The 72089-nt window shown below is 41.5% G+C and overlaps 2 protein-coding genes across 12 annotated transcripts; one reads left to right on the top strand and one right to left on the bottom strand.

The window, feature by feature from the left end:
• Window positions 1-3665: 3665 nt before the first annotated feature.
• RAD51AP1 (RAD51 associated protein 1) lies at window positions 3666-27067 on the bottom strand. Of its 2 annotated transcripts, none has more exons than XM_073314774.2 (9): window positions 26850-27067; window positions 18623-18672; window positions 16371-16512; window positions 11995-12104; window positions 10738-10824; window positions 9953-10105; window positions 9430-9588; window positions 6324-6473; window positions 3666-5144 (listed from the first exon to the last, which is right to left on the bottom strand). In XM_073314774.2, the coding sequence occupies exons 1-9, from the start codon at window positions 26942-26944 to the stop codon at window positions 5017-5019; spliced, it is 1074 nt and encodes a 357-aa protein (XP_073170875.1). In that variant the 5' UTR covers window positions 26945-27067; the 3' UTR covers window positions 3666-5016. The 2 variants fall into 2 exon arrangements, with proteins under 2 accessions (XP_073170875.1, XP_073170865.1); XM_073314764.2 differs by lacking the exon at window positions 26850-27067 and adding an exon at window positions 19586-19707.
• On the top strand, window positions 26445-59225 carry FERRY3 (FERRY endosomal RAB5 effector complex subunit 3). 10 transcript variants are annotated; one of them, XR_012155290.2, is made up of 16 exons: window positions 26846-27285; window positions 28409-28567; window positions 28774-28968; window positions 29401-29546; window positions 30413-30594; window positions 34586-34685; window positions 34772-34893; window positions 39711-39817; window positions 40528-40725; window positions 43084-43212; window positions 45816-45890; window positions 48144-48346; window positions 55132-55189; window positions 55755-55837; window positions 56830-56897; window positions 58534-58631. XR_012155290.2 is itself a non-coding variant. In XM_073314686.2 (15 exons), exons 2-15 carry the CDS (start codon window positions 28456-28458, stop codon window positions 58624-58626), a joined length of 1788 nt encoding a protein of 595 aa, XP_073170787.1. In that variant the 5' UTR covers window positions 26445-26703; window positions 28409-28455; the 3' UTR covers window positions 58627-59225. The 10 variants fall into 10 exon arrangements, 9 of the variants coding, with proteins under 9 accessions (XP_073170787.1, XP_073170816.1, XP_073170777.1 ...); XM_073314686.2 differs by lacking the exons at window positions 26846-27285; window positions 55755-55837 and adding an exon at window positions 26445-26703 and having other exon boundaries at window positions 58534-59225; XM_073314676.2 differs by lacking the exon at window positions 55755-55837 and having other exon boundaries at window positions 26848-27285; window positions 58534-59225.
• The last annotated feature ends 12864 nt before the right edge of the window (window positions 59226-72089 follow it).

Genomic DNA, 72089 nt, shown 5'->3' on the forward strand with positions numbered 1-72089 from the left:
CACAACGCTCCTTGTGTCCCCAGAGCATGTCCACAGATGGTGCTCTAGTATTGAGGGAGAGAGCAGTGCACTGTGGGTAGCTATCCCACTGTACAGCTAGCCACCTTCACGTGCGTGGAAGCTGCTAGGAGTTGTGGGAATGGGAAATGGATTGCAGTACGTCATGGATGAAGGCTCACCATCCCACGATGCAGTTTTTTCTGTTCCATCATTCCAACTACACTTCATGCCATTTTTCAACGGCCCCTGTAAACTGTGTGCCTGCCATCTTTGCCTGAAAACATGGATCCTGCACTGCTCTCTAGTCTTGTGATAAGTGTTACGAACACAACACCGCTGATCATGCAGTATTTCATGATCTGCAAATCTGAACAGGAATCCGTGGTGCCTGCCCTGCTGTGTGCCATGGAAAGACACAAATCCAGATTACTTTTGGCATTCATGGAGCAGCTGCACATGGTGGACCATCACTATTGGGCTCGGGAAACAAGCACTGAGTGATGGGATTGCATCATGATGCAGGTCTGGAATGAGCAGTGGCGGCAGAACTTTTGGATGCCCAAAGCCACCTTCCTGGAACTGTGGGCAGCGCTCACCCCTGCCCTGCAGCACAAGTACACCAAAATGAGAGCTACCCTCTTGTGGGAGAAGCATGCGGGGATCAGTGTGTGGAAGCCAGCAACTCCAGACTGCTCCCGGTCAGTCATGAATCAGTTTGGAGTTGGGAAGGCCACTGTGGGGGTTGCATTCACGCAAGCATGCAGGGCCATTAATCACATCCTGCCAAGAAGGACTGACTCTGGGAAATGTGTGTGAAAGAGTGAATGGGTTTGTGGCAATGGGATTCTCTAACTGCAGCATGGTGACAGATGGCACGCATATCCCAATTCTGGCCCCAGACCATCTTGTGACAGAGTTCATCAGTAGAAAGGGCTACTTCTCTATGGTATTGCAGGCACTGGTGGATCACTGGGGTCGTTTCACTGATATCAACGTGGGGTGGTCAAGGACAGTACACGATGCATGCATCTTCAGGAACACTGGCATGTTAAACAAGCTGCAAGCGGGAACTTTCTTTACAGACCAGAAGATTCAAATGGGGATGGTGAAATGCCTGTAGTGATCCTGGGAGATCCAGCCTACCTCTTATTCCCATGGCTTAAGAAGTCTTATACCAGAAACCTTGATAGCAGCAAGGAGCGCTTCAACAAAAGGCTCAGCTTGTGCAGAATGACCACTGAATGTGCCTTTGGCAGATTAAAGGTGCACTGGCGCTGCTTTTTTGGCAGGTTAGACCTCAATGAGGAAAATATTCCCATGGTCATAGCAGCCTGCTGTGCTCTGCATAACATTTGTGAAGCTAAGGAGGAAAATTTCCCCCAAGGGGTGGAGAGTTGAGACGGCTCACCTGGCGGCTGACTTTGAGTAGCCAGATACTAGGATATTAGAGGGACTCAATGGGGGGCTATTTGAATTAGGGATGCTTTGAAGTAGCATTTTGACAATGAGCCCCACTAATGTTTTTTTGTAATGCATTCAGCAAGGCTTTATTTACTTGCCGCCTGGAATGACCCTTCTAATGACTGCTTCTTGAGCAGGATTTGTAGCCTGCAAATATGCCAATTGCCTCTGTGTATGAATTCCAGCACCAACCACTGTGTGTAGGAGAAAGAGATTCACTTTCTTTCTATGAGTACATTTTTATTAAACAGCAATAACCAATACACAGAATTCAGTGTCCTGCAAGGGAAATGACACTGAGGAGCACTCTCTTAATGGACACTCTCATAGCTGTGTGTAGGTCCAGCTGTCATTAGGCAACCTGTTTGAAGGGATGGAGAGAAAGGGGTACTGTGACGGGCTCGAAATATGCAAGGAATGTGGGGTGGGAGACAGGGGGAGAGTTTGGGGAGGGCATGGCATGCAGTTCTATACAGTCTCTCTAATCTCTTGGAGCATTTCACTATCAACCATCGTCATCCTGCTCAGGTGGCCAGTAGTATATTCCTACTGATATATTCTTATTACTCAAGCATGGAATTTCTATCCCTAGAGATTCAGTTATACCGTTTGATTCATTTAAGACTTTTACTATATTTGACTTTATATGCTTTCTTTCATATATAGAGCCACTCCCCAACAAGCATGTCTTACTCTGTCAATCCTATATATTTTGTACCCTAGTATTACCGTGTACCATTGATTATCATCATTCCACCAAGTTTCTGTGATGTCTATTATATCAATACAGACACTCCCCGACTTACGCAAGTGTTCCGTTCCGGAATGCCTTGCGCAACTCACATTTTCCGTAAGTCAGAAACGTATACCTGACCATTACGCAAAAAAACAAATTAAAAAAACCCTCCTATTTCTATCTTACAGAACCTTTTCCGTAAGTGCGGATTTGCGTAAGTCGGGTCTTGTGTAACACAGGGAACGTCTGTATCCTCATTTAATACCAGGCACTCAAGTTCACCCATTTTATTATTTAGAATTCTAGCATCCGTATACAAGCACTTATAAAATTTGTCACTTTTTAGCTGTCTGCCCTTGTGATGTAATTGAATGGGATTCTTTTTCGTTTGACTGTTTCTTTTCAGTTCCCACCTGTACTTGATCAACTTCTATCCTCTCATCTTTACTAGGATATAGAGAATCCTCGTTAATAGATCTTCCCATAAGGGATGTCTCTGTCTGAACCATATGCTCGTCCACAACTGTTGGCTTTCCCCCAGCACTTAGTTTAAAAGCTCATCTACAAACTTTTTAATTTTATGTGCCAGCAATCTGGTTTCGTTTTGGTTTAGGTAGAGCCCATCCTTCCTGTATCGGCTCCTCCTTTCTCATAAGGTTCCTCAGTTCCTAATAACCCAAAGCCCTCCTGCCTATATCATTGTCTTATTCATGCACTGAGACCCTGCAGCTCTGCCTAACTGGCCCTACGCATGGAACTGGAAGCATTTCAGAGAATTTTATTATGGAGGTCCTGGACTTCAATCTTTGAGCCGTGTCTGTCCCAGGACATTAGAGAGACAAAGTGAGTGAGGTAATATCTTTTATTGGACCAACTTCTCTTCGTGAGAGAGACATGCTTTCAAGCTTATACAGAGCTCTTATTCAGGTCTGTGTAAGCTTGAAAGCTTGTCTCTCTTACCAACAGAAGCTGGACCAATAAAAGATATTACCTCACCCCACCTTGTCTCTCTGTTAGGATTAGGGTCAGTGATCAGAGGTTCTTTTGTTCTGTTTTAAATAATTTTGACAGGGTTGTCAAACTATAGCAAACGGAGCGAAATACTGTGTTCTTCGTTTATATCGTCACCCCCTTTGCTTTTTTTGTTCATAAAAAGCATTGGTATTAATGCTAAAAAACAAACTATACAATTACTGGCATTTATGACAGAAACCAAATCACGGCACGTAGTGAATATCTGTTGTGAACGCATTTAGAGCTCAAATAAATTGCATAACTACTGAAAGGAATTCTCTATCTTTCACTGAGGTTCCAGCTTTTACCTAATGTTGCCACTGGGACGATTGAGGCATACAGAGGTCAGGTGACTTGCCTAAAAAATTGAATCCATTACTTTGAACCAAGAATTCCTCTTAGTCATTCCCAGGAAACAATAAACCTCCTTGGTTTCTTAAATCCACAATAAATAATCTTTTAGTATCTTGTTTTATTTTTATAATCACATTTGAACTGAAAAAGTATAATTGTATAAAGGACTAATTACGGTTAAGTTATATTTTACTTCAAACAGCATCATAGTTCACAAAATTATATTATTCAAATATTATTCTGAACAACTGGGCTATTTATCCCTTTAATGCCTTTCCCCCATATCCCATACTGAAGGGAATTAAGAAGTTAAAAACTATTATTTATTTGCAAATGCTTCACTGATTCATTACCCAGTCCTTTGAATTGTTACGAGGTCAAATTCATCCCTTGTGTAAACTGGCACAACTGACTTTTGTGGCAGTGTGCCTTCTTAAACAAGAACTGACTTTGGTCCATGGACTCACCATTTCTAAATTAAGGTCAGGTCCTGGTGGTTCAGTAACTACCATTCCAAAACTTTATTTATTGCACAATAAATAGATTTTCATAATCATAAAACCCTTGATTTTGCAAACATTTAAGCATATGCTTAACTTCAATGGGTTTTGGATTTGTCTCATAACTAGTTCCACTGACTTCAAGGGGATAATCACATGCATAAGGTAATGCTTACATATTTGCAGGGCTGAGGCCAAAGTTTGTAAGAAATTTTCAAAATGCATAAAGTCAGTTACTATTACAAACTAGCTGTTTATAAAGTATATTTTATTTTACTTTTTTTAAAAATACAGTTTTCTAAGCAGCACATTATACATTCTTAGAAATAAAATCCACACGAATACAAATATCAGTAAGTTTTAACAAAGATTTGAGAATCAACTTTTCTGGACTGGGAGGAACAATGATTTCACTTTACTAAAGGGATTCTTTAATTGGACTATGAACAGAATGAATACTAAAAACTGGGAATTCAAAACTGCAACTTTAAGGTTACATTATGAATCCATTCTATATTTTTAGATCCATAATTGATACACCGCTTTTTAGATTGTTTTTATGCAATTTAAAAATGTAATACCCCCCCCTTTTTTTTTTCAAAAGAGGATAGACATCATAAGGTACAATCTCAAATACACAATCAATTTATTTGGGCCTGATCCATCAAAGGTGCTGAGCAACCTGAGGTCTCCTTGATTACGTAATATTATTCAGCAGCCGAAGGTGCTCAGCACTTCACTGGTGGTACACTGCACCTTGAAGGATGAAGGCCCTTTATTAATAACAGACAAGCAACATTGACAGAATTTCCTCCCTCTGAATGAACAGTTTAATGAACAGTTTACTGCTCATTTGTTTTCAACCCTGTTTAAAAACAAAAGAACCCCACCGAACACTCAGCTTCTTTCTAAACAGTAATCCTTCAAGTGAGAGACACTTTCATAGATCATTCAACTGCTGGCGGCAGTTGGGTGCAGTGGTTTCACTCGTGCTAATCTGGACAAGCCAAGTCTAAGACCTTGAGTAGGTGATTTAACTGAAATTCCTCCCAGTGGGTTACTACTGCATCCCGAGGCAGCTGAAAGCGTTTTAAAACAAAACAAGTGTCACAAATTAACAGAAAAATCATTGTCACTAACTTACAAAAAAGAGCTAATAAGTATCCTCTTCTAGAAATTGCAGAGAGGCCTGAACAATATTGCAGGAAAGCACATAAAAATCAGGTACACTGCCAGTGGGAACATATTCGACAGTTACAGCAGAAGGGGACAAAATCTGCAGGAGACTTTTAAGGCTCCCCCTACATGTAACCTCACGGTGACACCAACAAATTTCACTCTGCTACCATAATACAGCATTTCTCAAAATCTGGACTGCCGTACACTTGCTGGTGCTCTGCAGAACATTAGCAGGTCTCATGGTACTATATTCCTTCACCTTTTTATCAACTGCTTTTACAGATATCCTGTTTTTATTGCCATGAAGAGGCAGGGTACATGAAAAAACAGCAGAGAACAAAGAGCCCGTAGCCCTCTAGCCTAACACTAGAGGCTGCTGCTACATAGGAGAGGAGAAGAGAAACTATGAGTCTCCCCCCACTGAGTCTGCTCTGCTGAAACTGTGAGCTACCACTCTGAGCCACTGGTAGGGGCAGAAGGTATAAGTGGAGGATGAATAGCCAGGGGAGCATGGAACTAGGCATTTGGCAGCATGTGTAGTAGGAAATGAGGACTTGAGAGTATGTAGACATGTGCAAGGAAAGAGGACCAAGCAGAAAGGATCCACATGCAGAAGAAGACAATAGACGAGAAAGGTGAAAAAGCAAGAGGGAGCAGCAGTGTGATCTAACTTTTTGAAAAAAGACCAAACACTTATCATACTAAAGGCAACTACAAATACAAAAATAATAGTAGCCAAGTATTGGTGTAAGGAAGCAAATAGTGCATTGCAACAGGGATGCTGGACACCTCTTAAAAGAGGAAATGTCCACAAGACAATCCCTATATTGAGATTTGTGCCACACTATTGGAAAAAAGCTTTAGCACCCTTGTCCTATCAAGAGAAAGGATACTGAGGCACCTGGGAAGTGGACAGGATAATTTTGTATGGGACAATTGACTCTAGGACACAGAGGTGAGTGGGGTAGCTCATACTTTGATGAGGAGGTGCTTGTTTAGAAATATAAATACTTTAGAGAACACCTTTTTAAACACATGTAAATAGGTATATTTGTCTGCAGTTACCATATTACATATACCTGGTGGTATCCATTTGGGCTTCTTCTTGTCTGTTGAGGGACTTGATGTGTATAAAGGTTTTCCAATAGGTTCTGGAGAACTTGATGTCTTCTTCACTGTTGACTGAGATTTTGCTTGGATTATCCGTGGAGAAGAAACTAACGGAACCACTTTGGCAGGAAAACAAAAAAAGCTTTAGAAAAATTGCTCTTTATTAAAGAAATCACACTGCACAAAATTACTGTGCAAGTGAGGACCATTCACTTCAAAGAAATACAGGTGGATATGTCTTAAGAATCCCACCTTCCAATCAATGCAAGTACATTTATTTGAACACGTTATAGCCTCATACTTATTACCTGGTTTGGAAGTAAGCACTTATCTTGTTACTGGCATGGGACGTATTGTAGAACTGCATGAAGGGACAAGCTAACATAAACTCTGCCATAAACTCTACAAGAAAAAACATTTCCACACCACAACTAAAATGGTTCTGTAGTATATGATTTAGCTTACACTTGTAAGCTTACACTTACATTGTTTGAAACTAAATCACACCAGCAGGTCTGATGCATAGTTATTTAACACACATGTAAGAAATAGTTTTTTAAAAGGTTGTTGTGCTGATACAAATTGTGTTAAAGAGACACAGTGACCTTGTAACTCAAGTGTGGTAAATAAATATCTTTAACTATGCTATTAATAAACACTGAAGATCATTAAAGGCCTTGATTCCCTGTAAGCAATCCATGTGGGTGCAGGGATCCACCCAGCCAGATGTGATCATATGATAAGGACCTAAAAGTAAAATAATGTAGAAAACCTAAATGAATCATTGTTATGTTTGTTTGCTTGTTGTTGTTTTTTAATAGGACACAGTCAACTGAAAAAAAATAAATCATCCTTCTGTCTGTTCATTTTTATTTTACTCGTTACACCTAAAACTCAAAATTACTCTAATTGAAAGATTAAATAATTATTTCTAGGGCTGTTGACTAATCACCGTTAACTCACAAAATTAACTCACAAAAATTATTCATAGTTTTAATCGCACTGATAAACAATACCAATTGAAATTTATTAAATATTGTGGATGTTTTTCTACATTTTCAAATATATTGATTTCAATTACAACACAGAATACAAAGCCTTGCATGGACAGGTTTCAGATGAAGTGGTCTTTAGCCCATGAAAGCTTATGCTCAAATAAATTTGTTAGTTTCTAAGGTGCCACAAGTACTCCTCTTTCTTTCTACAGAAGACAAAGTGTACAGTGCTCACTTTATATTATTATATTACAAATATCTGCAATGTAAAAATGATAAATAGTATTTTTCAATTAACTTCATACAAGTACTATAGTACAATCTCTTTATCGTGAAAGTGCGACTTAAAAATGTAGATTTTTACATAACTGCACTCGAAAATAAAACAATGTCAAACTTTAGACTCTACAAGTCCACTCAGTCCTACCTCTTCTTCAGCCAATTGCTACGACAAACAAACATTTATGTGAGATAATGCTGCCAGCTTCTCACTTTCAGGTGACATTGTAAATAAGAACAGGCATTCGCATGGCACTTTTGTAGCTGGCATTCCAAGATATTTACATGGCACACATGCTAAACATTCATATGCTCCTGCATGCTTTGGCCACCATTCTGGAGGACATGCTTCCATGCTGATGACGCTCGCTAAAAAACTAATGTATTAATTAAATTTGTGAACTCCTGGCAGAGAATTGTATGTCTCCTGCTCTGTGTTTTACCTGCATACTGCCATATATTTCATGTTATGGCAGTCTCAGATGATGACCCAGCATGTTGTTCATTTTAAGAATACTTTCAATACAGATTTGAAAAAATGCAAAGGTACTAATGTGAGATTTCTAAAGATAGCTACAGCACTCGACCCAAGGTTTAAGAATCTGAAGTGCCTTCCAAAATCTGAGAGGGACGAGGTGTGGAGCATGCTTCCAGAAGTCTTAAAAGAGCAACACTCCAATGCAGAAACTACAGAACCCGAACCATTAAAAAAGAAAATCAACCTTCTGCTGGTGGCATCTGACTCAGATGATGAAAATGAACATGCGTTGGTCTGCACTACTTTGGATTGTTATTGAGCAGAGCCCATCATCAGCACGGATATGTCCTTGGGAATGGTGGTTGAAGCATGAAGGGACATATGAATCTTTAGTGCATCTGGCATGTAAATATCTTGCAATGCCAGCTACAATAGTGCCATGCGAACACCTGTTCTCACTTTCAAGTGACATTGTAAACAAGAAGCAGGCAGCATTGTCTCCTGCACATGTAAACAAACTTGTTTGTCTGAGCAATTGGCTGATCAAGAAGTAGGACTGAGTGGACTTGTAGGCTCTATAGTTTGATATTGTTGTATTTTTGAATGCAGGTTTTTTTTGTGCATAATTCTACATTTGTAAGTTCAACTTTCTTGATAAAGAGATTGTACTACAGTACTTGTATGAGGTGAATTGAAAAATACTATTTTTTATTTTTACAGTGCAAATATTTATAATAAAAATAAATATAAAGTGAGCACTGTACACTTTGTATTCTATGTTGAAATTGAAATCAATATATTTGAAAATATGGAAAACATCCAAAAATATTTAAATAAATGGTATTCTATTATTGTTTAACAGCATGATTAATCGTGATTAATTTCTTTAATTGCTTGACAGCCCTAATTATTTCTCATTTTTTATGTTGTCCATTTGACAGCAGTTTGTGTACAGTTTCATTATTACCCCAGATAGTTAGTGTGTCAATTTCCCCTATTTCTCTAAGTATTTCACACAATACAGGACAGACTTTTTTTTTTAAATTAGGAAAAAATTATTGTAAAACCACAAAAATCAGCAGGTTGACTGAAGTACAGGGAGAGTACCTGAAACTTCTTTTCACTCACTTTTTGAAAATGACTCTGCTTTGAAATGTAAACAGGTCAGTGTGCGCTAGGGAACTTTTAGTACATGGTAGCAGAGTTCAGAGGGACAGTTAGCATGCGGCACAACTGCATGTTGTAGATTCACCCCCCAGTTCATATTCACTAACTGTCTGTCTAAACAAGTCCTGTATTTTTTGGTGATTACATCAAGCTTACGTGTAGCATTAATTCTGGATTTGGAGAGTTTCTTTTCTTTTTCTGTTTGGACCTTTAACTTAATTTCTTTCCTTTTATTTTCTTTAGTTTTCTTCTTTTTTGCAGCAAAATCTTCATCATCTTCCTCACTGAAATCTGAACCACCCTCTGATTCCTCATCTAAAAACAGAAGAAAAAAATATATGAGGTTTGACATGTCTTTAGTAGGAGTGCAATTTATTGTTGCCACCTGGTTTTCTAAGCACATTCTGAACAAAAGGAAACCATGTTTGGAGTCCTAGGCTGAAGGTCGAATAAGGAATAATAAGCTCAACTGACCAGGTCAAAAACCTAGCCTTTAGCTTCGTTCTCTTGAAATGCATTCAGGACACATAGCTAATAACAAATTGTAGTATTTCAACGAGGAACAAAGGTATATAAGGCTGAAAACAGTAAACATTTTACTGAAAATATTCTTCTCTCAGGATAATTAGACATATTCAAAACATACCCAATAGGAAAAATGTAATAGTAGAAAACTTACCAGACACAAAGTCTGGCTCATAGTTATCAGCATGGTCTCCCTCATCACTGTCATCTGTCAGTAACTTCTGCTGTGACACAGCTTTAGATGCTGCTCTTCTTTGCCTATAACCACCTGTGGGGATGTCATTGTCATCTGTGACCTGATCGGGGCCTGCAAGATAAACAGTGGTCTTATTAACACTAGTTAATAAAGGAACTGGTTGCATGATTAATAGTAAGTACTAAGTGTTTTGCTGGACTGGAACCTTAGTTTCCAGAACTGATTCCGAGTATTTCTGGAGATCTTTATCCAAGTGCACAGTATCTGAGCTTCTTCAAATGTCTGTAATTCTCATTTTATTTTATCTTTTTAAAAACTGCTCTGAGTCCTTTTTGCAGGTAAAAGTTGCCAATGCTATTCTGGAATCAAGGTGTTAAGAGTGAAGACTCAAGTAGTTGAGAGTACTTAGATCTTCCAAGGAGATAAGCAGTGCCTTAAAATATTTGTGTGTGCACATGCATGCATGTGATTTGTTCAGTTTTCACTTCTTGATGATAAATTGATGGTTTAAAAAGATTATTTGGAAATCTGAACTCAATTCCTACCAATTTTAAGACAGGAGCCAAATTTAGATCTAAACAGATTGAATATATCTTTCAGACCAAAGCATATCTACGCAATAAAAATCACTTTTATTCTTTTTTCTCCAATAGTTTTTGCCTTCACTTCCCTAAAAAGAAATGTTTCAGGAACACTGCTTACACATATGTTTACATATACAGACAGACACAATAATAACTTACCTAAGAGACCACTATCTGCACTGCAGTTGGAGAGGATGGAACTGCTGTCTACATTTTCTAATTCAATAGCTTCACATTTTTTAATGCCTATATTTAAAAAAAATGCATAAAATATGTTTGAAAATTTGCCCTATAAAGACTCAGGATATCAAAAAATGAAAATAATTTAGCCCAAACAAGTTAAACTCTAGCAGATTCCAGATAAAATTATTTTTAGTAGATAATGATATTATTTTTTGTCACAGAAAAGCTGCAATGTAATATATTAACTTTGACCAGAATTACAGTTGCCACACTGTGATGGGCTGAAATAATTTGTGATTTTCTTTGTTCTTTATAATAAATTGAATTGCATTATATCCATTTCACTATAAGGAAACAAGGTGTAGACAGTATAGTACAGTGTTAAGAGGAAGATGTTAATATGGAGCATAAATGCACTTAAAACACTTTTCTCACACTTTTTTTTTTTCCATTTTAACTATGTTATTCTCCCTCCACACATTTTGGAAGCCAAGCATTTAATGTTTAGTAATATTTCTCTGTAATTACAGATCTACATTCCAGTAAAAGCTGGGACAAAAAGAAGCTATTATTGTGGAAAATCCACAAATTTTGAGTATTGAAACAGATTTTACTGTACACTCCAAAGACTAAATTTGCAATTGTAAAATTAAGTCTCTAATACATCTGCTTGCAAAGATTACCATCTTTTGTTAGGCATGGACAGTGTACTCAGTAATATACATGCACCATTAAAACAACTTCTGCCCCACATTCTTCTAAAGTCTAAATCTGTAGATTTTGAGGACTACGCGACTGAAATGGTTGAAGTCATCCGCATAGGCCCAGTTCAATTCTCATTGAAGTTAATGGAAATTTTTCCACTGACATCAATGGTGAGTTGCATCAGATCCCTATGAGAGAAAGTTAATATTGTTCTTGGAAAGTTTAATCAACCCAAGAGCTTTATATTTAGGATAGTCAAAGACTGAAGCTTAATCTACATTATACACAAGTCATTACAGTAGGTTTTTTCAAAATTGCACAGCACTACTTAGCATTAGCACAATTTCGTATGATAAACCTCATCCCATCAATGAATAAAAAGAAATGTTCGAGTCTTCTCAATTAATCAATTAAAAGAAAGGATACAATACCAGCACGGTTATAAAGCAACTACAAAGGATGCTGAATACAATCAAGGAATAGTTTAAAATGGGAAAAGTTCAAATGCATTTTAATTGTAAAGATAACCTTGTTCTTGTGAATCTTGCGTTTCAAGGATGTCTCCAGATGGTTCTTTCACTGACAAGGCTAACGCAACTTCTAAATCTCTCTGGTAAAGTTTGTCATCTAAGGCTATCCTGAAACAAGTAAAAAACGTTCTAGGAATTTTTTTCCAATAAATCTGGTGAATATTATTTTCGCGAACTGAAGCGATGCAAAGCTACTTCTGAGCAGCTACTCATTAATGTAATTATAAGTCAGCATCTATGCAGGAAATAATAAAAAATGTTACAATACATAATCTGTAATTTACTGCATACCAAATGAGCAGAGGTTTGTAAAATTCAGATGATAGAACAGAAGTACGTCACACTTACCAATATAGAATGCTTTATGTCTTCAAAGTGTTGTACATACATTGATTAATGATCAGTAACAGACTGGAAAAATCTATTTCATTTGTAGAAAATATCCCACTGGCATGGAATTCCACATAAAATATTTTCTACCAAAAAAGTTGTTTAAAATAAGGATAATTAAGTTTTATTTGACTTTTAAGATCTACTTCTGAATTTCTGTCAAATATGAGCTGACCTTTTGTTGAAGCCCTAAGTTCACTTATTTGAACCTTTCACTGCACTGCACCTTTAAGTGGGGGGAGGCACTTGCCGGGGAGAGGGAATAGCACTGGGGGGTGGAGTGGGGTGAGGCTGAGAAGCTGCTGCAAAAGGGGGAGTGAGCCAGCGAGGCCACACTGATTCATCCCCAGGGATCGGAAGGGCCGGGGAATTCAAAAGGGAAAAGCCCGGCAGAGAAAGTCACTTTTCCCTGCACTAGGTGGAGCAGCACCTGCCCTCCCTCCCTCGAGGTGGCAAAATACCAGGTTTGGTCAGAACCTGCTGTGGGCATAGCCACTCCTGTCTAGGAGGGCTGGAAAGGAATTTTTCCCTCACCACCCAATTGGCCTAGGTGGAGTGGGGATTTTTTTTGTTTTTGCCTTCCCTTCACGACCAGATTACCCTAGGTGGAGTGGGGGTTTTTCACCTTCTCCCACAGCAAGTTCAGGGAGGGTTTTGTTATTGTGAGGAGGGAAAGGTGTTAGACTATTATGTCACAACTCATTATGTAAATGTGGGGCAGATGTCGAGCACAGGTACTCCATAGAGAAGTGATAGAGTGACAGACAAATGGCTTGGTAAAGGACTTAAAAAGGAGCTGTTGGTTTAATTTTCCTGATATCTGCTGGGAGAGCAATACAGCGGTGCACAGACAATCCAGGAAGTTTTTGGAAAGTGTAGGGGACAATTTCCTGGTACAAGTGCTAGAGGAGCCAACTAGGGGGGGAGCTTTTCTTGACCTGCTGCTCACAAACTGGGAAGAATTAGTAGGGGAAGCAAAAGTGGATGGGAATCTGGGAGGCAGTGACCATGAGTTGGTTGAGTTCAGGATCCTGACACAGGGAAGAAAGGTAAGCAGCAGGATACGGACCCTGGACTTCAGGAAAGCAGACTTCGACTCCCTCAGGGAACAGATGGATAGGATCCCCTGGGGGACTAACATGAAGGGGAAAGGAGTCCAGGAGAGCTGGCTGTATTTCAAGGAATCCCTGTTGAGGTTACAGGGACAAACCATTCCGATCTGTCGAAAGAATAGTAAATATGGCAGGCGACCAGCTTGGCTTAACGGTGAAATCCTAGCGGATCTTAAGCATAAAAAAGAAGCTTACAAGAAGTGGAAGGTTGGACATATGACCAGGGAAGAGTATAAAAATATTGCTCGGGCATGTAGGAATGAAATTAGGAGGGCCAAATCGCACCTGGAGCTGCAGCTAGCGAGAGATGTTAAGAGTAACAAGAAGGGTTTCTTCAGGTATGTTGGCAACAAGAAGAAAGCCAAGGAATGTGTGGGCCCCTTACTGAATGAGGGAGGCAACCTAGTGATGGAGGATGTGGAAAAAGCTAATGTACTCAATGCTTTTTTTGCCTCTGTCTTCACGAACAAGGTCAGCTCCCAGACTGCTGTGCTGGGCATCACAACATGGGGAATAGATGGCCAGCCCTCTGTGGAGAAAGAGGTGGTTAGGGACTATTTAGAAAAACTGGACGTGCACAAGTCCATGGGGCCGGATGAGTTGCATCCAAGAGTGCTAAAGGAACTGGCGGCTGTGATTGCAGAGCCATTGGCCATTATCTTTGAAAACTCGTGGCGAACGGGGGAAGTCCCGGAAGACTGGAAAAAGGCTAATGTTGTGCCAATTTTAAAAAAGGGAAGAAGGAGGATCCTGGGAACTACAGGCCAGTCAGCCTCACTTCAGTCACCGGAAAAATCATGGAGCAGGTCCTCAAAGAATCAATCCTGAAGCACTTACATGAGAGGAAAGTGATCAGGAACAGTCAGCATGGATTCACCAAGGGAAGGTCATGCCTGACTAATCTAATCGCCTTCTATGATGAGATTACTGGTTCTGTGGATGAAGGGAAAGCAGTGGATGTATTGTATCTTGACTTTAGCAAAGCTTTTGACACGGTCTCCCACAGTATTCTTGTCAGCAAGTTAAGGAAATATGGGCTGGATGAATGCACCATAAGGTGGGTAGAAAGTTGGCTAGACTGTCAGGCTCAACGGGTAGTGATCAATGGCTCCATGTCTAGTTGGCAGCCGGTGTCAAGTGGAGTGCCCCAGGGGTCGGTCCTGGGGCCAGTTTTGTTCAATATCTTCATAAATGATCTGGAGGATGGTGTGGATTGCACTCTCAGCAAATTTACGGATGATACTAAACTGGGAGGAGTGGTAGATACGCTGGAGGGTAGGGATAGGATACAGAGGGACCTAGACAAATTGGAGGATTGGGCCAAAAGAAATCTGATGAGGTTCAATAAGGATAAGTGCAGGGTCCTGCACTTCGGACGGAAGAACCCAATGCACAGCTACAGACTAGGGACCGAATGGCTAGGCAGCAGTTCTGCGGAAAAGGACCTAGGGGTGACAGTGGACGAGAAGCTGGATATGAGTCAGCAGTGTGCCCTTGTTGCCAAGAAGGCCAATGGCATTTTGGGATGTATAAGTAGGGGCATAGCGAGCAGATCGAGGGACGTGATCGTCCCCCTCTATTCGACATTGGTGAGGCCTCATCTGGAGTACTGTGTCCAGTTTTGGGCCCCACACTACAAGAAGGATGTGGGAGAGAGTCCAGCGAAGGGCAACAAAAATGATTAGGGGTCTGGAACACAGGAGTTATGAGGAGAGGCTGAGGGAACTGGGATTGTTTAGTCTGCGGAAGAGAAGAATGAGGGGGGATTTGATAGCTGCTTTCAACTACCTGAGAGGTGGTTCCAGAGAGGATGGTTCTAGACTATTCTCAGTGGTGGAAGAGGACAGGACAAGGAGTAATGGTCTCAAGTTGCAGTGGGGGAGATTTAGGTTGGATATTAGGAAAAACTTTTTCACTAGGAGGGTGTGAAACACTGGAATGCGTTGCCTAGGGAGGTGGTGGAATCTCCTTCCTTAAAAGTTTTTAAAGTCAGGCTTAACAAAGCCCTGGCTGGGATGATTTAATTGGGGATGGGTCCTGCTTTTGAGCAGGGGGTTGGACTAGATGACCTCCTGAGGTCCCTTCCAACTCTGATATTCTATGATTCTATGAAAGGAGCAGAATGGGTGATGAGGGGTGTTTGGGGCTCCTATGACTGGTACGGCAGGGAGCAAACCCCCTTTTCCTATAGCCCACCTTAACCCTCGTTCGGAGTTGGTGGGGAGGGAGGATGATAAATTCCTAGCAATGGGTTGTCTAGGGGACCTGGATGGAAAAAGTGGGGGCTGACGGAAGCCCCCCAGTAGATATTGAATGAACATGGAGCTACCTGCACTGTACACTTTTATCTGCCAGGTAGTCCCAGGCATCTAATAATGAAATTGCGGCCTGATTAAAACCATGTCAAGTGTCTCCTGTTCCGTTTTGTATACTAAGCCTATGGACCATACAGTGTTTTCATGTGCTATACTGATGGGTTCCCTAGAACTACCTAGATTAGATTAGCCACAAATTTACCTAATTTAGGCCCCAAACCTGCATTGGACCTATGTAGGCAGATCTCTGCACCAGTGTAGAGCCCTGTTGAAATCCACATTGCTTCACGTCATCAAAAAGGTCCACCAAGTCATAAATGATTGAAGAATTGAGGTGCAGGCACTCCTGTCATTAGACATTATTAGATTATCCTTCACTCATTAATGGGCAAAAGAATTTGATAATAAATCTCAGACTAATATGTTAGAACTTTATTTGTAGTTATTTAAAACTACACTCTAGAAAAGTGTAAAACTCTAGGAAAACTAAGAAATTGAAGTGTTGAGATGAAGCTTTTCTATTGCACACAAATAACTACACTTCATTTACCTCTCACCTTTTACTGGGCGTTTTCTTCGGCACTGTAGTCACCTCCTTGTGTGGCCTTTTCTGCTTCTCCTTTTTCTCCCTATTTGTCTCTGTAGGTACTACTCTAGATTTTTTGTTTAAAGGTGCAGGTACACAGGCAAAGTCTTCATCTGTTTATAAAAACATGCGCAAGTTAGAAATAGTTTTGCCCATACAGTGCAAGTTTTTCCAACCACCACAAAAAAGGTCTCTCTCCTCGGAAAACTTATTTAATCACAAATATAAAATATTCTAAATGTTCATGTTCTTATGGCCCTCATCTGAAACCAATTTTCAGTCTCATAATCAGAAGACAAATAGATGCAACTGTAATGAGCTCTGGGATACTCTGGAACAAAAGGTACCAGCTAAACGTAGATCGTAATCCTAGTGAGACCTGATCCTACTATTTCTAACATAATTTTCAAGATGTAGATATTCAAGTTAATTAATTATCAACATGGGGATAAAGTTTCAATCTCAAATATGTTCTCAGAGTTCTCATTCACTTGTGATTCAAGTTCTTCTGATAACTGAATACCATTCAATACACACCATTCTTACAGTTCTTGGTCTTTTGGAACCTTTTCCTTTTAATGATTCCCATTCTTAAAAAAGATCTCTCCCCTTTCATTACATTGCCTCTTTACAAAGTATATGTCTTTAGTCCTCCAAGGCCCAAACTGGAAACAAAGACTGAAAATCAGGGATATCAGACTAAAAGCAATCCAAGAACTTTAAAATTTTGTCTTTAGTACATATAACTACGATGCAAAAAAACTGCCATAAAAATAAGTGATAATATCAAGTTTGAATGGGATGGAGGTGAATGCTGTATAATGAGATTTACTCAGCTAGTAGACAAAAAAAAAAAAGTCTTCCTGTCTGCTTTATAAAATATGTTGTCTATCAATGTTTCCCTGGACTCACATTGTTATACTGCACAAACCATACACCCTCAGAGGTGTTCCACTGTAACAAAGAAAACCTTTAATCTCTATGCAGCAAGGATACATCAAAAGATAACAGATCAAATTCTGTCCTTGAATACAAGCATGATCTGTCCTACTGCAGCCAATGGGAAATGTTCACTCACATTCAACGACAGAGCTAAATGCTTTCTGCTAAAGGTTGGCATGCTTATGCAGTAGATCAATCTTTAAAACTAATCTATCAGCCAGAAGAATGGTAGATGTAATATAAGGCGTTGAGGGTCAAAGTGAAAAACAAGGGAAATGGGAACAGTTCTCAGTGCTCTCAAAATGATGCAGAAACCCTTCCTGCAAGAACATTAAACATTCAGAGAAAACGACCACTTAAGATGCATCTGCTGGAATAAGAAAAATTAATTAACAAGACTTTTTTTTAAATGTAAAAGAATGTCTCCCTCAGTTTCAGAACCTATATATCAAGTATCAGCTAAAGAAAATTTCTATACCAAACGTAAACACCTGAAAATAGGATAATGAAAAGGATTTTGCTGCCCACTGTGGAGGGCGGACCCCCTGCACACAGTTTCCTCTACCTCAGGAAAAAGGGAAAGTTTAGTTGTCTTTGTGACACCATCCCCTCTTGCTGCCTCCAGAGCCCAGGGAAACTCCTCAATGGGGCCAGTGATCAGTGCAGAGGAAAAGAGTGGAAAATGGGTGAACTAGGTAAGGAGGATGCATGGCACACCACACTGTTCCCCTCCCAGACCTCCAGAGATTCCTAAGGAACATTTAAAAACCCTAGAGCTGTATCTTCTATTTCACAGAAGGAGGTGGACTGCTATGTATTGAAGCCGGACCAAACAGACATAGAGCTTCAGCAGAGAGGCATGAGACCTCTGCACAGATGGCCCTAGATTCCTGTAGATCACTGTCATTTACAGAAAGCCCTGTGGCCTGTTCCATGGAAGGAACATCCCTCTGGAAAAATGTCAGAGAAATCTCTGCGAGAAGAACCTAGCAAAGCTCTCCTGTCCCAAGTCTCCTCCTACAATTTGTTTTTCCTGCAGGAGGGGGCTGACCTAACCCAATATTATGAACAGGTCAGCAGTGTAAATATCACTGCTATTGGGTAATATCCTTATAACATGTATTGTATTCTAACAGGGCCTGAATTTGATTCCACTAAAGCCAATAAGAGGTTTTTCACTGAATTCAACAGAAGGATAGGGCCCATATTCTACCAACATTTTATACAAAGCCATTGCAGAACTTAACTCTTTTTGGTGTGGATAATAGTAGGACCACTTACCATCATTTTCAAAATCCCCAAACTGTGAATAATCAACAATTTTCTTATTCCTATGACAAAACAACACACATTATTAGTCACTCAATACAAGAATCATTATTTGTTAATTTTAGTTTCTCAGCATCGTACTAATTCCTCTTTTCAAATCAGCCTCTATTCATATATATAGTTAGTCATTGCTATCATATAAACTGTAAGCTCAATTCAACATGCGTTAGTGTCCAGCTATTCAAGTGTTTTGGAAGTAAATGGCTTTTTGTTGCTGAGTTAATTTATTTCTTCTATGTACACAATTTATCTAAATAATTATTTCCTTCTAAAAAAAATTAATCTTATAAATTACGTTATTGTCTTGTATAGTTATTTGAGATGTGTTTTCCAGGGTACTTTTAGATTTTGTTTCCTAGACTAAACTGTAAGATCATCGTATAAATATTACCATATGCAAGACTGCATCATCAAAACTTTCAACACATTACTTAGGCCCTTGATCCTGTAACAAGTTACATGCCAGTCGACCCAAGCCCACGTGGAGATCTGTTGACTTCAATAGGATCTCTGATAAGCACAGGGATCTGCCTGCCTGCACAGAGCTCAGCAGGATTGGGGCCTAAGATCTGATTGTGACATTCTATACCGGGGGGAGCGTGCTGTAATCTCCATATTCCTCATTTTCATATAATCGTGATCTTACGTATAAAGCATGCCTTGCAAGGTATCAGGAGAAAGGTTATGATCTGCAAAACTCATTTATCTATCCATATATGTGTAGCATTAATGCATATGAAGTTATGACAATTGTGTAGTATTGTTTTCACTAAAACATGATGTAAGTTGGGGGCATCAGCCAGATATTAGCTCCCCAGAGGCAACAGCAAGGAAAGTTACCAACGCCCAGGCGGGGTGTCAAAGAACCCATCAACAGCCATTGTCCAACAAGGGAGCCACAATGGAATGACTCACCTGCATGAGGCCACACTAGGGGAACTGCTCAACTTTGCTTGGAGAGACTCAATAACGCTCACCTGACTCTGAAGTGGGGAGAGGGGCAAAGAGAGAGGAAAGGACATGATAAAAGGAAGAGATGTTTGCCACGCTCTTCCTCTCTCTTCCACCTACACCTACAGACACCACACCAAGCGACTGAAGCGCTGATCAAAGGGGAGAGCCTGGCTGAAGGGCAACCAGCCAGTCTGTGGTGAGAAGCATCTAAGTTTGTAAGGACGCTGAAAGTGTTAAGATCATCTTAGAATGCGCTTTGCTTTTATTTCATTTGACCAAATATGACTTGTTTTGCTTTGACTTATAAATCACTTAAAATCTATCTTTATAGTTAATAAATGTTTGTTTATTCTACCTGAAGCAGTGCGTTTGGTTTGAAGTGTGTCAGAGGCTCCCCTTGGGATAACAAGCCTAGTGCATATCAATTTCTTCATTAAATTGACAAACTCATATAAGCTTGCAGAGTCCAGCAGGCATAACTGGACACTGCAAGACGGAGGTTCCTAGGGTTGTGTCTGGGACCGGAGATATTGGCTAGTGTCATTCACTTGCAAGTAGCTGGGAGCAGCTTACATGCCCGAGGCTGTGCATGAACAGCCCAGGAGTGGAGGTTCTCACAGCAGAGCACGGTAAGATCACCAGTCCAGATAACTCCAGAGGGGAACATCATACTGATCCACAGTATATTTATTCACTAGTGACTCAACCCTAAAGATGCTGAGTACATTCAACTTCATTATGAGTGAGGACAAAGAAATAATAGGTATTTAGGAGAGCAATGTTAGAAATATAGACAAAAAACAACAATACAAGAAAATGCATCTGGAAAAAAATAATCAGGAACACAGATATTCAATGAAAGGGAAACACTGAGCCTACAATGACTTCTGCACAGGTACGTGGATCTGCCCATGCAGAGCTCATTGTAGGATTATAGCTTAGAAGAATAAACCATTGTCAAAAATGGGATCTTTATGTCACTTTCTCAACAGAGATCGAAAACTGTTTGCCCACAGGTGTAGATGGGACAAACTGTTTTCAACATTTGTTATAGGAAGTGTTATAGACACATTCTGGAATAAGTTGTCTAAAACATGTTATGCAGCAGGTGTGGTTATTCCCAGTCTACACATGCCTCAGGGAAGCCACTGTCTTCAATTGCTGGTATGAAGAAGCCAGAGAGGACCTTTTGTTAACTTTTGCCATCATCGATTAATTCTTTTGTGTCGATGTAACCTACTGTGAAAAGAGAATGATGGGCGATAGTGGAGAACAACTCTAATATGAAACTGAAATGATTACAGTGTTTAAAAAAGCTGATATTACAAAGATGCAAGATGGGAAATCACAGTCCCTCTCTGTAAACCTTTTGTAAGGGCACAGTCATAATACTGTGTTCATCACCATCATGTTCCTATTACGCCTCTGGTGTTCAAGGCGGTGACGAAGCTCCTCCACTCCTGTCTGTTTCTGACAAGTCTTTCAATGGTTCCCCAGCTGTGGCCCGGGTTTTTCAGCTTGGCTTCCACAAGCTCTTTGCCATGTTGTTTTCGGGCGGCCTTGTTTTCATTTGCCTTCAGGTGTCCATCCTATTGCTACTTTGTGGTTAGAATCAGTTTCTATCTGAAGCACATGACCGATCCATCTCCAACGCCTCCTGGCAATGATGGTGCTCAGATCCTCTTGGTTGCACTGTGTCAATAGATCTTGGTTTGAGATTGTTCTGAGCCAAAAGATATGGAGGATTTTTCTGAGGCAGGTTGAATGGAATAAAGACAGTTTGGACATGTCATACTTTCTCATTCCCCAGCATTCTGTACTATAAAGTAATGTTGAAAGTACGCAGCTCTGATAAATCTTGAGTTTGGTTTTATTGTTGCATTTTGATGATTTCCAATCTGTATTTAAGCTCCTGAAGGTGTTCCTGGCTTTATTGATTTTGTTCCGAATGTCCTGGCTTGTTCCACCGTCCTGGCTGATGGCGCTACCCAAGTATGTGAATGTTTCTATTTTGGTGAGAACATAATCCCCTATCCGTACTGGTGATGGTGAGGCAATATTAAAGGTCATGGTATCTTCCTATTATGGTTGATTTTCAGTCCAATTTGCTGGCTGAATGCGTTGAGTTGTTTCTTCTTGTATATGGTGTTGGGTATGTGATAGGAGAGCGACATCATCTGCGAAGTCCAGGTCTTCAAGGGATGAGAAGAGCGTCCATTTAATGCCTCTTGGCATGTCTACTGTTGTACGCTGCATTACCCAGTCGATGGCAATGTTGAAGAGGATTGCAAACATGACACACGCCGATGTACTGCTGTTTTCACTTCCAAACTGAGCTTACTGTGATCAGTACAACCTCAAATGTCTGTATATCATGGGCTTTGATGCTAGAGTGTTGCAGATCTTATAAGTCCTTCCCCCTCCAAGATAGGGAAATAAGTAACAGCAAACAAGTTTGGATAAATGTATGATTATATGTACTGTTGTTGTAGCTGTATTATCAGAGATAAGCTCGCCTCTCAGCAACATAAGCTGCTCCAATAAAAGATATTACCTCACCCACCTTATCTTTTGCACATACATAGGCAGTTACTTGCAACTGTATGGCACCCACCACCAAAGTGGGTGGAGAACTGTACATAGCTTAGATGCATACTTGCCTAACATCAAGCTTTTAGGAGGGCTTCTCAGGCCTGGTCTACGCTACGCAGGTTGACGCAAGACAGGTTACATCAACCTAGCTGTGGAAGAGTATACATAAATTTCACTCCCACAGATGTAACTGCCCCACTACGCCAAATTAGACCTTGTGTACACTACACAGTTTTGTTGACAAAAGTTAGCTTCTGTCAGCAAAACAGTGGAGGTATACACACTGAAATGTTCTTCCCACCAATGTAACCCCCCTACTCTGACAAATAAAATCACCTCGACGAGAGGCACAGAGCTTTTTGCGACTTAGTTAGAGCGACTCAATGTCAGTGTAGACACTGAACCTGCTTATGTTTCCTAATTGGCCTCCAAGAGGTGTCCCACAATGCCCATCATGACCGCTCTGGTCAACAGTTTTAACTCTGCTGCCCTGCAGGAACACAAGCATGCATCCTTCCCCCGTTTAAAAGCCTGGGAATTTTTGAAATTCCTCTTCCTCTTTGCTCAGCATGGACTGTTCACACAGCATCTTCCCAGCTGACCATGCTGGGTTTCTGCAACAGAGGTGCTCCCGCCTGGGCTACACCAGAGCCGTTGGATCTGTTGGGAGAGGAGGCTGTGCAGTCACAGCTTCGCTCAAGTTGTAGGAACTTTGATATCTACAGACAGATTGCTCATGGCATGCAGAAGGGACAAAAAGGGACAAGCAGCAGTGCAATGCTAAGACCAAGGAGTTAAGGCAGGCATACGAGAAGGCAAGGGAGGCAAACGGTCGCTCTGGTGTAGCACTGAAGACACGCCACTTCTACCAGGAGCTGGAGGCCATCCTCAGCAGCAACCCCATCTCCACTGCCAAGAGCTCCATGGATACTTTGGGGGACTGGAGGCAGCAGCCAGCAGAGTCAAGCCCGAGGACAAAGTGATAGATGAGGAAGTGGAGTTGGAGGAGGATGTGGGACATGTGACAAAGTCATCTGGTGGCATGGCAAGTCAGGACCTATTTTTGACTCCAGAGGGGTTTAGCCAGTTCCAGCACTATGGCTCTGGTGCTCATGAAGCAGGAGATGCATGCTCTGGTAAGCACACATTTTGCTTTGATACTGCACAGAGATGTGAGATTGAGGTCTCATTTACTTTGTTATATGGTAGAGGAGGGATAAGAGGTAGAAATTACCAACAGAGCCTGAGCAGCTAAGCAACGGGGGCCCGGCAGAAAAGTTTGTTAATGTCCTGGAAATCCTGCATAGAGATCTCTAGGAAGCTTTCATGTAGGTACTCTGCAATCCTCTGCCAACGATTCTTTGGCAGAGCTGCCTTGTTTCCCCCCGCTGTGGGAAACTTTGCCATACCAACGGGCAATTATTTCTGTAGGGACCAAAGTGGCACACAGGGAAGCAACATAGGAAGCCGGCCTGAAGCCGTACGCATGCAGGAAGTGCACCGTTGCATCTGGAGTTACCTTCAGGAGTGAGATATTGGATTTGATTACCCCAGCCTGTGGAAAAGGGTGACAATATTCAGAATAGTCTCTCTAGGTACGTATAGTAACCCTCTTCACAAACTACCCAGAATCTTTGTCCATTCTTGCCCATTCCCTCTTCCTAACATCTTCCCCTCTCCCCCACTGCCGAACTCACCCTATTTTGGACTCTTGTCCAGCTGTGTGCTAGCTAAAAGACAGTGAGAAAGAGGTATATGTGACTTTTATGATTCACAGCTGTCAGTGAACTCACAATACTGTCTCTATTCTTTATTTCCTTGGCTTCTGCAAATGTGCCCTTGAGGACCATCTCCTACACCCCGATGGAGCACCTCTGTCAGATAAGGAGGCGAACCAGGTGTAGTAAGGAGAGTGCAAAGTGCTGCAGTCAACACATACAGCAGATAGCAAAACAAAAGTGTGGAGGGAGACAGTTAAGGAAAAATGTAGGCTAAACGTTGCTAAAATTCAAATACAGTGGCTATAAGCAGAGGAACATTTGCTCACTACAATTAAAGCCCAAGAAGCAAGCCTTACAGGAGTCATTCAAGGAAGCATGTAAACACTCCCTGGCCGAATGTATCACAGAAAGACACATTACTGGGACTCATTGTCTTAATGCTCCTTCAAAGCCATCCTGATTCGAATAGCCCCCTGCTGAGCCCCTCTAATTGGCCTGGTATCTGGCTAATCAAAATCAGCAGCCAGCCAATTTATCTTAGCGCTCCATCCCAGGGGAAACCTTTCCCCCAACGCTTCACAAATGTTATGTAGAAGACAGCAGGCTGCTTTGACCATCAGAATATTGTCCTCATTGAGGTCTACCCTGCCAAAGGCACAGTCAACGGTCATTCGGCCCCTGCTGAGCCTGTTGTTGAAAAGCTCCTTGCTGCTGGCTAGGTTCCCAGTGTAAGACTTCATGAGCCATGGGAGCAGGAGGTAGGTGGGGTCTCCCAGGATCACTATGGGCATTTGCACATCCTCCATTGGAATCTTCTGGTTGGGAAAGAAAGTTCCTGCATGCAGCTTTCTGTACAGTCCAGCGTTCCTAAAGATGCGTGCATCATGAACCTTCCCTGACCAATTTACATTGATATCAGTGAAACGGCCCCAGTGTTCCACCAGTGCCTGCAAGACCATGGAGAAGTAGCCCTTTCGGTTGTTATACTCCGTTACAAGATGGTCTGGGGCCAAATTTGGGATGTGCGTGCCATCTATTGCCCCACTGCAGTTAAGGAATCCCATTGCTGCGAAGCCATCAAGTATTTCCTGCACATCACCCAGAGTCACAGTCCTTCGTCGCAGGAGGCGACTGGTGGCCCTGCACACTTACAACACCACAACCCTCAGGGTGGACTTTCCAACTTCAAACTGATTCGCAACTGACTGGAAGCAGTCTGGAGTTGCTGGCTTCCACACAGCAATCTCCACTTGCTTTTCCACTGTGAAGGCAGCTCTCATTCTGGTGTCTTTACACCACAGGGTAGGGGCAAGCTCTGCACACAGTTCCAGGAAGGTGGCTTTGCACATCCAAAAGTTCTACAGCCACTGCTTGTCATCCCAGACATGCATCATGATGCGATCCCACCACTCAGTGCTTGTTACCTGAGGCCAGTAGCAACAGTCAATAGTGTGCAGCTACTCTATGATTACCAGGTACAATCTTGAATTGTTTCTTTCCACTGCACACAGCAGGGCAGGCACCACAGAGTCACCTTCTGTTTCCCAGCTCATGAAATACTGCAGGACCAGGTGCTTTGGGTTCATAATACTTATCACCAGACTGATCAGCAGTTCAGGATGGTTTCAGGCAGAGATGGCAAGTGCAGTTTACAGAGGCTATTAAAAAACAGCACAAAATGAAGTCAGAAGCCCATGGAATGATTGGAGAGAAAGAACTACATCATGGGATGGTGAGCACAACCCCATGATTAAGGCTAAAATTTTGTCACAGATATTTTTAGTAAAAGTCAGGGACAGGTCATAGGTTTCTGTGAATTTTTGTTTATTGCCCGTGACGTGTCCCTGACTTTTATTAAAAATATCCCTGAACAAATGAGGAGGGAGAGGATGGTTCCCCCAGCGCCAGGGGCGGCTGCAGGGGGTCCCCTCGCCACCCAGGGGTTGAAGTGGAAAGGGCAGGGACAAGGAATGACAGCTCCAGCTCCAGCCCCACTGCCCTGTGGCTGAAGTGGAAAATGTCACAGAGGTCTCTGGAAGTTGCGGATTCCGCGACCTCTGTCACACAAACATAACCTTACCCATGATGCACTGTGACCCATTCCCAGACCTGCCAGCGGCCGAGAGTGGCACATTGCACAGGGAGATCGCTACGGACAATGCAACACTCTCTGTCCAGGCAAGAGCACCGACTGGCGAACGTGCTCTGCCGACAGGAAGAGCGGTTGTACAGATAGGCGCAACTGATGGAATTAAAGCGGCTTACGATCAACACCGTAACTTAAGTCAACTTAACCCTGTAGCGCAAACATGGCCTGAGCAGCCCCGTTTCCCCCAGGGGCGCAGAGTCTCAGTCGCTGTAAGGTCAGCAAAGACAGCGCGCTGCTTGCGCCAACGGCTGCCAGCTTCGAGGAGCCCCCCCACAATGCCCCGCGCGGCCAGGACAATCCACCCAATGGCGCCTGGTGAGGCCCCCGCAACACCTACGCAGTGCGCAGGCGCGCGCGCGCGCGCACACACGATGTAACAGCAGGGCCGGGCCCAAGCGGACACCAGTGAGCTAGACACGGCGTCAGACGATCAACCCCCCCCCTCCCGCCAGCGGCGCCCCCCGGGCCTGGCCACAGGCGCGGGAAGCGACCACGCCGCCAAGGCTGGACCAAGGGCTACGCTAGCGGGGGATCCAGAGGACTGTTACCCCCCCCTCCCTCAGTCCACGGCGCTGAAGTGCCCCCGGGAGTCCGAGCCACCCCCGCGCTAACAGGGGGTGAGCGAGAATGAGGCTGCGCCCTGGCGGCTTGGTCACAAGCGATCCCGGTGTAACGGTCCGCGCCGGGACAGCGCCCCCCTGGCCCGTGTGTGTGTGGGGTGGGGGGGGTGGGCGCGCGCCGGGGCTGGGGGGGGGGCACCCACCTCCTGACCGGCCTCTCCATCGCGGCGGGGCGCGCGCCGGCTCCCCAGCCGCCGGGCGGGCCGCTCCTCTCCCCGCTCGCGCCGCCCCGGCACATTCGTCACCTGCACAAAAAAGGAGGCGGGGCCGGGGCGGGGAGGAGGAGGCGAATCTGCGGCGCCGGATCCGAAGGAGCCGCCGGGAGCGGCAGCGCCGCGCCGCCCCACCCCCGCCAGCTGCTCCGCCCCCGCCGGCCGGGGCTCAGGTGAGGGAGGGGCTGCCCCCCCCCCCGGGAACAGCCCCCTCCCCCCCGTCACTAGCGCCGCCCTGGGCAGGGAGCCCAGCACCGCCGGCCCGGCTCGGCTCGGCTCAGTTGCCGGCGAGGGGCCAGGCCCGCGACCGGGCTCCCCCGCCCCCTCCTAGCGGGGCCTGGCGCGAGTGGCTGAAACAGCGGGCGGGGTAAGGAGCCGGGAGCGTCGCGTGTTTCCGCGGGGCCTGCGGGCGGAGGCTCTGCCCGGCGCTGGGGCCGCCTCATCCCCGAGCCCCAACGCCCCGAGTGCGAGCAGCGCCGGGCTTGGGGCTCTCACGCGTGGGTCGTGCTGGCCCGTGGGGACAGAAACTCGTGGCCGTGGCTCTAATTCAGCCTTTCCAGCGCTGCCGGTCGGGGAAGGAGCGTTGTGGTCATTGAGTCTGATCCCCAATTTAACCTAGGGAACCGTGTGTCAGAGGAGGCTAAAGCCTCAGACATCATCAACTCCTTCATTTGTGCAGTGGTGCCCTAGAGAGCTTTTCTCCACCCCATCTTACCCCGACCCTCAAAAATCCCAGGATCCAGCTTCCCACGGATAGTAGGATGGTGCTCTGCGGGTGACAAGCCTCTTTTAATGCAGCCAGAGAAGTTCTATCTGCACCAGGTCCCCTCTGCTCACATAAGCACCGGGGACATTGTCGTCCCATCCACCCTGTTTCATTAATGTATGTGGTTATAAAACGTGGTTACTTTTTGCACTTCACCAAGTTTGGATGATGAAAATAAACTAGCCAGTTTCACTTTCTGTTCTCTTGAACTAGTACAATGCTGTAAGGTTTGAGTTGCAAACCTTGCCAGGGACCGTTTAAATACAAACAGACTTCTAAGCTGTGGTGTTTTTAAATTCATGCAAACATTCATTTTAGGTTTTGTAACTGAGGTCTTGTTAAAATTGTTCTATTACTTTTGTGTAAACCCCTCAAAACAACATTTTTTATTCTAAAATTTACACTTACCCCTGAATATTCCCTCCCTGTTTTAATATATCTGCATTAAGAGGAAGTGAAATCCTAATTAACATGTATGCTCTCTTTGGGCCTGAACCTACAAATGCATACTATTGGATGCAATGTTTGATTTCAGCAAGACTAATTATGGCAATGTGCACTACCCCATCGCATGCTTGAGTTTGGGGGCCTACGCCAAGTTTTTCAGAAATGGGTGCTAAATCCATATTTAGTCATTAAAATTAGTGGAAGCTTCCAGGTGCCCAGCACTTTTGAAAATCAAGCACCTTATTAAGTACCTAATTGTGATTTTTCGGTGTCTTAGGGCAAGTCTACACTATGGCACTACATCGGCTGTAGCGCATCTGGTGAATGTACACTATGCTGACGGGAGAGCGCTCTCCAGTTGGTATAATTACTCCACCTTGGCGAGAAGCAGAAGCTACGTCGCTCACTGGGGGGCTTTTTCACACCCCTGAGCAACGTAAGTTATATCAACGTAGGCTATAGTGTAGACCTGCCCTCAATGTATTTTTTAAAAAAATTAATTTAAAAAAAAAATTGGCTATTATGTCCACTTCCCTGAATATTTTAATTATTGCCAGAATCACGTTTTGTGTTTCCTTTTGTTCACGTTTGGAATATGTGAATATATAAACGATACAACATGCTGTTTTGCTTATTATGCAGAAAACCAACAAAAGAAGATGAAGGCCAATAAAGGAAAAACGTACACTAGAGAAAGAGAGTTTTTGTATAACTTCAATGCTGGAAATCAGCACTTAGTGCTTACAGTGCCTATCAAATTTCCTGTGCAAGAGAATGCCAGTCATTTGCATGGACGTCTAATGCTCCTGCACAATTTACCATCCTTCATAGAAAATGGTGAGAATTGGGTTTGTAAATGATCAGTGTCATATGTATTAATGACAGGTTTCAGAGTAGCAGCCATGTTAGTCTGTATCCGCAAAAAGAAAAGGAGTACTCAATGAAGTGAGCTGTAGCTCACAAAAGCTTATGCTCAAATAAATTTGTTCGTCTCTAAGGTGCCACAAGTACTCCTTTTCTTTATGTGTGTTAATGTGCTGTGACAGACTAAGCAAAAGAGTATTATTTCTAAAAGATTTTAAAAGGAATTTTTAATAATATTTAGCTGTTTTTATGGTTTGACTGCATATTAATATACGAGGAAGGAGCGTGGTCAAGTAAATTTAGCAGTTTTAAAGTACATGTTCATGCAGTTGTTAGAAATTTTCTTTATTTTAACTATTCATAGTAAACTCTGATTGATAACACATTCTTTTCTTATTACAATAGACTTAAAGCAATCTCTTAGTCAGTTCATAGAAGGAGAATCCATAAAAGATTATGATAAAGAAGCAGAGGCGGCCCTTGAAGCTGTGAAATCAGGAGAAGTGGATATGCACCTGCTGGCAAATGCTTGGGCTAAAGCTTATTCAGAGGTCAGATGCAAAAAGAAAAGGAGTACTTTTGGCACCTTAGAGACTAACAAATTTTCTGAAATATGAATTTCCAAAGGTTTGCTACGTGTGAAGTCTTTCAAAATGTATGTAGGCAGCATTAGAAATTACACTGAAATTCAGTTTTACTGATCACCCCACGTGGTGATAATTTGGCTATTCAGATAAAATCTGAGGGCTCATTCTGCAAGTTCTTAATCATGTCCGTGGAACTATCCATGAAAGGACTACTTCAGTAAGAATTTGCAGAAATGAGCCCTCAGGGTAAAATGCTGCCCTTTAATAAAGGGCAGCAACTCCCATTGAAGTCTGTGTAAATGGGGGCAGACTTTATCCTTGTACTTTGCATAAGACACTTCCTATTGATGCTGATGTGTTGGCCCCTTATTTACACCGATCAGTAAGAATTTTTGTTGAAGAGATCCAATTGGAAATGATTTAGCTGATTTTTTTTTTAAGCGTTCTCACAGGTAGGAAATAATAAATCATTTTTATTCAAACTCCGTTTCAGGTAGAGCATGTTATTTATGATTATCAGTTCATCCACATTTGGAGGTTGAGCAGTCCCTGTTCTGTTATTTCCACCCTAATGTACTGGGGGAGAGAATGTTTGTGATAGAAATGAAGGGAAAACAGAAGATGGAATGGGGAAATGGAGGAGACAGAGAAAATTTCAAAGATAAAAGTAGATGGGGGAGAGAAGCCAAATTAGAAAAGGAAAATTTTTAAAATTTTGAACAGTGTACATTGGCACAAAAATTAACTCTGTCATTTTAAATGACTTTGGTTCTGTGTGTTTAAAAATGTCCATAGCATTCTTTAAAATATTTGACTTTATTACTTTCTAGACAACATTAGAACATGCAAGACCTGAAGAACCCAGCTGGGATGAAGATTTTGCGGATGTGTACCATGATCTGATACATTCTCCAGCTTCTGAAACTCTGTTAAACCTGGAACACAATTATTTTGTTAGTATCTCAGAATTAATAAGTGAAAGAGATATGGAACTGAAAAAATTACGAGAAAGGTATTTTTAAAATGTCTCATTAAACCCGATGTTTTCTATATGACTCTGTTACAAGCTCTGCAAATGAACAGTTAGCAATATAAGGCTTATTTTAGCTTTCTTTTTCCTTCTTTAAAAAGAGTACAGGTCAGTTAAAATATAAAAATGTGACTACATGTAATATTTGTTTCAACTTTGAATCTAATCAAAAGCTAGAAAATGTAAAAGCTAAGGTAATCTGAATCACATTATGTTCAAGTTCCACATATATTCCACAATGTATAATTTTTTTTAAGTACATCAGAATTAGGAAGCCTGCCAAACAATCAGTGGGGCCACCGGATGATCAAGGTGCTAAAGGAGCACTTAAGGAAGACAAGGCCATTGCCGAGAAGCTAAATGAATTCTTTGCATTGGTCTTCACTGCAGAGGATGTGAAGGAGATTCCCACACCTGAGCCATTCTTTTTAGATGACAAACCTGAGGAACTGTCCAATATTGAGGTGTCACTAGTGGAGGTTTTGGAACAAATTGATAAATTAAATAGTAGTCAGTCACCGGAACCAGATGGTATTCACCCAAGAGATGTGAAGGAACTCCTAATATGAAATTGCAGAACTACTAATTGGTATGTAACCTATTGTTAAATCATCTTCTACACCAGAGGACTGGAGAATAGCTGATGTGATGCCAATTTTTTAAAAAGGCTCCAGAGGTGATCCTGGTAATTACAGCCCATAAGTCTACAGTACCCAGGGAAATTAGTTGAAAGTAAAATATAGTAAAGAACAGAATTATCAGAGACAGAGATGAACGTTATATGTTGGGGAGGAGTCGTCATGGCTTTTGTAAAGGGAAATCTTGCCTCACCAATGTATTAGAATTCTTTGAGGGGCTTGGCAAGGGTGATCCAGTGGATATAGTGTACTTGGACTTTCAGAAAGCCTTTGAGAAGGTCTATCACCAAAGGCTCTTAAGAAAAGTAAGCAGTCATGGGATACGAGGGAAGGTCCTCTCATGGATCGGTAACTGGTTAAAAGACAGGAAAGAGAGGGTGGGAACAAATGGTCAGTTTTCACAGTGGAGAGGGATAAATAATAGTGGTGCCCCCCAGGAATCTGTACTGGGACAGATAATTATACTGTTCAACATATTTATAAATGATCTGCAAAAAGGGATAAACAGGCAGGTGGCAACCTTTGAAGATAATACAAAATTACCATATATACTCGATCATAAGCCGGTTCGTTTATTAGCTGACCCCCCTCAAGATGGATAAGTAAAAATGGAAAATTTTTATGACCCGTTCATAAGCTCACCCTATAATTCAGGGGTTGGCAAACTTTGGCTCCCGGGCCATCAGGATGGGCCGAGACAGTTTGTTTACTTCAAGCGTCCGCAGGCATGGAGGTAAATCTAAGTAAACAAAGTGTCCCGGCATGCCAGCGGCTTACCCTGGCAGGCCGGGATAGCAACTGGTGGGGAAATTTTTCTGGGTGGGAGAAGCTGGGGGTCAGGGGAGTAACCCCTGTGACCACCCCCCCAACGTGGCCCCACCCGTAGCCCGGGACCCCCACACTCTCCCCAGCCCATCCCTTCCCACCTTATCTGGGGAGGATGTCTCTGGTCTGGCCGGAGCTGCTCCGGCGGGCCAGACCAGGTGGCACAGCCACAGCATGTTCCAGCGGGCTGGGCCAGGCAGCATGGCTACAGCGTGCTCCAGGGGGCTGGGCAGCGTGGCCACAGCCTGCTGTGGGGGGCGGGGCCGAGCGGCACAGCTACAGCCTGCCATCCTCGGAGCTGCAGCTGCTTCGGAAGCTGGGGCAAGAGCAGCATGGCCAGAAGCTCCGGCCCCGCCTCTTCCCTTCTGGCTCTGCTGCCTCTCCTTGCTCCCCCTGTTGGGGGGAGGGGCTGTGTCCCACCTCTCCCTCTCTATACCGTTCGTAAGCCGACCCCCCTCTCTGATGTTTCCCTTTTTTACTAAAAAAAAAAATTCGGCTTATGAACAAGTATATACAGTACTCAGGATAGTTAAGTCCAAAGCAGACTGAGAAGAGTTCTCTGTTCTGTTCATTCCCTCTGAAGTATCCGACACTGACCACTGTCGGAAGACGGGATACTGGGCTAGGTGAACCATTGGTCTGACCCAATATGGCCATCTTTATGTTCTTGTTGTATTTTTAAAGGGAATGTATTATATAGACAATGCAACATTTATTTATTTAGATTCTTGAAAACACAAAAAGGCCCCTAAACAAAAGCTCCAGTACCTTTTAACATGCCTTAAGAAATGCAGACCAACCACTTCCTCACACCAAAAGAGGGAGAGAGAACCTCCACTCCAGCCAATGATTATAGCTTATTATAATACATATTATTGGAACATTGGATTCTAGATAACTGGTAGACGGTTGAAAAGCTGCAAAAATCCTCTTTATCCACTAGGGAAAGTATATGCAATGCTTTCCTTTTTAGAGCAGAAATAAAAGCTTAAGCTGAAACATTAATACACAGAAAAATATATAACCATATAAAATATTAGTTAAAAAGGGACAGTTGTGAGGCTTCATTGTATTAACACCAAAGTGACCCAATTACATAGCTTGTTGAGTAGCAAGTGAAGGTAAATTTCTCAAAACATCAACCTTCTGATATTATACCCACATTACAGAATGCATGGATGCATATTTAGTTTTTTCTCACAGTATGAAGTTACTTTATTCATGCCAGTTATGGAGACATTAAATTGCTACAATATGGGTATAGTATAAGGCTCTGACTGCTAATGAATTATTTTCTCAGTGAATCACATGTATGGATAAGCAGAAAAAAGAGCACATGGAAATAGCTCCACATTCTATCTTGCAGAGCTTTTCTATGGTATAACTGTGTATTGACTTCAGTGGAATTTATTTTCATGTACTTTGCATGACCATGAATCTTCATATGTGAGGGGCTATTGAAGTTACACCAATTGCGTGTAGGTGTTATATAGTCTATTTACAAATGACCTGATTCGAAAACCCTGTCCCTAGGTTTTAAATTGATGTTTTGTACCAGGTATTGCTCCCAGTTCTGTGCTGTGTTGAGCTGATCTTTCCCTGGAGAAAAGTGTGCCTGCAAAAGAAACCATGAGGCAAGTGACATAAGAGGATTAAAGAAAGGAAAGAGAGTATTAGCTGAGCTGGCTCAGATGATTGGTGCTTATGTGATACTGAAACTTTCTTTGAATGTAGCTCACACTGGAAGTTAGTCCAATATAAAGTGATTTGGCAGTCTCAGTCCAGTTTCTGATGGTTAGGTATCCACATCACAGAAACACTACCAGTTGATAGTCTCACATGACTGAATGGGTTCAGAAATTAAACTATCCTTTCAACACAACAGATATTCCCTCCAACTCAGAATTGAGAGAAGCTTGTCCTGCTCTGTTTCTGTGAAAAGGATTTTAGTATCCAGGTTGCTTAATTTAACACACTTCACCTGCTTTAATTTTTTTAAAAGGAAAAAGATTAAAATAAACTGTATTTAAACTATTTTCAACAAACAAAACAATGACATCATCCTGATATGCTGAGATTTGAAAAGTTGCTACTGCACATGTGGAAATTGACTTTTTTTTAAAATAGTTGGTGTTGATCCACAAACTGTGTGTAAAAAGTTCACTCTTAAAAGGAGTCAATCAATAGCATTTATCTAAAGCTAACAAACCTTCCTATACATGGTTTGTTAACACTGGATAAAAAGTTGCGTAAAAATCTGCTTGCTTTACACAGATATACCCAGTGAAGTCCTTTGCACTACTTATGTGGATAAGTTGAGTGGGTTTGGCTCTGGATTTCTGATTTTTTGCCTTCAAGTTTAATTTATATTTAAAACTACCTTGAGAATGAAAATGTTGGTGATGTAATTGACAGCGATAAGTGGCTAAGCTTTCAACATTGGCAGAGACATCCAGAAAGTTTACTTAATGTAATTAGGCATTGGTCTAAATGATTGGCTTCCGTTTTAGACAAGGAGCAGAAATGGATAAGGTGATGCAAGAACTAGGAAAATCACTAACAGATCAAGATGTAAATGCATTGGCTGCTCAGCATTTTGAATCCCAACAGGTAAATTAAGTTCAGTGAATTGGAATAAATCATGCAAAGAGTTGTCTTAAAAAAAATGAATTGGTTGGACTGATGTCTACTTTTAGGTTTTGGAGAATAAATGGACCAGTGAACTAAAACAGTCCACCGCCATCCAAAAACAGGAGTATCAAGAATGGGTGATAAAACTTCATCAAGATCTAAAAAATCCCAACAACAGCTCAATCAGGTATTTATCTCTGCTGTAAAGTTCTCTCTAAATATTCTTTCTGTTCAACTACAGTAGTTTACAGGACTCACTTTTTACTAGTTGTTCTCTCATAATAGTCATTTAAATTGAAATAATTTACTGAAAGGCTGAGAGCCGTTGAAAATAGAACCATCACATGTTCTTTTATAGAAGAGAGAAAATATATAATAATTTAGGCCCATGCAAAATGTGTCTTTAAGTTGTCTTCCTACTTTACCTTACTATTTAAAATGTATATTTCTAATATAATGTTCCAGAATGCATTCTGAGGTCATTTAGGAATGGTTTGCGGTATCACAGAATGTGCAGGGTTTATAAACACTAAATTCATAGTACAGGATTTGATTGAATGTAATCTAAAGGAAATTAGTGGATGTTACCTGGCAACTGGAAAAAATTCTGGTTTTTTGTGACTGCTGGTGTGCTTAGGCTGAAGAAAGGTTTTCTGACTGCAGGCTAGGGTGTGTAGAGGCACATTCTTGCTTCCCATCTTGTGGGAACTGCCTCCTACACTAGTGTGCAGTGTGCTGCTGCAGGTTCCTAACTACTCCCTCAGGCCAGATACCAGAAGGGAGAGTATAGTTGCAGGGATAGGTTAGGGGTGGGAAGGAACCAGTATGGAGTCCACAAGTACTTGTACAAGTATGCCAATTGGTATGGCCAGCAATAAGAGGAGGCAGGTTTGGAACACGAGGCTGTTGACCTGCTTGGGAGAAGATGATTGCGGGGGCGGGAGCAGGAGTTGGTATTTAGTGAGATAACACTGCAGCATCTCATGCTCTCTGGAGGATAAAGGAGAAGTGAGGATGGAGACTGCTTCCACTGGAGTGGAAAGAAAGAGGGGAGATAATGAAAACCAGAATACTTTCAGTATAGCTCAGTGTTCTAAGGATTATAAATTGACATGGAGAATATTGCAATACATATTTAAAGTGTGTTTGGGAGTACTTTCCAGTTGTCAGGTCATTTCGAGAATACATACTCAGGAGTATATAACTGTAAAGCAAAGCTGAGCTGCTCTCCAAGGTAGTGAGCAAGGGTCATACAGTAAAAATCAGTAGCGGTGCTGTCATAAATCTAAAGGGAAGGCTAACCAACTTTAAATCCCTCCTGGCCAGAGGAAAAAACCCTTTGACCTGTAAAGGGTTAAGAAGCTAAAGATAACCTCCCTGGCACCTGACCAAAATTACTAATGAGGAGACAAGATACTTTCAAAGCTGGAGGCGGGGGAAGCAAAGGGTTCTCTTGGTCTGTGTGTTGCTTTTGCGGGGACCAGAGCAGGAATGCAGGTCAGAACTCCTGTAAAGGGCTAATAAGCCATCTAGTTAGATATGCGTTAGGTTCTGTTTTGCTTAAATGGCTGGTAAAATAAGTTGTGCTGAATGGAATGTATATTCCGGTTTTTGTGACTTTTTGTAACTTAAGGTTTTGCCTAGAGGGATTCTCTATGTTTTGAATCTGATTACCCTGTAAGGTATTTACCATCCTGATTTTACAGAGGTGATTCTTTTACTTTTTTCTTCAATTAAAATTCTTCTTTTAAGAACCTGATTGCTTTTTCATTGTTCTTAAGATCCAAGGGTTTGGGTCTGTGTTCACCTATGCAAATTGGTGAGGATTTTTATCAAGCCTTCCCCAGGAAAGGGGGTGTAGGGCTTGGGGGGATTTTGTGGGGAAAGACGTTTCCAAGCGGGCTCTTTCCCTGTTATATTTTGTTAGATGCTTGGTGGTGGCAGCAATACAGTCCAGGGACAAAAGGTAAAATAGTTTGTACCTTGGGGAAGTTTTAACCTAAGCTGGTAAAAATAAGCTCAGGGGGTTTTTCATGCAGGTCCCCACATCTGTACCCTAGAGTTCAGAGTGGGGAAGGAACCTTGACAGGTCCTCTAGTCAAGTCCCCCCCGTCCCCCCCGTTCTAGAATGTTTCTGATTACACTGTCAGTTTAAAACTAACCAAGTTGACATCTAAACCATCACAGAATATAATTGGCCTTCATAGTTAACAGCTCACTGACGTGAATAGGCAGTTCATGCTTTTCAGAAATATTGGGCCTGACGTGCCTCCCACATTGATTTTTACACCAGTAAAACTAGAAACTTAGAGGAGTGTGATGGGATATACAAACCATACATTGGCATGGAAGAGGTTAAAGGATAATATTGGGCCCAGATAGCCCCACCCCTCCAACCCTGCGGAGCCTGCTGCAACTGGAGAGGGTTGAGAGCAACCCAGCTCAGAAGGGGGTAGGCTGCAGAAGGAGTGCAGACCTGTTGTGCAGGCTCCTGGAAAAGGGGCTAGAGCCGCCTCCCTGAAACACCAGGACTACATACTCTGCCCTGCTTGAGTCTGACAGTTTGGTGTCCTTTTTATTGTTTCTTTTTCCTATTTTGAACCAGAAGCAGAGAGTGTTGTAGGAAGTGACCCAGGGACGGTAACAAAGAGGGTCCACACTCCTCCCAGGGTTCAATGCTGATCACCTTCCTAGAGCCCTAGGTCAGAGTCCAGTGGAGTGGCCAGACCTGGGCTCCCCTACCACTACCCTCCCTCCTCTGGCTGACTGGTTGCTAACTACTAGATCACCCAGCTCACCGAGGACCATACCAGTGTTTCCTCTTAATTTTTTACGTCCACATGTGGAATGAATTTTGTTATGTGCACCAATATGGAGGTGATGTGTGACACGACACCTTCATATTGGTGCACATAACAAAATTTGTGTGGTGGGGGTGGGGCCAAGGGGTTCGGAATGTGGGAGCGGGCTCAGGGCTGGGGCAGAAGGTTGGGGTGTGTGGGGGGTTAGGGCTCTGGCTGGGGTGAGGCTGGGGATGAGGGGTTCAGGGTGTGTGGGGGGGGAGCTCAGGGCTGGGGCCAAGGGTAGGGTGCAGGGGTGAGGTCTCCGGCTAGGGGTGAAGGCTCTGGGGTGGGGCCAGGGATGAGGGGTTTGGGGTGCGGGAAGAGGCACAGGTCTGGGGCAGAGGGTAGGGTGCAGGGGGTGAGGGCTCTGGCTAGGGGTGAAGGCTCTGGGGTAGACCTGGGGATGAGGGTGAGGGATGTAGGCTGCCCAGGGGCTACAGTGGGGAGAGAGGACTCCCCCCAGCCCTCTCTCTCCACAGCAGCTCGGTGCCCAGGGAGAGGTGCCTCTCCCCGACTGCGACAGCTCCAGTGGGGCTGGACTGGGCCGAGGGAGGGGCTCCTCTCTCCTGCAGCTCTGGCGGGCTGGGCCGAGACGAGGGAGGTTCGCCTCTCCGCGCTGGGGCCCTGAACCCCGGTGCAGAGCTTAATAGGCAGCTGCGCGGCCCGTGCAGCTTAGAGGGAACTTAGGACCCTACTACAATCAGTTTCTCCCAATTTACAGCTGTGTAAGGTGATAGGACCTAAAGACTGAAACTGATTCTCCTATTTGCAGATTCAGTAAGAAAAGGCATCCTGCCATATGAAGGTTTTCTTCACAACTCACGACCAGAAGGGCTAGAAACAGTTTTTAAGAAGCATTCATAATTCTGAGGTCCCAGTTTTGTGTGCTCAACTTGAGACATTTTGGTTCAGTTTTTTATTGGGTGTAAGCTGATGTAGCTCCAGAGTTGTCAGTTTATACTAGTTGAGTTTCTGACCCTTGTTTATGATTTTCAGAGTACCAAGAGCTGTAGGTCCTTAGCACATCTGAAAATCATGCTCAAGGTCTCAAGTCAGGTGGTACCCAAAAATGGAGCTATACCAACTGAGGCCCCAGTTCTGCAAATGTTTGTGGATGGAGTAGTCCTGTTGCGTTTAATAGAACTACTCATAAGAGTTCACAGGATTGAGATCTTTACTAACACTTTCAAAAGTTGGAGTCTTAATTTTTGTAATTAAAACTTTAATTATGCAGAAACAGATAGAACTTCCCAGGTGCCCTAACACAGCATGCTGTCTCTTACTGTTTCAGCCGCACCCAGTTGTGAGAGGAGACTGAAAAGTTGTTAATGATTAACTTTAATTGATTTGGAAGATGCTATTTACACAATGGAGAGAATAAAAATTAAATCTGTTTTTAAAAATAATACACTGTTGTTCAACTTGATACTCATTACTTTTTTATTTTTCCTTCTTGTGACGTTTGTCTTAATCTTCTAATGTTGCAGAAATAAACATGCTTTATTTATTTGTGTATGAGTTGCACTAAGCATGTTGACAACAGTGTTTTATGGAAACAGCGTTTGTCTTCTGCCGGGGAATCCAGCAAGGGGAGCTTTGTGATCTTAATGTACCACAAAAGAAATTGAGACTTTCATATCATTCATTATAAGCAAACGGTGGATTTTTTTTTCTTTTTTAAAGGAGTGTTTAAAAGCTTTCCTACCAGATTGTAACAATTTAAAAATAGGTCTAATTTTAAGCTCAGATTCCTTTGATATCCCATTTTAAAACACCCACAAATGGATTTTTATAAAATCCAGCAACTGCAGAATTATTTACTGGATGCTCTCAACAGCTAGGTTAAGAGGAGAAATTAAATATTTTTTTTATCTTAAATCTCCCCTTCTTATAGTGGAATCTGTGACTTCTGCTTATCTTAGGATAGAGCTGGGAGCTGTAATCTCTCTGGGCCATACCACTGTATTTTAATTATAAGGCTGCAGCCATCTGCTCTGTTTCATGCAAATTATATGCAGCCTTTTGGCTTCCACTGATCGGTTGGGCAAAGTGTGTATGTCTCTAGCATAAAACAAAACAAAATTCTGCCTTTGAAAAGAAGAACATTAATGGGAAACCTACTAGAGCTTTTAAATTTTTTTTTTTTTTTTATGGATTTCAGTGAGGAAATTAAGGTTCAACCCAGTCAGCTGAGAGAATCTGTAGAAGGAAATGGAAGAATTTATGAAGAGCAGAGACAGTTAGAAGAAAGTTTTACTATTCATTTGGGTAGGTATAGTAACATGATCCCATAGATAACTGAGCACTGATTCTCAAGAAGTCATTAAGCTGAAGTATGATTATACTGGGAATAAGTGACAAAGTATTAAAATAATACCTGGAATAAGGCATCTTGATCTGTTGTAAGTAGCTAACTGAAAAACACTTTCTAGGGAAAATTTCATGATACAGTTAAAATGTTGTTTTTTTTACCTAGAGCCTGATTCAGCTTCTGTTAAAGTCAATGACAAAAGTTGAGAGTTGGATTAAACTCTACAAAAGAATTTCCAAAAATTAAATATTTTAAATGAACAGTTGTAATTCGTTTATGCAATTGTATTTTTTTAATATTTGACATGTGCTGACAACCTACATATTTCATCTTCTGTCTCGTGGTGGAGGATGGGACTTGTTTAGAGGCCTAGATTTACCTTCCTCTATCATACACACATTGTCTTATCAGACCCTTTAGTCTTATAAATTGCTACTATCGGTAGTATAAAATCTTGACACCTTTATAGATGCTAAAGAAAAAACCTCACTCATTACCCTCATTTGATTATTTGTTGTGTATCTCCATTCTAAGTCTTGGTCACGCACGTACACAATGCATATTTGAGCATTAAAGGGTTGATAGCAATGAGTACTCTAGTTCGTTATTTAGTAATATTTATGAAGTTGTTTGTATTCAGCGCTCTTTGCGTTTGCTTTCTATACAGGAGCCCAGTTGAAAACCATGCATAATTTGAGATTATTGAGAGCTGATATACTGGACTTCTGTAAACACAAACGCAATCACCGAAGTGGAGTAAAGCTTCACAGACTTCAAACTGCATTGTCACTCTATTCAACTTCTCTTTGTGGTCTGGTTTTATTGGTAGACAACCGAATCAGTTCATACAGTGGCATCAAAAGAGGTAGGTCATCTCATTCAGTGCATTGTGGAAGTGAACACCAAAGTTACCCTTGCAATCTTTACTCTTGCTCCCCATCCCTTCTCAGAAAGAAGCAATTCCTATGAAACTTGATTTTACCACAAGTCCTCCATTTCTCTCTCTATCTGATAGATCTCAAATCTTGTAGCTGAATTTGCTTCATCTCTGTCCTAACATAACTACTAAAATAGTCTTGCAGTGTCTGGATCCCTCTCTCACTTGCCCACTCTGGAACTTGCTTAATAATAATAATTAATAATAATTATGTGCTGCACTGCCTATATCTTTACAAAGATCAAGGTTTTCACAGTTGGGTGCCTAAAACTAGGCTTTAAAATCCATATTTAGGCATCTAAAATGAATAGGCCTGAGTTTCACAAGTGTTGAGCGCTGCAAATTTGAATGGAAGTCAATGAAAGTTGTATGCGCTTTCTACTCCAGAAAACGGAACTGGTAGCAGTTGTGAGAGCACCCCTTTTAAATAGCTAGACTTGTATAAATGGTTATCCACTGTGGGCAAGGCAACTGACATTTTATTTGCCCCTGTTCCAATCTTGGCCACATCGGCTTTCTCTGAACTGCATTACAGACCTCTCCCAGCTTCCTCCTGAAATTCAGTACAAAAATGTTTACATTTCAAATGTTTGTTTTGGCCAGAGCCACTGTTACTGGTTGGGTCTCCTGTCCCTGACATCCTGTCATATCCTTTCCTTAAAAAATACTTCCAGTGAGAAGTAAAGTATTCCAAGAGAATAAAAACAGCGTAGCAGAAGAAACTGCAGCATGATATAATTGCCAATACTACTATTTCTCGGCTGCTTCGGTTCCTAAAAGTATGTTTCATACTCTCAATAATTATTTTTATTTTTTTACTTATTTCAGTTTATCAAAACAGACAAAAAGCTGCTAGTCTTAATCCCTAAATGTCCTTGACAATTATTTAGAAGTCCTAATAAACAAAGATTTAAAAAGGCAGCAATTTCTGTCATATACAGCAGCACCTAATTAGAGCTAAGGGGGGAAAATGTCTTCTGCCTAAAAACCACTTCTTAAGAAACATTCTCTTTCCCAAAAGCCCTCTTAAAAGATTAACCTGGTCACATGCCGTGGAGGTCAACGAGGTGTATATAAAAATGCTTACTACCTGACTTTTCAATCATTAGCTTCCTTATTTAGTGAATAATAGCAAAAGCACCATGTGCACTCTACAAATTTTGAAGATATTTTCCCATTCAGTTTGTTTTTAATAACAAATAAAAACCTGAACCCGGTGACTTTTATTTAGAGAGGGACTGGAGGAAAATTCTTAGGCCCCGATCCTGCAACATAAACCTACAAGTGGATTGTAGAGCCACAGTGAAGATAATGGGGCTCCATAGGTGCACAGCATGGATCAGGGCCATATTATTTGTTTAGGGCTGACAGTGTGCTCAGTGCTGTACAAGAAAGAAGGTCTTAGAACTTACTTTGATAGCTTTGCTTATGTAGCCCCAGTGTTGCAGATATTTTATACACATGCTTCACATGGATAGTTTTGTAGTGCCCTGCAAAGATTTCGAAAGCCTTATCTTTGCTCATGTGAGTAGTCCCACTGAAGCGTGTGTGAATAAAGTTAAAGATGTGTGAGTGGTTTTGAAAGACAGAGGTCTTGTGTGTGTGTATAGAACCTAGCAAAATGGGGCCTTGATCTTGGTTGGAGCCTTTATGCACCTCTGAAATACTAATAGTAATTAATTTTGTACCAGAATTGAACTTTGATCTAGAGAGATTCATAATGTTATTCTGTTGTTCACAGAGAGGATAAGGAATCTGCTACCAGCTGGGGCACTCTTCTATAGTTGTAAAGTCTGTGTTTCTGGTGTTGAAGAACTAGGGTTCTGATTCTGGCTTTCTAGATATGTTGTGTGAAAAATGTATCTATATATGCATTTTCTCTGCAGCACATAACTTTTTACACTAGTAGTCATTCCAGTTGTTGGTAACTAACACTCTGACACATTTCACTAAAATATTTATAGGAGGTACCAACAAAAGAAATTACAGCATTCAAATATATGTCTTACAAAATAAGAGAAAAAAAATTTATGCACACAGTATTTGTTTGGTTCAGGCATGGTCTTTTAGGGTTACTTGGTATGTAATATCAGTCTTTGAAGATTTTCCTTTTTAAATCTATTTATTTAAAAAATGTTCTAGCTCTCTTGTAAATTGTTTGAATTTAAAGTGGAGCGCAGTAGATACATTTGCTATTCTCACTAGCTTGCTAGAGTTCTAGCACAAAATTATATAATCTTCACAGACAAAAGCTGCAATTTGTGTTTTAAACTTACTTCCTTTTAGATTTTGCAACAGTTTGCCAAGAATGCACAGATTTCCATTTTCCTGGGATTCAAGAGCAGCTTGAAATTGTGCAGCAGGTTGTACTTTATGCTAGAGCACAACGCAGCAGTAAGTCAAAAAGACAGCATGGTCAGTGGCAATCAAAATTATTTTTCTTGAAATAGAACATCCCTGTGACTAAATGCTTTGTGTGTGTATGTCTGTAAGGGCAAGTCACTTAACCTCTCTGCACCTCAGTTTCCCTATAGGTAGAACAGGGATGTACCTCCATAAAACACATTGGGATTGGTGCGGGGGATGAGTGATATATATAAGCACACAATAGTTTATTAGATCACTTTTGTCTCTTTAAGCATAAAGGGTCTGCCAGAGTATGATTGTCTGAAACTAATATACAAAATTTGCAATAGAAGTAAGCTAGAGAGCTCAGGGAAGACAGAAACATTAGGGGCTTCTGTGGTCTCCAATATAAGTTACGTTTACTTTGCTTCGTAGCAGTAATTCAGCTAGCTCTCTTTTTACTTTGTTTTCTTAAAGGTTCATATGTAGGCAGAAACATTCATCTGTTAGATCCTTTCTCTTCTTAAATCCTGATCTCCAAAAGACAGGATCTGATATGTAGTAAGCAAAGAGTAATTGTCGTCTTTGATATTGTTTACTCTATCTGGCACTGAATTAACTTGAGACACATTGGTCCTGGTGTGGAGAAATCTACCTGGCACAATTTTATAACTTTTACCAGTCCCTCTGTTAATGCATAGAGCAATATTAGTGTTATCTCTTTTCAAGCTACTGATGAGCAGATATCAAGGGTTCAAACATGCACTTTAATATAGTGCACATTGCCATATATCCTAACCTTCTACACTTGTGCATGTGTATCCTGTAACGATTGTAACAGCATTGTGTGTCCTGTCAGAAGTTAGGCTCAAGCCCTAAAAGAAAATACTATAAGTAAAGCTAATTGTTATGATACTTTCACTAATTCTGTATAGCCGGAGTCACGTTTTTAAAAGAAAAAAGATAGAGGTACTCTTCCAATGTCCTCCCACAAAAGAAGCTGCCTGCTTGAGAGGCCACTCACGATAGATTGAGCAGATAATCCGAATAGTCCTCTGGGCTTGTTTACCTCTCAGTGGTGGTCAAATACACCCATAGGTTCTCCTGGATGTCTTGGATCCATCTTATTTTTCTCCCCTCCAGTCAAGTGGCAGTATCTCCACTTTCATGAGGCCAATATGAGATGTTAGTTATACTTAAAATACACCAGCAACTGAGTTAATGCCCTGTATAATGAATGGGGAAGTTCACCCCTTTTAGAGCTATTGTTCCAGTCTATCTGTAAACTTGGGCACATAACGTGGCATCAGTTAACAGAAAAAGACTTAATTAAAAAAAATCTTGAGATTCTGGTGCACAAAGTGGCAGCTTGAGAGAGGTTCTGGCTTGCTGTACCTTCTCCCTCTCTCCAATTTAAGCCTGCCCATAGCAATGGACAAATTGTAGTCTGATTTATTTTTTTATTTTCTATCCAAAGATTTAGAAATTTCAATCATGTGGAGGGAGTTACGATTTTTTCCCTCACAACCACTGGGTAGTAAAGAAGAGAATATCCTGACTAACATGAGGACCAGGGGGAAGTGCATCATTCACCACTCTACCTTGTATTTACAAGTGGCTAAGAGATTGCACAAAATGGCAGGAAATCTTCAACCACATGCTGTTGAGGCAGTACTCATACTTTTGTTTTCATGCAAAGAAGTACTTATGTGGTTTAAGTGAGTCAGTAACGTGAGTAGGCTCACGAAAGTATATAGAGAAACTATTTTCCTTTAGGAACCAGCATTTTGTAATAGACAGTCTTATGAAAGTAGTTTTCAGTATTTTCTTCACTTCCGGTTTTATGTGAACATCTCCATAATTTTCCTTGATACAAAGAAGTAACTCATTTTCATGTAGTAAATCATTATGTTGTTTTCTTATTTTTACACTCCCTTTAAATTCTTTTTGTATAAAAGAAATGGTAAATTGTTGGTTATATGTTAATGAGCTTCCACAAACATTTATGTTCCTGTTTGCAAATTAAAAAAAATCAAGTTACTGCTCTCCTCTTATCTGTAAGATTCTGATGTGACTTTAGAGAATTAAGACCATAAAAATAAATGAAAATTAGGAGAAAAGCAGGGAGAGGGCAGTTTTAAGAAAGGTTGAGAACCACTGCTCTTCTATTTACCATAGTGGGCCACATCCACACAGTATGCATACTAGCTGTATGGCCCTGAGGCTGTTACATGGGCCTCAGATGTGTGCTGATTCAGCCACAAGTGGGCTGTGGGTTGAGAACCACTGGCTTAAAGTGACTATATATTTATATGGCCCCAACATGATAGTATCTGAGTGCCTTGCAAGTACAGTGATATAACAATCTTTCTTCCTTCCAAGTCTGTTCATAGCATTCTGTTTCTATTATATTTTGGGTGCATTTGGTTTTCGGAGTATGCCTAAATAAAGGACTGCGGTGTGAAAGCTAAGTCAAAGAGATGATTTTGCATTTAGGACCTGATCCAAAGCCTACTAGAGTCCATAAAAAGATTCCCATTAATTTCAGAGGGCTTTGGATCATCTCCTAAATTCTTACAATGTGATGAGTGGAAATATTTAATGTCAGTTTACCAAGGCTAATATAATAAATAGCTTATATACAATATATTTAATGGTTACATTACATACAGATTCCGTAAATAGAAATGGTGGAAATGAAGATAAGTCCAAGAATATTGAACGAAACCAATCAAATATTTTGCCTGGTGAGTACTGTTATGGGGATTTGTATTTGTTTTTTGTTTTTTAAAGCAGACTGTGCTTTATAGATACATATTTTTCTAGTTCTAAATTCAGAGCATAAATTTGAAACTAAGCACAACTTGCCTTGAATAAGAGAGGAGGGGTGTTCTTGTGGCTAAGGCATGGGTCTGGGTGTCAGGACATCTGGTTTCTATTCCCAGCTTTGCCACTGACTCGCCATGTAACTTTAGGGAAAGTCACTTAACCAATCTGTGCCTAAGATTCGTTTTGCAAAAAAAAACAACCCAGCTTACAATATTTGAAGGAGTATTGAAATATTTTCAGAAAACAATTGTCTTTTAAAATAGTTGATTCTAGTCACTATTGTTGTGACCCAGCAAAGCACTTAAATATGTGCTTAACTTTAGGCAAATGAGTAGTTCCACTAAACAGTACTAAAGCCAGTGGACTACTCCTACACTTAAAATTAAGCATATTCTTAAATGCTTTATTTAACCAGGGACTTCAGGAGGAAATATCTCTCATTGCTTCTCCGTGTATGTTGTCCCATTAGTAAGAAAAGTTTCTGTAGAAATGATTTGAACATCTACACACAACTTGTGCACTATTTAGAAACAGATTTAGTTAAATCAGGGCAATCCCTAATGTGGACACTTTTTTCAAACACCCAGTGGGTGTTTTAAATCAGTTTAGTTTAATTACAAGCCAACTTAAGATAAGACCTTCAAACTGATGTGAAGGTGTCCATGCTGGGGGTGTGGCGGTTGCACTGACTTCATTAAAGCTGTTTCTAAACCAGGGCAGTTAAATGAATGTACAAACTGCATGTAGACCAACCCTATAGGGAGAATAACATTTCTCCCTTGTTTTGTATAAGCATTGTTGAAATTAGCCTACCAGAACCAAAGGGCCCAACTCAGAACTTTGTTTCTCTTGCCACCTCCCATCACAAGCATTCTTTCCTTTTGCCTCCTTTACTTTGTCTGTTTTTTTTTTTTTTTGGTGCACACACCTCCTTTCCTTTCTATTGACCCTTTTACCACTCCCTTTATAATTCTCTTGTATTCCAGTTCGTTCACATACCTGTCCTTCAGCCACTTCTAAAACTCTTGGTATTTTGTGTGAGTGGTGGTAGAAGAGTAGTGTTAAGTTCTCCCCTCTTTTCTCGCTCCACTTTCCAGCTGGCGTGTTAGCCACTTTTACAATATCCTTCATTTCAAAAATATTTTGTTCATGAAAATCTGCGTCCTAATGATGCTGTTTCTATATCCCATCTTTATAATTTGGTCCCAATCCTGCAGTGAGATTCACACAGGTGAACCCCCCCCCCCCCTTGAGATTTCCCTCTTGACTTCAATAGGGCTATGCCCAAGTGCATCTGTTTGTTGGATTGGCATCTTAATTTGTGGTGGCTGTCCCCAAAATTTCCTCACACCTTCATCTCTGTTACTTTGTGGGCTAATATCAGATCCAAGACTCCATTGCCCCTCCTTGCTTCCTCCACTTTTGGGATTAAAACTGTTCCAAGTCTAAAAATACTTTTTGACAAATTGTTTTTAGGCAAACCTTTTAAAATTTTTTAAACAAACCTCAGTATTTAATATCCCCCATTACTACACCTTCTTTTTAATTTTGATGCTCTCTGATAACTTGCTTCATCTTCCTGTACATTCCTGTTAGATAACCCACTATCCTTTCCCACAGGCTTTTTGTAGCCTTTATTTTAACCCATCCATTTTGGGTATTTCCGCCTCCCACATCTGTCTTCACTTCACTGCTTGCGTATATGTTTTCACTGTTCCACCTCCTCTTTATTTTTTTTTCTCCTTTGACGTCTTCTACCACATATAGATCGTATCTGTCTATATTGGCACTGTCATGCCTTATTACACCAGATCTCTGATGCCAACTACATTCAGTGGAAAAGCATGAAAATAAGTCTTGGGTCAATGTGAACAGGGGAAGGGTGTCACTGTTCTGCAGGTTTTTACATCTGTTAGTGTCTTTTCTTATTTATAGCTTCTGATCTAGGTTAGATGGGCACATTTTGCCTTGTGTCTTTAAAATAACAGTACGAAAGTACAGCAATTGATTTTATTTGATAAAGGATTGGATCCACATCGGATTCAGACCATTAGTATTAAAACATTTACACTGTCATTCCCAGCATGCTTTGATGTTTATTATCTATGTTTGTATTTAGTATAGATTACTAGCATGATAGAGATTACATTGTCTCTTTCATTATTCTGCAGGAGAATTTTACATCACACGCCATTCAAATCTTTCTGAAATTCATGTTGCTTTTCATCTGTGTGTGGATGATAATGTAAGGTCTGGTAACATTACTGCTCGGGATCCTGCGATCATGGGCCTCAGAAATATTCTCAAAGTTTGCTGTACACATGATATTACTACAGTTAGCATCCCTCTTCTGCTGGTCCATGATATGTCAGAGGTAAGTAAAAACAAACAGCAAAAAAACCAGCAAAACCACCCAGTAATCTAACTTCTATGTTTGCACTCAGAAAGGTAGCGTATTCCTAGATCAGCTCATCTAATTGAGAAAGCTCTACAGTAGTTGTGCCATATTCCCAGTTTTCATCAATGTTCTTGAAAAAGAGTGGAGATGAGAAATTTAGAGCATACTAGTACTATTTAGATCTGTTCTGTTTATTATTTGTAGATAGTATAGGATGGTCTCAGTCTTTATTTTAAAAAAGAGGGGGATTGGGAGGAAAAAGCAACCTAACTTAAAACGCCACTTTCAGCATTGCATATTCCTTCTTCAGAAACTAATCAATCTAACCCTAGTCTTGCAAAGGAATCACCAGTAGGGATCCTTGCATGTATACAGAGTATGTGTGACTTAAATGGCATTCCACACAGACATAGGGTCTGCACAGATTCTTTTGTAGGATCAAGACCTATTATTGTAAAAGATGTAATTGTGCAAAAGTTAGGAAACTTTCAGTTAATGTTGTGCAGAATTATATACTTTAACCTCAAAGTTTAGAACTAGATAATTAACTCGCTTAAAAATGAAATCTTATCTCTGATATAAACATTTTTTCAGGTCACAAACCTGAGGTGATCTATGCAGGCATGAGTCTATTCATGTAGATTGGTTATCAGAACTTGAGTCTTAGGTTTTAATTAGGGAGGGAGAACATCAGTTGATTCCTACGATATATTTTGTGGATTTTCTTCTTCAACCTTTAGTTCAGTTTTATTTTCAGTTGCATATCTTAAAACAAACAAACAAAAACAAAAAACAAAACAAAAGAAATACCCTGTTCTTGTACTCTAAGGGCAGGTCTGCACTACAGCCCAAGTAGATATAACTTACATTGCTCAAGGGTGTGAAAAATCACACCCCCAAGCGACGCAAATTTTCACGTTCCACACCAGCACTGTGTCAGTGGGAGACACTCTCCCACCAACATAGCTTCTGCTTCTCGCCAAGGTGGAGTAATTATGCTGACGGGAGATCACACTCCCGATGGTATAGCATCTCTTTATCAGATGCGCTACAGCGGTGCATCTGCATTGGTGCAGCTGTGCTGATGTAGCACTGTAGTGTAGACTTACTCCTCATTTTCTGATGGGATCCTAGTTAAAAGACATGTTCTACTGTGTGAAACTGAAGAGTAGAATTAACACCTAGTTCTTTAGATTCTTAAATGCTAATTTCTTTTATCTCCCTTTTTGTATTGGTTTTCTGGTTTAAGCATTTGCAAAATAAACATTATGACCAGCATAGTATGTGTAGATTAGGCAAAACTATGTATTCATCCTTGATATACTTTGTGAATTGAATTGGAAATGCTGGTAACAAACAATTTACTGCAGCTGGCTGGCCTAATTTAAAACATGCAACTTCTGTAATACATTGTACAGGAAAAAGTGAACAATCTCAGATTTCTGAAGGCTAATCTGAACTTGGTGCCTTTTGGAAACCTTGTTTTCTAAAGTTGTATTTACCACCTACCTAAAAATTTTTTTTGTAAAGTGGTTAACCAGGAGCACAGCTGCAGAGATGTTGAGATGTTTCATTGTGACAGGCATTCATCAGGCGCTTTCTTTATTGTTCTGCAAAAAAAAAAAAAAAAAAAGCCCTTTTGTAGATGGATTTTTATAAATTAGCAATGACATGGAGTTTATTAAACTGAATGAAGGGTGACTTCTTTTTTACTGGTACACCTCTACCCCAATATAACGCAACACAATATAACACAAATTCGGATATAATGTGGTAAAGCAGCACTCTGGGGGGCGAGGCTGCGCACTTCAGTGCATCAGCGTGTCTGGCTCCGACTCGCTGCTCTTAGAGGCGTGTTAAGGGTGCTGGGCTAGGGCCAAGGGGTTGGATAAGGGGCAGAGGGTCTCGGGGGGCGGTCGGGGACAGGGAGTGGGGGGGGTTGGATGGTTTGGAGGTCCTGGGGACAGGGACGTTCGATAGGGCGTGGGGGGCCTGTCAGGGGGCAGGGGTGTGGATAGGGGGCAGAGCAGTCAGGGGACAGGGAGGAGGGGAGTTGGGTAGGAGGTGGGGTCCTGGCAGTGATTAGGGATGGGGGTGTCTCTGGAGGGGACAGTCAGGGGGCAAGGAGCAGGAGGGCTTAGATAGGGGGTGGTTAGAGGCGGGGGGGGTCTCAGGAGACAAGGAGTGGGGGGGGTTGTATGGGTCGGGGGTTCTGAGGGGTCAGTCGGGGTGGGAAGTGACTTAATAACGGAAATGCTCAAGGCCAAAGCAAGTTGGATATAGCATGGCTTCACCTATAAGGCGATAAGATTTTTTTGGCTACTGAGGACTGCGCTATATCGGGGTAGAGGTATATTGGGATTTCATATAAAGCGAATGTCACAAAGAAAAGTTGCTTTTACTGTTTCACTTGTGCCTAGTGGCCCTGATCCATAACTGGGGCCCCTTGGTGATATGGCAATACAAATAATTGTTGATAATAATAATATTGTTGGAGTTTTTTAAAAAGTACATTCTGTAGACTTCAATGCATGCAAAACCATACCTGTTCTGTATAAACTGAGATAACTTCATACCATTTCCTAGTGCATAGGTGTTTACATTTCATCACTGAAAACACCACAACTGCTTTTTTTCTGTGGAGTCTGAGCAGAGGGGCCGTTGCTGTTGCCTGTATTACTGTTCTATAGAAAAGCAGAAAATTTCTCAGGGGTGTCAGTCAGGCACCTTTTGTGACCATTACAGTGATGCAGAACATTTTCTGAAAAGTCCAAAAAATGAGAAATGGAGATTTACAATCTGTAGCATAAACTGGCTGGCTGTATCATTTTTGTGTTATGGCAAATTATTTTGGGTATGTGCCCTTGTACCACCATAAACAATTCCACTCCTCATTTCCATCAGATATATATTATGAGACAGTTACCAAATTGGCATTTAGTCAAAGTATACCTATTGTAGCCTGGTGTCCTTACTAAGGCAAATTTATTTAAATTAATTGGACTTTTGCCTACCTGAGAACTGCTTAGAGACTTCAGGACTTGACCCTCTATTTTTAGCCCTTGTAGGGCCTGATGCTGTAAAAACTTAAGCACCTGGGTGACGTTCCCCAGAGATGGACAGCTGTGTCCCTCAGTTCTCCAACCTGGGGTCCCTTTTACATTGCTTTACTGTGAGAGCAACCACTCCTGGCCTTGCTCACACACAGCCTCTCTAGCATGTAAATTACTCCCAGCTGAGTTTTATGAGTGCTCTAAGCCAGCCACTCCTGAATTATATGTCAGAGTGACACCAGCAAACTCCTAGTCCCAGACTTGCCTCCAGAAATGTGTGTGTTGTACAGCCGGGTACCCTCCTGGACAACACCAGCTCATAGAAAGTCCGTTATTTTGTTAATAGAAAATAACATGCACAAAATTTGGGATAACAAGTGGAGCTTCCCAAACACTTCAGTTGAAACACACACTGGTTTAAGCAAAACAATAAAGCAGGTTTGTTAACTACAGAAAGCTAGATAAAATGATTACAAGTAATAAGGCATAAAAGCTAGAACTGGTTACAAAGAAATAAAAGGTAAAACACAAATGAATACCTAACTTATCAAGCAAAGTGAATTCAAAGCAAAGATTTCTCTCACCACAGGCTTTATCAGTGTTACTGGCTGAACTCCTTTTAGACAGGATTCCTTCCCCCCCACCTCCTCAGTTCAAAGCTGTTCCATTGTTCCTCAGATGTGTTTGCCACGGATAGAGAGAGGAGGAATTGTGGCCTCTGTTCTCCTTTCATATAGCTCTCTATTTGTATTCTGTTTGCATGGGAATTTCCTGCTGTTCTGTTGCCAAAATGTAAATTTTTCGTTCACATCCTTTTTTCTGCCAAAATATGGCTGCTTAACTAGGTGATAGTTCATTTGATTTTGTTGACACCTGGCTGATGTGTCAGTTTGCCTTTGTCTCTGAGGACCTGGCTCGTGCCTGCTTTTCTAAACTTGGGACATGCCTCAGGCCATGTCTACACTCTCACTTATATCCGCAAAACTTTTGCCACTCAGGGGTGTGAGAAAACACCTTCCTGAGCGACATAAGTTTTGTCAGAATAGCTACCGCAGCTCATTGAGCTGGTTTTATTATATCAATGGGAGAGCTCTCTCCTATTGGCATAATTTGGCTACATGAGCACTCTTACAGCAGCACAGTGGCCACAGTGGAGTCTTATAACTTTATACATAATGTTGCCCCATATTTTACCAGGACAGTAGTGTTCAGCAGATTATGAGCTTTCAAATGATAGCACACAAGGTACAAAATTTATGAGCATTTTGTAAAAGTGGTGAACATAAGGGTACCAACTGTCACAACCTGCTTTAACTTTACGCATGTTACTAGTCTCACTGACTTCTGTCTCTTTCAGATAGAAGCTTGTGTGTATATATAAGGTTTGCAGCAGATTCTATAGGACAACATACTTAGGCTGTCTTGGACCAGCAGGAGAAACAAATTCCTAGACAATGGCCCTCCTACTAAAAAATCAAGCTCTTTTTTTGATAGATTTTAGAGCGCAAGACAGGGATGAGATCCTGGTTACTGACTGCAGACCATAGCTCCCTGAACACTTCTTGTACCTCACTAGAGTGATAGTAATCAAAACTCAACCTAGAATGATAGTATCTTTTTTTACCCCATACACACACAGGACCCTGCCCATCTGATCTGAGTAGCCTTATGAACCTTAGTGGAATACTCTGCATTAGTCTGCATGTAAAAAATAACCTGATAGCATAGTGAAATCATGAGTATATCACTTTTAAAGGTGACACAGTAATGATTCAGATTCTAATCCATATTTGAGTTTTTTTGGGTTTAATTCATTGGCATTCTGTGTTCAGTCTGTTATTTCTGTGAGTGCCCCCAACACTTAACTTCTGTACGCCTCTGACGTGGTCCAAGAACTGGTGTCATATCCTCCTTCTTTGGTAGGTCCTTTTAAGGTATCAAATGTTTTTTGACCTTACTGACTGGAAAACTACTGTTAATTTGCCTTCAGGGCAACAGGACCTTTCTTTTTAGACACTGGTTTTTAAACTAGGCCAAAACAGGGATCAAAACCACCAACAAACGCCTACCTTACATGTGACAGCCTGTGTAGGCAGATAAATTACAATGAAGACCCAGTATTTCTTCCGGAAAGCTTGAAAAAAATATATATTCCGTTGTGCAGCATTGTGCTATCTGATTCATTTGTTGCGTAACTTAAGGGCAAAGCAAACAGATGCTAAGGATTTGCATAATGAGAAAATTGTTTTTAAATGTTTCCATTTTACGATGTTGGTTCTACTGCCGCTCTCGATTTTTTTTTTAAATAACGATCCACTGTATCTAGTGTAGGTGGGAACTACAGCTTACAGCAACCCTCTAAGGCCATGTATGGGGTGAACTGTATTTGTGTTAACCAAATGATCAGAAGTTTGATACTTTTTAAATAAGGCTGATTTTTTTTTTTCCCCTGCTGTAGAGATGCTCTTTGTGTGGTGTTTGACAATCTGTCATTTACACTGTGTAGATTTAAAACCATTTGCTGGTTTTGTGGAATACAAAAGTGCTTAAACTGGAAATTTGGAAGGGTAGGTAGAGTGCCAAGTCCATGTTTATATGCATAGTTCTGTTCATACTAGGAAGTGCTTATCTTTTGAATCATAGGAATGATTCTTTTTAAATAACGTTAACAACATTGACATTTTTTTATCTGCCACTGATAGTATTTTCCATTTCTTGGCTTAGATTCCAAGGAATGTCCTAAATTCATGTAATGTTTCCCAGTGTTTAAACTTCTATCTAGATCTCAAATTTATTTGACAAGTCCCTATTAACCATGCCTCTTGGGATACTTTATAGGTGCAAGGTACCATACCTAATCTCGGTTATTTAACGGAAGCTCCAAATTCTCTCTCCATCTCTTCTTGTATCTGTATCACTTGAATTATTGAATTTATTTTGGGATATAAATCCAACCCCAATAGAGGATCTATCTGCCAGGGCATTTTTAGTATGTCAGTGGCGATAGTATGAGGGTCATAGCTAGAAGTCCTCAAAAAGAATACCAGCAAATTCAATGACTGCAGTTAGGCTGCTGAACACATCCTTACTCTGGCAATCCAAAGTTTGGATCGGACTGTATAAGCAGTTTAATTGTATGTAATACATGAAAGCTGAGATATTCAAAGCTGCTTATGGTAATAGTGCATGTGAATGTCCTTGAGATGAATGGGAGCTGTGCATCAATATCCCCCTTTGGAAAATCTAAGCTTAAAAATGCATATTGCACTGTTCACACAGTAGCCTCTCAGCACTTTACATAAAGCAGTAGCTAAGTTTTTGTGGTAATCCATAACAATAAACATTTGCAGAATGCTTTGGAAAACTAAGTGTTCTTTGTCTATGATATTATTTGAAAAGAATGAAGCAGATCAATAAACCACATTAGCAAATGTGCTCTATGGCCTGAGACATTCGAGAGAGACCTCTGCTTAAGGAGAGAACTTTCTGCTTTCTAGCAGAGAAAATTGTGTTCAGAAAATGAGCAGGTGTGCAAGCTCATAACACTAGAGACTGTAAAGACAATATGAGAGTAAATAAGACATTGGAATAAGATAAACACGAAAATATAGAAAAACATTGTCTTGCAACACTGTCTTGAGCCACTTGTTGATGCTTTTGTTATGTTATTAACTTTAACCAATTTTAACTAGCTTTTTTTTTTTTAAGGAAATGACTATACCATGGTGCTTAAAGAGGGCAGAGCTTGTGTTTAAATGTGTCAAAGGTTAGTGCACGCTTCACTTATTATTTTGTCACATTAACTGTCAGCAAAAATCACTTAAAATTACATATTGCAAAAGAGATGAAAAATGTGAGGAATTCAAAATAGAGCGTCAGAAGTAATTTTGTATCTGTTGGCATAACTTTACCATTAATGTGTATGTTTTCTATATTCTTTCCTGTTTAAAAAGTGATGAACACATGATGCTGTGTTAGAACAGAGGGGAAAAAAGTAATATTAACACACACTTCTCATATCAGGGCTTGTCTACACTTGAGCACTACAGCTGCACCACTGTAAACGCTTCAGTGTAGACACTATCTATGCTGATGGGAGGGATTCTCCTATTGGCATCAGTAATTCACCTTCCCCGAGAGGTGGTAGCACTGTGGACAGGAGAATTCTTCTGTCCACCTAGGGCTGTCTACACAGAGGGTTGGGTTGGTATAGATATGTGAATAACGTAGCTGAAGTCGATATACTTAGATCTACTTACCATGGGTTCCACACTACGTGATGTCAACTGGAGACACTCTTCCCGTCGACTCCCTTTGCGCTTCTCGTTCAGGTGGAGTACAGAAGTCGACGGGAGAGCGATCTGACCTGCTAAATCAACCACCGATGCATCGATCGCCACATGTCAAACCCCCGGTATGTGTAGACAAGGCCCAAGTCTAGAAGACAAAGATGAAAAAAGACACATTACACTATCAAGACATCTGTCTGCCAGTGCATAATTGTTCCTTCCCAGTATATTTTCCAGTATCTCATTCAGCTGACGTTTTAAATGACCCACACAATGGAGCTTCTACTAATTTTTTTAGGAGATTATTTCAGAGGTGAATGAGCAGGCATTTTCCTGATACTTAGTCTCAGTTTCCCCTTTTTATTTGTCTGTTATCTATTACTACTGGTTGTACTCCTGTGCCCTACATTTAAATAATTCCTCACCATCTTTGCTGTTCAAACCCTTCAAATATTAGTTGAATGTTAGGCCCCCTACACTAGAAGTTAGCCAGTTTCTTCTTAGTGGGGGTTATTAGGTGGGAGCCATATGCTCATTCACAGTTATACAACATCCCTATGTCAGCAAAATAGAAAAATGCTATTAGGAAAGTGTACATGTTTTGCTCTTTCTTCACAAATCAGTTCCTCATGATCATTTTTATTGCCCTTCTCCAAACTGCGTCCAGTCTGTCAATATATTTCTGGTATTAGAGTGCCCAGAACTGAATTCAATATTCCAGGTGTGGTCACACCAGAAAGCATAGCTAGTTGTTGAAAGCAAGCTGTCAAAGTAATACAGATCCAAAAAGTATCTTCTGATGCCTGCTGCAGCTCCATGTTGACCAGCACGAGATTGTGCAGTTTCCACAAGCGCAGGAACTTTACACCCTTCAAGACTAGAATGGTGTTCTCCATAGTGGATCATCAGGATCTGCAGGCTGACCAGAGATTTGAACCAGCAGGTTGGGCAGGCTAGTGAAGACTAAGGGCCCAGAGGTGCTAATCTGGTTTATGCAGCTCCACCAGGTGTCTGAAATCATAACTATATATGTAAATGTATACCACACTCTGATAAGTGTCATTAAAAGGAAAATCTAATGCGTATAGTGTGTAAATATGTGAATGTTGTCTTCTAGGCTTCATGATGGAAATGGCTTCATGGGATGGAGGAATTTCTCGGACTGTACAATTTCTGGTACCGCAGGTAGGTTTAATAGAGAAATTAACTCCTGTTATGGCCTAGGAGACAAAAACAGAACAGGGTTCTGGGTGCTGACAAATCTGGGTTTTGTTCCCTGCTGTGCCTTTTTTAAAAAAAAAAATCTCTGTGCTTTAGTTTTCTCATCTGTAAATTGGGAAGAATACATGCTTTAGAGGTGTTGTGACACTTAATGTTTGAACCACTTTTTGCCAGCCACAGATAGAAGGCATTATAGGGTATATCATTATCGCTGTTTATCGTTATCAGATAACGGGAGTCAGAATTCACAGAGTTTTAGAGGGTACATACTAATATAAAGATGTGTTTTTACTGCTAGTTTCTTCAGAAAGTGTGGAGTTTAAGCTTAAATGACTTTATTTTAAGCTTTCAGTTGGTCTTCTCCAGCATCTTTGAAAGTTAGTGTGGAGAGAGCCCAATCATGCTCCCACTGAATCAGTGGCACAGCTCCCCTTTACTTCAGGGGCACAGGATCAGGCCTCAATAGACGTGCACTAGAACTACAAAGTTGTTTGTTAATAACTACCCCAAATTGTTTGAATTCTGGATGATCTTCAGAAGCAGGAAGTCATCCAAAAGTTGTGATCAGTGCTAAGTTTTGTTTATTTGCTGTGGTCCTTAAAGTTATGTACATTGTAAAGTTAACTGGAAGGAAGCATTATTTGGAAGCATATTCATAAGTTAAAAAAATTACTTAACACAACGTTATGAGCCTCTAGGCAACGAGAACCAAGAATAGACTACTAGCAAAATCAGATCTAATTTTGGAATTCAGAGAGTGAGACACTAATCTGAAATCATGAAAAGGTCTATGCTAGGGCTACGTAAGAGAAAGTCAGTGACTGGAGGAAGAAAGCCTCTTTAAATAGATATTTTTTACTAATGTAAATACAGGGTAATATTCCCAAGTAGGTTTTGTCCTATTAATTGCTAGAATTAGGTTATAGCTAAGAGTCTAGTTCATTTGCAATATTGTGGAAATTACAGATACTGCAATATCAGGCTTCCACCACAATTTTGTTTTTAATTAGCTTATTTTGCACAGATCACAATTTTGCATGCCTTTTGAGCATGCAGTTAGTACTGCACTAACATTCAATACCTGTAACATGTAAAAGGCTAATGTGACTGGTCTTGATTTCTATAGCCATTGTGTTAAGACTTAATTTCTGAATTTTATGTTGTACTGGTGACTTTAAAAAATAATAATAATAAAAAAGGTGTAATATAGTTGCAGCAAAATATCTGGTTACAAAAAAATTAGCAGGCATAACATAATACTTGAGTGTTTATTATTCCAGCAATTTTTTCTTAAGCAAATAGGTCTACTCTAGCTTTTCCAAATTACTGCTATTAACAAAGGTCCGTTATTACCTTTCTGCGATTTTCCATCTCTTGTTCGCGATTCAGATGCATTTATTTGAAGATCATCCCACGATTCAAGTAGGGCCCTAGTCATAGCATCAGTGGCTGGAAACCTCATCTGGATGGTGGATGTGCTGCTATAAGACTCCACTACCGAGTAAAGTACTGGAGGAGAGGGGAGAATATAGAGAGAATGTTGGTCTCATCCAAATTATAGCAAACAAATCAATGCTTTCTGTTGTCTTCATTTTTACAGACTATATCTGAGGAAATGTTTTATCAGCTGAGTAATATGCTCCCCCAGATCTTCCGAGTGTCCTCTACGCTGACTCTGACATCTAAGCACTAACCCCTCTGAAGTAATAAGATGCATGTCACTGGAAGAGATGAGAGTATTGGTTTAAATATCTAGAATTTCTCCTCTGTATTTTTCCCAAAATTGACTGTTTATTTGGAAGTTAAATTTTATTGCAAGTTGCAAACAAAATAATGTGTATCCGTTCAAAAGTTCATAAAATCAATGATCTGTCTTGATTTAGATGTTTGCCAAAAAAATGAAATACAGTCAATGTCTTTCAGCAAGATATTAATGTGAAATATTTCACCTTTTTACACATATCATGAACTGTAAATGTTAGTGTGACCTAAAATGTGTGTATTTAAAAGTTATCTATAGAAACAGAGTAATTGTCATACCTAAGCATTTACAGTAGCAGGAATAGATATCTTTACTTTTTTGGAAACATTCTTGTTTTCTGAATTTGCCCAATGCAATTTAGAGGAGCGTGAATTATATCAGGCAAGCCTTTTTGGTATAATTTAAATAATCTGGAAACATTGTAAAAACAACTGTAATAAGGTCAACCCTGACCATGAGAATAAAATTGACACCCCCGCCCATAACAGTTACAAAATGAAAGGTAAAATAAAATGAAAAATAACCACTAACTTCTTGTATTGTGCAAATCATTCAGTAGATAATATACTCTTGTGACAGTGATTATGGGTTTCAAGTTATAGTCATTTCCATTTTCACAATGGGTTTTTTTTCTTTTTCATGTCCTGGTATTTTTAGTGTAGCATCTCTTGTTCAGAAAGGAGATTTGGCATTGGTGGGACTTCCACATAGGCAATTCAATAACAGTATCAGAACTGCCACACTGGTGTATTTTGTTGCCTGCTATGAATTTTTCAGATTTCATAATCTAAGTAAATTTAAAAAAAAAAAAAAGTGGGGGGGAGGGGCAGTTCTACTCTGTAAAGATGACACTGAACAGGTCTGCTCCCTTTATGTATCCCAAATCTCCTTTGCTGCCTTTTAGTGGCAAAATGAGATTTTGCTACTCTTTAAACTTTAGCACAGCACATTACAGTTTCAGGGCCAAGTTAGTAACACCTGTGCAATCCCACTGAAGACCGTAAGTGCCCACTTTTCATGATAAGAGCGTTCCAGTTAGAAACTGCTCTAGATGTAATATACTACACATAATTTCCTGGATTTCTCATCCCATATTCTTTATAAATTAAAATATTGGTTCTTTAATAGGCATTCCAGCCCAATGAGGCCTCTAGTAGTTAGTATCCACTCAGTCGTGTGGAGCTTGGACATGACCACTCCACCGGGCTCTAACCCTAGGAAGGTTGACAGCATTTGGCCTCCGGAGAGGACCCCCTGAGTTACCCTTCCCAGGTCACTTCCTACTAATGCTTCCCTCCATTCCTGATCCTAGATGAAGAAAAGGAAAACAAACTGTCTGCTCCGACCGGGCTCAGCATACAGTCCTTCAGGGAAGCGTCACTAGTCCCTTTTGGCAGGAGCCTTCAGGGTAGGTCTGTACTCCTCCCCATTCTGAGCTGGTTTGCTCCTTTTCAACTCTCTCTCTAGTTGGGGCATGCGCTGCAGGATTGGAACAGTGGGGTTAGCTGGGCCCAGGACTGTCCTTTAACCCTTTCTGTTCCAGTGCGGGGTTTGTATACCCTATCACAGGCTCTTGTGCCACACTGGAGAACGAATAGGGTGACCAGATGTCCTGATTTTATAGGAACAGTCCTGATATTTGGGGCTTTTTCTTATATAGGCTCCTGTTACCCCCCACTCCCTTCCCAATTTTTCACACTTGCTATATGGTCACCCTAAGAATAAAGAGGGAGTAATAGTATCACTCCCTTGAAATGGAACATGGTTTTGGCATGAAATTAATGGAGTGACACTGGCATAAATAAAATTGGTGTAACTGAGTGGATAATCAGGGCTGTTAGCTTTTTCTCTTCTGAATTTATCAGCATCAGAGAAGAGAGCCATCAACATTTTTTGCTACCACTTTTTCATATTGCATATATAGTGTCGAGCTAGAAAATACCATTTGGGTCACCCTGGTTAGTCCACACATGAGACGTATGTTTTTAATTACAAGAGAATGAGCAATAGACAAAACAGCAGCCTAAAGACGAATTGCTACTGGAGAGATCCTGTATGAGTCAAGGAAAGCTATCTGAGAATAAGAGGAAAATGACTTAATAGGCATGAGGATTGCTATTTGTATGTGCAATGCAACATTCCTTGGAAGGATGACAGTGCTGTTCACTGTCTTTACTGCCTTAAAAATACTTTTTTTAATTGTGTGTTGGCAGCAGGTGGGCTGGGCTCCTACTGAATAATTACCAATAAGAAAAACAAGCAAGGAACATGACACTGCTGTTGATTACTAGTATATTGACCTACTCACCATAGTTGATTTTAAATTACAAGTGGTTTTATAGGGACAGAATTCAGGTTATTAAATAAAGTTAATTGAAAAGAGAGTCTCTGTTCATTCTAGACATAACTGGCAAACCGCCAGCAGGTGCAGGCCAATACTCTATTGTCTTGAGTTATATGATCTGTGGCAGTTTGCTTGGATGACGACTGACACCCAGGAAGAGAAGAATCATGCAAACAATTGAGAGAGACAGCTTCTTTCTAGTCCCTAATAGGAGAACCTGCAGTAAGAACAAAAGGCCAAATAGAATACCATCTGCTCACACTAGGTTGGAATTTGAGCCAAAGTATTCAAATACGGGACCTCCCTGTGCTCGCAGACCTGTTTTACACTGGGGTAGTTCCAATATTTTCACTAGAGTTACTCTTGATTTACACCACCAGGAGAAGAATCAAGCCTAAGGATTTTTTCTTCTGCAGTAGTTTTCTTTTGGTAACAGAATATGGTTGGTGAAGCATGGACTGGAGCCACAATATTTTTCACATGACTTATTACCTTGCCCTTTACATGACAGGTTAGCAGAGCCAACCTAAAGGAAAGCTGTGGAGAGGCAGTATAGCCTAAATGAAGGAACTGGGGTTGAGAATTAAGATGTCCTGCGTTCTAATATGGTTGTGCCGTTAACTCTTGTGTAACATTGGGCAAGTTACTTAAGCTCTGTCCCTCAACTTTTTCCTTGTGCACAATGGGGATATTAGCTAATGTTTGTACAGCATTTTGATTATGTAAAGTACCCAGGATTACGATTGTTTCCTGTCTGTGACAGAGCCAGGAATACAGCCCACTTCTCCTGGGTTTCAGTCCAGCGCTTTAAACATAGGAGGATGTCCCTTCTCCTCTTGCAACTCTCTGCACCTTATTCACTGTCCATCTTATGCACTGAAGGAGGCACGGGTCATGTACCTGCTATAATATGTGATCATGTAATTAAAACACATACCACAATGCATATGCATGGGTAACCTTAATTCTGGCCTTTTCTAACTTCTGAGAGCTTGACTTTACAACCTTAATGTTCTTTTACATTTTTTAATATAATTTCCCATGTTTTTAGCAGCAAATTGAACAAAACAAATTCCATTATTGGCAATGATATTGATCACCCACATAGGTGATGATGACCTCTACACTTGCAATAAAGGAGTGTCTGGTAGCACTAGTAAGCTGTTATCCTGTAGAAGGAGACACAACAAAGACTTTACTTTGCACCTGTGCCAGAAGTGACTTTACTCTGTTTCTCATCTGTGAAATGGGGCGGGATGATACTTGTTGGCCTCCTAAGATAGGAGCATGAGTCCTTACTCAGTAATAAAGACTATGAAGTGCACAGATTTGTTAACACCAGTCAGTGGAAGAACTCTGATTAAAACCCCTGCCAAAGGGGAAGTGTCCAGCTGCACCCACCTCATCCAGAGCTCTAGCTCTAGGGAGAACATAAGCACATAACAATATAGTGGGTCAGACTAAAGGTCCATCCAGCCCAGTATCCTGTCTGCTGACAGTGGCCAATGCCAGGTAGTGAACCTAACAGGTAATGATCAAGTGATCTCTCTCTTGCTATCCATCTCCACCCTCTGACAAACAGAGGGTAGGGACACCATTCCTTACCCATCCTGGCTAATAGCCAATCAAGAAGCTGCTAGAATCAATTAAGGCAGGCTAATCAGGGCACCTGGGTTTTAAAAAGGAGCTCACTTCAGTTTGTGGTGTATGTGTGAGGAGCTGAGAGTGAAAATGCGGACTATTGGAGGACTGAGGTGTACAAGCATTATCAGACACCAGGAGGAAGGTCCTATGGTGAGGATAAAGGAGGTGTTGGGAGGAGGCCATGGGGAAGTAGCCTAGGGAGTTGTAACTGTCACACAGCTGTTCCAGGAGGCACTCTAGACAGCTGCATTCCACAGGGCCCTGGGCTGCAACCCAGGGTAGAGGCAGGTGGGTTCCTCCCACCTCCTGGTCAGACACAGGAGGAGTCAACCTGGACTGTGAATTCAGAAAAACGGCCAAGCTGAGGGCTGCTGTGACGCTCCAAGGCGAGCAAATCCACCAATAAGTGCAAGACCCACCAAGGTAGAGCAGGAATTTTGTCACAGCTCCTTTTGTATCTTGATGGTCCAGGGGCCCCACTGGTTGTTTAGCAGGCTTCCTGCTTCTGATGTACTTAAAAAAACATGTTATTACCTTTTGAGGTTTTGGCTAGCTGTTCTTCAAACTCCTTTTTGGCTTTTCTTGTTACATTTGTACATTTAATTTGGCAGTGTTTATGCTCCTTTCTATTTACCTCACTAGGATTTGACTTCCACTTTTTAAAAGATGCCTTTTTATCTCTCACTGCTTCTTTTACATGGCTGTTAAGCCACGGTGGCTCTTTTTTAGTTTTTTTACTGTGTTTTTTAATTTGGGGCATACATTTAAGTTGGGCCTCTATTTTAGTGTCTTTGAAAAGTGTCCATGCAGCTTGCAGGGATTTCACTCTAGTCACTGTACCTTTTAATTTCTGTTTAACTAACCCCCTCATTTTTGCATAGTTCCCCTTTCTGAAATTAAATGCCACAGTGCTGGGCTGCTGAGGTGTTCTTCCCACCACAGGAATGTTAAATGTTATTAGATTATGGTCACTATTTCCAAGCGGTCCTGTTAGAGTTACCTCTTGGACCAGATCCTGCGCTCCACTCAGGACTAAATCGAGAGTTGCCTCTCCCCTGGTGGGTTCCTGTACCGGCTGCTCCAAGAAGCAGTCATTTAAAGTATCGAGAAATTTTGTCTCTGCATTTCGTCCCGAGGTGACATGTACCCAGTCAATATGGGGATAACTGAAATCCCCCACTATTACTGAGTTCTTTATTTTGATAGCCTCTCTAATCTCCCTTAGCATTTCATCGTCACTATCACTGCCCTGGGCAGGTGGTCGATAATAGATCCCTACTGTTATATTCATATTAGAGCATGGAATTACTATCCATAGAGATTCTATGGAACATGTGGATTCATTTAAGATTTTTACTTCATTTGATTCTACATTTTCTTTCACATATAGTGCCAGTCCCCGCCCCGCAAGACCTGTTCTGTCCTTCCAATGTATTTTGTACCCTGGAATGATTGTGTCCCATTGATTGTCGTCACTCCACCAGCTTTCTGTGATGCCTATTATATCAATATCCTCCTTTAACACGAAGCACTCTAGTTCACCCATCTTATTATTTAGACTTCTAACATTTGTGTACAAGCATTTTAAAAACTTGTCACTGTTTATTTGTCTGCCCTTTTCTGATGTGTCAGATTCTTTTTTATGGGGATGTTTCTCATCTGATCTGGCCCATACTTCATCCTCTTCCATTCCCTCCTCCTGACTAAAACCTAGAGAATCTCTATCAATGGACTCTCCTCTAAGAGAAGTCTCTGTCCGAACCACATGCTCCTCTGCAGCAATTGGCTTTCCCCCGTCTCTTAGGCCACATCTACACTACCCGCCAGATCGATGGGTAGTGATCGATCTATCCCCGATCACTCTGCCGTCGACTCTGGAACTCCACCATGGCAAGAGGCGGAAGCGGAGGTGACGGGGGAGAGGTGGCCGTCAATCCCGCACCACGAGGACGCGCAGTAAGTGATTCTAAGTCGATCTAAGATATGTCAACTTCAGCTACGCTATTCTCGTAGCTGAAGTTGCATATCTTAGATCGATTTCATCCCCCCCCCAGTGTAGACCAGGCCTAAGTTTTTAAAAACTGCTCTGCAACCTTTTTAATGTGAAGTGCCAGCAGTCTGGATCCACTTTGGTTTAGGTGGAGCCCATCCTTCCTGTATAGGCTCCCCCTATCCCAAAAGTTTCCCCAGTTCCTAATAAATCTAAACCCCTCCTCCCTACACCATCGTCTCATCCACCCATTGGGACTCTGAAGCTCTGCCTGCCTACCTGGCCCTGTGTGTGGAACTGGGAGCATTTCTGAGAATGCCACCATAGAGGTCCTGAGTCTCTTTCCTAGCAGCCTAAATTTGGCATCCAGGATGTCTCTCCTACCCTTCCCTATGTCACTGGTACCTACATGTACCACGACCACTGGCTCCTCCCCAGCACTATACATAAGTCTATCTAGATGCCTCGAGAAATCCGCAATCTTTGCACCAGGAAGGCAAGTCACCATGTGGTTCTCCCAGTCATCACAAACCCTGCTATCTATGTTTCTAATGATCTCCCATTACTAACATCTGCCTTTTCCTAATGACTGGTAACCTCAGAGAGGTAACCTCAGTGTGAGAGGATACCCCAACATCATCTGGAAGGAGGGTCCCAACTATGGGAAGGTTTCCCTCTGCTCCCGTTGACTGCTCTCCTTCCCTGACCTTTCATCCTCAACAGTGCAGGGGCTGCCTGACCGGAGGTGGGACAAATCTACAGCGTCCCGGAAAGCTTCATCAACATCCCTCTCTGCCTCCCTTAGCTCCTCCAGTTCCACCACCCTGGCCTCCAAAGCCCGTACATGGTCTCTGAGGGCCAGGAGCTCCTTGCACTGAATGCACACATACGCCACCCGCCCACAGGGCAGGTAATCATACACGCTACACTGAGCGCAATAAACAGGAGAGCCCCCACTCTGCTCCTGGGCTTCTGCCTGCATTCTCTCCTACAGCTACCTAGGCTAATGATAAGGTTTTTGTCTAAAGGTTTTTTGATTATAGTTTAGTTTAAAGGTTTTAAAGAATGGGACGTGTACCTTGCCTCCTTCCCACTCCCCTTCCAAACTCCCTCTCGAAAATCCCTATTCGCGGCCCCGTTCGCAAAGCATGCTCAGTGTGTTTGCCATGTGAAAAGCATTGTGGGGCTGCAGCATGCTCAGTGCAGTTGGCATGTTAGGAAGCTCTGAGTGGCTGGAGCGTGCACATCACAAAGTTCTAGAAAGAAGGGAAATCAAGCCATGAGTTGTCTCCTTCAGCCCTACTGTCAGATGGGGTGAACAGGCTGAATTTCCTCTTCCTGCAGTCTCCCATTGAGACTCAGGGCCAGATTAAAGTATAGGCATTATAAGTCCATGTGTTAGGCTCTAGCTCCTGGAACCTGAGCTTTTACATAAGTTTCTAGTCCTTATGGTTGTAAAGAAAACATGAACTGAGTGTAACCAAGGTAGCAATGTCTGGCTGAGCTTGCAAACAGCGTGAAACAATCACTGTGAGAGGTTTGACTTCCCCATGGCAGCTCACCAGAGCATTAACTGTAAGGCACATTCTCAAAGGGGCCTTGCCAACACCACCCTAGCAGAGAGCTGTGTGTGGCAGGAGAAGAGTGCAGCAGGACTAGTCCACCCACCCAAGCAGATACACCCTGGCTGCTGAGCTAAGTACTGGGGTAGATTGGGGTTTTGCTTCCACCTCTGCCTCTTTGAGGGAGAAAGGAGAATGCTGCTGCTGCTGCTTTCAGGAAGAAGGGGGCCCCAAGCCACGAGCCCTGTCTCTCTGGGAGGGGAGAAGTGTCCCCATACCTGTGTCCAAGTGGGGATGTGGCCACAGGGAGGGGGCAGAGTCCTTTGGTGAAGAAGTGTTGTACCTAGGACTCCAAATTATTCAAACCCAGCCTTCTCCAAGGATAGGAGCGGGGAGAAAGGGTTGTCTCATGAATTGCTAAATCAGTGAGAGACAGACTACGTACTCACAAGTGGCTGTTTCCACTGCTTTTGTCAAAAGCTGACTTGGTGGAAAAGATGGAGTAAACATATCTCCAGGACCAAATGAGATTTCTTCCAGCACGGTCACTGGTGTGACTTTTCACTGAGTTCGTGGCATAAGTGACTAGAGGGCTGGATGAGAAATCAGGCACTCTATACTAGTACATCCATCTACCTCTGGGGCAAGAATGTTTTAATGCCCTTTGGAAAGGGGTGAACTGATGAGCTTCACAAATGGAAAGCGAGACCATGGCTGGGGTGGGATACAAGGAGCAGCTCCCATTTCACCCAGAGAATTCTGTGAGGAAGCTGGATGGTGAAGTGGTGAAGAGAATGTGCTCTGGGCACAGTGAGGCTTTTGATAAACATTTTGCATGAGAAGTTAGGCCTCAATTCTGAAAGTGCTGGCTGCCTCCTGAGCAGCACTGCTGAGTAACTGCACCTCCCACTGAAGTTGGATCCCAAAGCAACAGGTGATAATGTGATGGAAGTTAAATGAAAGCCAAGGGCACTCAGCACCTTGTAGCATCAGGATGTTCAAATGCAAAGCCACGAATATGGCCAGAGTGATGACAGGGGAAAATTATTGCTGAGTGGAAGAATGCGGGGAGGTGGGGAGGGGTAGGAACAGGATGACTTGGAAAAGTTCTTATCGGTGCTGGGGCCAATTCTTTTTGATACTTCCATTAATGCCTTTGAAATCAGAACAAAATATATGCTATTCAAATTCACTGACACCATTGCAATAGCAATAGCAGTAGAGACATTCAGGGATAACCCAGAACCACAGGTCAGACTAGACAGAGCAAGGTGATATGGAAGAGAAGGCAGCAAATGGAATTTAATATTGCATACTGTGAGGTGTAGCTATACTCTCAATGGGATATAGCAGAAAGGAACTCGGATGGACAAAGGAAGAGACGCTAAGATGGCAGTGAAGGATTATATGAAGACTTGGATGTCAAATGCAGCTGAACTTTGGCAAGAAGATATACGTGCTCCTCATGGTCTCCTTCCCCAGCATGAAGCAGAGTGTCTTTTGGAAAATATATTTGCAGATCAAATCAGAGCCTGAAATCTCTTGTTGGCTCATACAGTAATATCTCTCCTTCCAGAAGGGTCAACAAACAAAGTGAATATAGGGCGCAGCTTCTGATTTGTCTGTTACGTCTTGGTCTGGGAAGAGACTGAGACTTTTTTTATCTTAGGGACAACCACCAATACCCAATGAGAAAATTAATGTTAGGACTAGAAATAATGATGATCCTTATATTTAGGTAAATATGAAGCACTTGGTCCCAGATATTCTTCTGTGATTAAAAGCAAATGTGGGCAATTTCTGCTAATAAATACAGGAAAAACATTCAGTTTGGTTTTGTGTAACAATCTTATGCAATCAAAAGCAAGAGGATTGTGATGTTATTTCAGACCTTCCCACTAGTTCTATCCTTTATTTAAAAAAGAGTCCACTTTTGTTCTGTTATACTGGTGTAAATCCAAAGGAAATCCACTGAAGTCAAAGTCTGAAGTTCATGGAGTTGCTCCAGAATTACTCAGCTGTAACTGAGGTCAGAATTCGGACTTATGTGCCATTTTTTGGGTGCTAGGTACAGAGTAACAGTGGCTAAATGACAACCAAACAGGAATATCAAAGGCATCTGGAAATCCTGGAACTGCGTAAACATCAAGGAGGAGGAAGGTTTATGTAGGCTGCTCCAAGTGGTGTTAAATAACTGACAGTAATATGGTTAAACTGGACATAGGAGAATGTATGATGAATTAGAGGGAAAATACCTTAACAGTAAAGTGTATAGAACAATATCCCAAAATGAAGTGATATCTATTATGTAATTTACAGATGACTGCTTTTTTTCAGTTTAAGACTATGCACTGAGGAGCAATCCTAATCTATCTGGGAGATGACAAAATATGACCTATTTTTATCTTTATGATGTGTTCAAGTCAAGTTAACCATTCCCTCTCCTAGTGTTCATAAGGCCAATACATGGGAGCTATCAAAAAAATGTTATGTGAATCAAGACCAGCTTTGTCTTAGCTTAACTATATAATAAATTGACTTGACCATAGAATAAAACCCCTTTTCTGGGAGTAGCTGTTTTTACGGATATTCCATCTTTACAGAACTGAACTGTTCTCATTCTAACTTGGTGTTTTTGTGCATGTGAGATGCTGTGGGTCAGCTAAATAATAACAGCATTGCTCATTTTCTGATTTGGCTTCAGCTCGCTACCCTGATTCTTATTACAGTATTATGGCTGCTATTCCCATGTAATTTATACTAATCACGGCAGTACATTCTGTACTTCATCCAAATGTCTGCAACTGGATGTCCAGGGAGAAGGGTGCTGTCCGAGCTCTAACTGGGTCGAAGAATAGCAATGTATTTGCCCCCACCCATAATAATCAAAACTGGTGGCTGGTGAAAGAAATAACAACACATCTTGGGGCTTCTGAACAACCTAGCATTTTACTCAGCTGTCTCAATTATGGGTGTCTCAATGATTTTGGTGCCCAACTTAGATATCTAAAAGGGTCCTGACTTTCAGAAAGTGCTGAGCACCCATTTCTTTGATTTTTCCAGGGACAACCTGCTGCCCTGGTCTGGAATCAGACTAATCCATTCAGCTCTACATAACAATACTAATTAATACCTCGCTCTTATATTGTGCTTTTAATGACTAGATCTCAAAGCACTTTACAAAGGAGTTCAGTATCATTAGCCTCATTTTTACCAAAGGGGAAATTGAGGCACAAGGAGGGACGTGACTCGGAGTGGCAGAGCCAGGTATTGAACCCACCTCACAATTCAGTGCCCTGTGCAGTGGGCCACACTGCTTCTGTGCTTCCCCACCCTTCTCTGTTGCACTGGGACCAGTAACTCCTCTGCCAGGTCCCACTTGCTCTGCCGTTTTCAAATCAACTCTTTGGTGTGCACCATGTGCATACAAACTTTTTCTCTGCATTCCTGCAGGAAATGCTCCTTCCCTGGGAGGGAGGCACAGGGTCCTTAACTGAACTCATTTATTCAAGTTTGGAGCAAGGTATGCCGGAAGAGAAAGAGCTGCGGGAGGTTTCTTTTAAATGAAGTGGTTGTCTTTTCCCTACTGAGAATAGCCTCACCTGACACTCTACAATGGAACTCTGGGCTTGATCTCATGAACACCTCTGATTCTCAATAGCTTCAATGGGAGTTCAGGGCACCTGGCACCTTTGCAGGAATGGGCCCTTTAAATATAAATTTAAGAGTGCCATGAACTGGAAAGTTAGCAGACTTGAAGCGGGTTTGGTTGGCTCCCAAATATCTTCTTTTAAGTGGCTTCAATTGAACCATAATGGCTTCTGCCTGGCACAAATTATAATCCTCCAAAGTGCTCTGTATTCACTCACAACAAGTCATTTATAGGGATCATTTTGAGTTTGTCCAAAGACGACTTTTAAAGCCAAGCAGAAATAGTATAGCTCAACAAAGAAGAAGGCTTGCTTCCTTCTCACACTTACAACCCAGGAAGATTCAGGTTATTTCAGAAGCGGAAATCCTACCAGTACAAGCAGGCTAAATCTCCTTTTTTGAGACATGAAGCTTTTGGCACTCCCCACAGACTGAGAAGTGAAAATTGCAGTGGGTCACTGGCACGTGTTTTCTCTCAAGCTTGACCAGCCTCACAAAAGGATGTGGATGGCTACTGTAGACTAGTTGTGGTGAAACCACTGTCTGACCACCAGTTTTTATCTTGGATGTGTTTTTATCCCTTTCGGGCCATTCTCCCTGCCCTTGGAAATGGTTCTTCCTTTCAAGCAGTGCCTTAATTATGGACATGTCTTTAAAGCTGATGTTACTACATGCAAAACAGCACACTCCACTGTCATGTTGATAACTAACCTTGCTTAGCTCTATTTACGAATCCTTCCTGTAAGTGATTTGAGCTGCAGATAAAAATATACTCTTGGAAATTGCTATATCTTTTTTCTTAGGTTTGCTTATGTGCCAAATTTTGTTGGATTTATAAACCTTAAACACAATTTAGAGAAACCCTGATGTTGTACAAAGGTGAAGGGTATTTTGTTTATCCCAAGGGCAACACCTTTTCTGATATTTACTTTTAAAATATATTCTGGAAGGTGGGATTTGCCATGCAGGTTGGACCACTTATCCTTCATTTCTGCCTCCAGGAGTGGCCAGAATCTGAAACTTCGCAGGAAAGTGAAAAATTTCCTGTATTACTTGGCACATGTATGGTACTTTTCATCTGTACATCCCAAAGCACCTCACAAAGAATGGCTGTTATCATTATCCCCCAGGGGCAAACTAAGGCATGGATAGGTTAAGTGACATGTCCAAGGACACATAGCACAAATGGTCAAAGAACTCCTGTCTCCCACTCCAGTATCCTATCCACTTTGTCATAGTGCCCTTGGTCAATTACGTACTACTGTACACCAAAGAATCTTTCCTTCGTGACCACTGCAGCCACCAATTGATGCTCTGAAGCATCAACACTGATTGCCCCTATTTAGGCATGGCAGTATGGGATGAGATTTTCAAAGACATAAAGGAGAGTTAGGTACCTAATGCTCATTGTCTTTCATTGATAGCTAGGCACCTAACTCCCCTAGTCAAAGTTCTTCAGCCCTTTTAAAACTCCTGTCACAATATTTGACTCTTATACCTCCTGAAGCATCAAATTCCTCAGATTGACAAACTCTGCTTAAAGAAGCATTGAGTTTTAGCATTTGTCCTGCATTATCTACCATTCATTTAATCAAGCACTGATTTTTCCTCATATTAAGGGGCAGTGTAAAAAACAAACAAATGATTAATTTTCACTTCACCAATCATTATGTTGATTATTATTCCTTAACATTTATCTAGTGGTAGCACCTAGAGGTGGTGGACTGTGCAAACACATAGTAAATGACAGTCTTTGTACCAGAGCTTACATTTCCAAATTAATAGCAACTAAAATATTGACAGGAAAAACAACAGGCAGGAAAGTATTTCCTTCTTGTCGTCCCACCGTGGTCAGGTCTCAGTCCAAAGTTAAATTCTCTTTGGTAACTAAACAAAATGTGGTTTTGAGTCTGACAGGGAAGATTCCTTTACACATTTTTGCATGTGTGCTAAGACAACTTTAAAATTGTTGAGATTTAGAAGGTCAAATGCTGCACATTGAGAGCATGCTAAATGCTCTGCTAAGTTTGCAAACGTTCATTTAGTAATAACAAAATCACATAATACCTACCTAGGCCTTGATTCTGCTATTGAATCTGTACAGAACCCCATTGACTTCAATGGGTTGGATTGCAGGATCAGCCCCCATGTATAAGGCATGCAATAGGTTTTAGGGATATTTAGTTTTTAAGTCTTCAGTTGC

Source organism: Lepidochelys kempii, chromosome 1 (assembly GCF_965140285.1).
Source record: "Lepidochelys kempii isolate rLepKem1 chromosome 1, rLepKem1.hap1, whole genome shotgun sequence".
NCBI classification, from domain to species: Eukaryota; Metazoa; Chordata; order Testudines; family Cheloniidae; genus Lepidochelys; species Lepidochelys kempii.

Coding starts and splice junctions, on each gene's coding strand:
- RAD51AP1 (XM_073314764.2), bottom strand. CDS start 19,692: ATGTCCTTTCCTCTCTCTTTGCCCCTCTCCCCACTTCAGAGTCAGGTG. Junction 10,106..10,737: donor TGCAGATAGTGGTCTCTTAG/GTAAGTTATTAT, acceptor TTTATCTTGCAG/GCCCCGATCAGGTCACAGAT. Junction 5,145..6,323: donor GCCCAAATGGATACCACCAG/GTATATGTAATA, acceptor AAACGCTTTCAG/CTGCCTCGGGATGCAGTAGT.
- FERRY3 (XM_073314686.2), top strand. CDS start 28,456: ATGTACACTATGCTGACGGGAGAGCGCTCTCCAGTTGGTATAATTACT. Junction 39,818..40,527: donor AAGTTTTACTATTCATTTGG/GTAGGTATAGTA, acceptor CTTTCTATACAG/GAGCCCAGTTGAAAACCATG. Junction 45,891..48,143: donor CCAATCAAATATTTTGCCTG/GTGAGTACTGTT, acceptor ATTATTCTGCAG/GAGAATTTTACATCACACGC.